General features: G+C 35.9%; 2 protein-coding genes and 3 pseudogenes across 3 annotated transcripts; 2 read left to right on the top strand and 3 right to left on the bottom strand.

The window, feature by feature from the left end:
- Positions 1–25,643: 25,643 nt before the first annotated feature.
- On the top strand, positions 25,644–28,382 carry LOC145002671 (phospholipid-transporting ATPase 1-like; annotated as a pseudogene).
- Positions 28,383–30,260: 1,878 nt separating this feature from the next.
- LOC145002670 (oil body-associated protein 1A pseudogene) lies at positions 30,261–31,147 on the bottom strand (annotated as a pseudogene).
- Positions 31,148–40,450: 9,303 nt separating this feature from the next.
- Positions 40,451–41,480, top strand: LOC145002031 (uncharacterized). The gene is made up of 2 exons (XM_078961341.1): positions 40,451–41,007; positions 41,196–41,480. The coding sequence occupies exons 1-2, from the start codon at positions 40,530–40,532 to the stop codon at positions 41,273–41,275; spliced, it is 558 nt and encodes a 185-aa protein (XP_078817467.1). The 5' UTR covers positions 40,451–40,529; the 3' UTR covers positions 41,276–41,480.
- Positions 41,481–44,914: 3,434 nt separating this feature from the next.
- Positions 44,915–47,795, bottom strand: LOC145001929 (protein farnesyltransferase/geranylgeranyltransferase type-1 subunit alpha-like). Its single transcript, XM_078961256.1, has 5 exons — positions 47,444–47,795; positions 46,906–47,015; positions 46,674–46,794; positions 46,489–46,584; positions 44,915–45,554 (listed from the first exon to the last, which is right to left on the bottom strand). The coding sequence occupies exons 1-5, from the start codon at positions 47,672–47,674 to the stop codon at positions 45,096–45,098; spliced, it is 1,017 nt and encodes a 338-aa protein (XP_078817382.1). The 5' UTR covers positions 47,675–47,795; the 3' UTR covers positions 44,915–45,095.
- Positions 47,796–49,314: 1,519 nt separating this feature from the next.
- LOC145002669 (sodium/hydrogen exchanger 8-like) lies at positions 49,315–63,666 on the bottom strand (annotated as a pseudogene). Its single transcript, XR_013661869.1, has 10 exons — positions 63,540–63,666; positions 63,353–63,470; positions 63,213–63,265; positions 63,072–63,137; positions 62,923–62,967; positions 62,781–62,836; positions 62,480–62,664; positions 49,761–49,808; positions 49,586–49,693; positions 49,315–49,527 (listed from the first exon to the last, which is right to left on the bottom strand). The product of XR_013661869.1 is annotated as a sodium/hydrogen exchanger 8-like (transcript).
- Between the last annotated feature and the right edge of the window lie 8,423 nt (positions 63,667–72,089).

Genomic DNA, 72,089 nt, shown 5'->3' with positions numbered 1-72,089 from the left:
TCTTCTTCACACCTCCCAAACCTTCTTTCTCTCTCTACACACACACACACACTCTCTCTCTCTCTCTCTCTCTCTCTCTCTCTCTCTCTCTAAGCCTCTTTAAGCCCCCTAAAACCTTGGTAAATCCCCTAGAACCCGAAGGAAGCCCCGAGGCTCCCAGAATCTCGAGAAAATAGCATTTTGGCTCGGAAACGCTGCTCCAGCGAAACCTGGTTTTGAGAAAAATCAGCTGTAAGTGAGTTACGCCTAACCTATCTTTAGTTTAGCTTATGTTTTAATATAGTAATGTTATTAGGACCTTATAATAAGTACTTGGGCTATTATTATGGGTTATATAAGTATCGTTTAATGCTTATAGAATAGTAATAATAGCTAGACTATTAATTAGTCGAGGTAAATATTAGACTAAACCCTAGTGGCAATGATACTAGTTTTGCCGAAGGAAAAGTGTGTTAAGAGTAACGAAGTGCTGTCCAAGCGCCGAGTCACCACCTATTCAGGTGAGTGCATAGTTACTTTCATCTTACACATAGATATGAAGTATTTTATATATTACGTGCTATGTGTGCATATTATCTGTATACTTGCTATCTATGCTGGATGAATGTTTTTATACAAGTTTTAAATGACTTAAACTGTATATGTATTTTATATCTGCAAAAATCTTAGGGTAAAACATGGGTAGGTGTAATAAGATGATGTGTGATAAAATGATGAGAGGCCTCGATGTTGTTGTTGTTATTGTTGATCCAGTCATCTAGCGGAGTATAGATGACGACCACGGACTCTTCTAGACAATCCAGTGGAACGCTGGCAGGCTCGCAACCTGTAGGTGTTGTGAATGATGTGTTCACCGGTGTACTCCATCCCCCACATGGTTGCCTCTAGGATATTTATTGCTAAGGAACCCCCTTAGCAGTAGTGTCCATCCCGATGATGATCCTTAGGATAGGTCCCTTATGATAGGTGTTTAGGGATGTAATGTGAGGATAACGGGAAAGGGTAATCGGGTTATTGTTGGTTGATGAAATTAATAAACTATATATTGTGGGTTGAAAACCCTATGTGCTTACCAGGCTCCCAAACCTGACCCACTCAGTTTTATGTATTACAGGTAGTGGCGCTCGAGCATAGTTGTGATGTGTTGGGATGAGGGATTACGGATATAGGCCTGTAGATATGAAATAATGTAGTAAGGCTTATATTGTATTGTTTATACTTATGTACTGTACCGAACATGACATCCCGAGTCTTTTAATGAAATACATTTCTAAGGAAATGCTTTTGATAAATCTTTATCATATTATTGTTTTGGTACAAATTCCGCAACTCTTTTATTAAAAGGTTACTCTTATTTTGAAATAAAGTATAAACAAAACCGGTCTTTTCTGGCCGTGATTTTGGGGATGTCACAGTTGGTATCAGAGCATTAGTTTAAGCGAACTAGGAATTTGTAGGATTTCTAGACTTAAACTTAGAATGCTAAGCGATGATTGTGAGGTGTGAGCACTAGCTTATTTTAGGAATTGTGCCTAAAATGCTTTTATGTGCTAAATGATTTGTGCCTGATATGCTGTTAATTGTTCGGATCTATGGTCTGTTGCCGACTGGATCTGGAAACCTTATGTGTTTAGGATTCTAAACGTACGACTATGATATTAGAACTAGCATGTAAACATTTCGGAGAGATGAGGATGATTTGAACATTAGTCCTAAATAAAGATCTAAATTCACCTTATTCGGTGTATAGATCAAGATGGCAAGGACCCATAGCGGAAATGTGAATGCAAATGGGAACAGAAACCAACCCCCAGTGATTGAGCAAATACCATTTGTGGATGCCGTTGCCGAGCCAATAACGATGGTCGGAGTACAAGCGATGATCCTGGCGATGTTGGATCGTCAAATGGAGGAAACCAGGCGTTTGCTCCAGCAAAATCGAGAGGAAGCGACCATACAGTTCGAACAGCCCGAGTTGAATGAAGGGCAGACTGAGGAGGGAAACTACAGTGGGACTGTTGGTCAAGCCAACCCACCGATAGTTAGGAAAAACCACCAGGATGGAGGAAATGATGGACGTGGATGCAAATACAAGGATTTCATGGCATCCAAACCACCGAGTCTATCCGGAAGCCCGACGTCGGTGGAAGTTATGAACTGGATCTCTGAGATGGAGACGATGTTTGAGAGTTGCGAGTGTAGCAACAGGCATAAGGCCGCTCTTGCGGTTCCTCTGTTGAAATCTGGAGTACTAAGCTGGTGGAAGCTACTAGCTGATTCAATGCCCAAAGGTGAAGCAAGCAAGATGTCGTGGGAGGATTTTTTGGTACAGTTGAAGATGCAATACTGCTCTGAGCAGGATCTTCTGGAGATCAACAACGAATTCCAGAATTTGAAAAAGGGAAGAATGAGCGTTACTGAATACGTTGCAAGCTTTACTGAGAAAATGAAGCTTGTTCCTCACCTCGTCCCAACTGAACTCTACAAGGTTAACAAATTTGCCATCGGATTACTAGCGGACTTCGGTCTAATGGTCAAGCAAACTACCACTCTGAAAGTCACCATCTGGGCTGCTAAGAATGTGGAGACCCAGATACGAGAGAAGGGTCTGGAGAGAGCGGAGGTAGGAGAGAAAAGGATGTTTGACGGACCCTCAAGGTCCAGAAAGAAGAGTAAATTCTCGAAATCTGGTTCGAGAGGAGGAGGATCAGAAGCAAAGTGGTGTGACAAGTGCAAGAAAAAGCACTCTGGGAAGTGTGACGGAGGGGTCACTTGTTTCAAGTGTAGAAAGCCTGGGCACTATGCCAGTGAATGCACGTTCACTAAGAAGGTCTGTTATAAGTACAACGAGGAGGGTCACATTTCAAATGATTTCCCGAAGAAGAAGGAGGCAGGAAGACCCAACATACCACCGAAGCCGAAGGCAAGAGCCTTCCAGATGCTGCTTGAGGCTGCGAAGGAGGCAACAGACGTCGCTTCAGGTACCTTTCTTGTAAATGGTTTGCCTACAAATATACTATTTGATTCCGGAGCCAACTACTCCTTTGTGTCGTGTAAATTTGGTGGGAAACTAGCATTACCTACAGAAAAACTTGATAATTCCCTAATTGTAGAAGTTGCTAGTGGCAAATTCATACATGTTAGTAATCGTATTAGGAACTTCGTCATCGACTTAAACGGAAACGAATTCCACGAAGAGCTATTACCCTTAGAGTTAAACGGTTTTGACATCGTTTTGGGTATGGATTGGCTTAGCGCCAACGATGCTGAGATTCAATGCCGAAAGAAGATAGTAAGGGTAAACCCACCCGGAAAAGAATCATTTATGGTGTACGGGAACAAACGCAGAGTGAATTCTAGAATCATCTCCCTTATGAAAGCCAGGAAATGTTTGTCCAAAGGATGTGCATCATACTTGGCATTCGTAATCGATACTAAGAAGGAAAAGAAAGAGGTGCAGAATATACCGGTTGTGAGTGATTATTCGGAAGTCTTTCCCGAAGATCTTCCTGGATTACCACCTGATAACCAAGTGGAGTTTCGGATAGACTTGTTACCAGGTACAACACCGATAGCAAAGGCACCTTACTTATTAGCACCAACGGAGATGAAGGAGCTTATGACGCAACGTCAGGAGCTATTGGACAACGGTTTCATTCGACCTAGTTCATCACCCTGGGGAGCTCCGGTGTTATTCGTGAAGAAAAAGGACGGAAGTATGAGAATGTGTATAGACTACCGAGAGCTAAACAAGGCAACAGTGAAGAACAAGTATCCATTGCCGAGGATTGACGACCTATTCGATCAACTGCAAGGTTCAAGCTACTTCTCAAAGATCGATCTTAGGTCGGGATATCATCAGCTGAAAGTGAGAGATCAGGATATTGAGAAGACTGCATTCAGAACGAGATATGTACACTACGAGTTCTTGGTTATGTCGTTTGGACTAACCAATGCTCCAGCAGGATTCATGGATTTGATGAATAGGGTTTGTAAACCATTCCTCGATAAATCCGTGATAGTGTTCATCGACAACATTCTGATCTACTCGAAAAGCCAAGAGGAGCATGGCAAGCATCTAACGGAAGTGTTGGAAGTGTTAAGGAAGGAGAAACTTTACGCTAAGTTCTCCAAGTGTGATTTTTGGATCCGAGAAGTCCAATTCTTGGGTCATGTGGTTAACCAGGAGGGAATAATGGTTGACCCCGCAAAAATCAAAGTTGAAATGAAGTAGGAATGTCTAAAGAGTCCCACGGAGATTCGAAGCTTTCTAGGATTAGCCGGATACTACCGACGATTTATCCAAGGCTTTTCTTCGATAGCTGCTCCATTAATAGCGTTGACCCACAAAGGAGCTATGTATACGTGGAGTGAGAAGCACGATGAGGCATTCGAGAAGCTAAAGAAGAAGTTATGTGAAGCACCAATACTTTCTCTACCCGATGGAGTTGAAGACTTCGCGGTTTACAATGACGCATATGGAGTCGGGTTGTGTTGTGTTCTAACCTAGAGAGAAAAGGTGATAACATATGCATCTCGACAATTAAAAGAGCACGAAAAGAACTACCCCACTCATGATCTGGAGTTGGCAGCGGTAGTATTTGCGTTAAAGATATGGAGGCATTACCTCTACGACATGAAGTGCAAGCTTTTCACTGATCATAAAAGTCTCCAGTATCTCTTTAACCAGAAAGAATTGAACATGAGGCAACGACGCTGGCTAGAACTACTCAAGGACTTTGGTTGTGAGATACTTTACCACCCCGGTAAAAGCAAATGTTGTTGCTGATGCTCTCAGTCGGAAAGTCAACCTTGAAAGGAAAAGGCCAAGAGCGTTGAGAATTGAAGTCGTCTCGACGATTGTGGAAAGTATCAGGAAAGCTCAAGAAGAAGCTTTAAAGTAGAATGACCGAAAAGAAGAACGTTTAGGCAAAACATTAGTGTTCGGTACGAACAGTCGAGGACTGAAGGTATTCCAAGATCGGATTTGGGTACCTAAGACGGGAGGAATAAGAGAACTTCTGATGGAAGAAGCACACAAGACCATGTACTCAATTCATCCCGGTAGCACTAAAATGTATAAGGACCTAAAACCCTACTACTGGTGGCCGACGATGAAACTCGATGTTGCGAGGTATGTGGCCGAGTGTGTGACTTGTGCAAGGGTTAAGGCATAACATCAAAAACCATATGGGAGTTTAGAACCTTTACCTGTACCCATAGGTAAATGGGAAGACATCACCATGGATTTTGTGACTAAACTGCCCAAAACTAAGAACGGTCACGACATGATTTGAGTGGTCGTGGATCGTTTCACCAAGAGTGCACACTTCATAGCAGCCAACGAGAAGTGGTCTATGGATAAGCTCGCAAATGCTTACGTGAAGGAGATTGTAAGACTTTACGGTGTTCCTCTAACAATTGTATCTGATCGTGATAGTCGTTTCACATTACAGTTTTGGAAGAGTCTACAAGAGGAGTTGGGTACAAAGTTATGTTTGAGTACAGCTTACCATCCGCAGACCGATGGCCAGAGCGAAAGAACGATTCAAACATTGGAAGATATGCTGAGAGCTTGTACCCTTGAGTTCCAAGGGAATTGGGATGAGCACTTACCTCTGGTAGAGTTTTCCTACAACAACAGTTTCCACTCGAACATCAAGATGGCACCTTATCAAGCTTTGTATGGATAGACGTGTCGTACGCCGTCTTGTTGGCTTGAGGCCGGAGAAAAGCAGTTTATGGGCCCCGAGATAATCCTTGAGACTGCTGAAAAGTTAAAAGTGATCAAGGAAAGAATGTTAGCAGCTCAGGATCGTCAGAAGAGCTACGCTGATAAGAAAAGACGACCGATGACCTTCGAAGTTAGGGATTCCATTTTGCTTAAAGTATCACCATGGAAGGGACTTATAAGATTTAGAAAGCGAAGAAAGTTGAGTCCAAGGTTTATTGGATCGTTCAAAGTTCTTTAGAAAATTGGGAACCAAGCTTACAAACTCGAATTGCCCGAAGAACTAGATGGTATTCATAACACCTTCCATGTGTGTTATTTAAGGATGTTCACAGGAGAAGTTACCGACATAATTCCAATCTCGGAGTTAAGAATGGATGAGAATAAGAGGCTAATCGAAGAGCCCGAGGTAATTGTTGACCGTAAGACTAAGAAGCTACGACACAAGATGATCAACTTAGTGCTAGTCTGATGGAAACATTCGAATGGGCCGAATCTCACATGGTAAACAGAGAGTGACATGATGAGTCGCTACCCGCATCTGTTTGATGATGCATGATTATGGGACGGAATCATCCTTAGGGGGAGAGAATTGTAACACCCGGGTTTCGGGGTTAAGCATTTTTAGACAATGTAATAGTCTGGGTCAACTATTGTAACTCTTTTTGATGTAGTAAAGATGAAATATTTTAATTCTATGCGAATTATGTGTATTTGTGTGCTTATTACTTTATTATAAATATATATTTAATAAAGAATAAAAATAAACGTCAAAATTAAAGTGTTAGATAAATCCGATATCTTTACATAAAGCTTTAGTGGTCGAAACAAGGATTCCGGGGATATAAAGAACGCCAAAATCCGAGTTATAACGAAGAAGTTATGGCCCGCCGATGTTTTACGGCAAAACCGGCACGGCACCGGGAGACGTAAATAGTGAATTTCCGATAGAGAACTTTTTAGCCTTAGTGATCTAAACGAAAGTTGTAGAATATGTTAAACCGAGAAAATCTATAAAAAGAACGCCCAAATCTGACTTTGTATGAAGAAGTTATGATTTTCTAAGATTCGGCTTAGCAGTGCACGACCGAAACTCGAATTTTAGCTCGCGCGGTCTTTGGCTTACGCGACCTAAATAAGAGTTGAAGATCTCATTAATAGGAACTCAACGGTAAAAGACAGACGAAAACGGAGTCCGTATGAAGGAGTTACGAATTCTCCGCGGTCATTTAACAGTCTAAACGCCTCCTACTGTTAAATTTGAGATCGGTCGAGAATTAGCCGACGGATTCTAAATGAAAGTTGTAAATCTTGATTTTACCTATGCGTTGGAAAAAATAACGTCGAAAACGGAGCTCGTATGCGATAGTTATGATTTTTCTAAGTTTGAAGGCTGATACACGATAGGGGGTGACGTGGCACCACCAGAATTGGACACATGGCACCAACAGAAGGCCACCACATGCACCAACTCGCCGAGTAGGTTCCCCTACTCGGCAAGTCCATCAGATATTTTCACTATAAATAGAGGTGTCGGATCTAGCCTCTTCTTCACACCTCCCAAACCTTCTTTCTCTCTATACACACACACTCTCTCTCTCTCTCTCTCTCTCTCTCTCTCTCTAAGCCTCCTTAAGCCTCCTAAAACCTTGGTAAACCCCCTAGAACCCGAAAGAAGCCCCGAGGCTCCTAAAATCCCGAGAAAAGAGCATTTTGGCTCGGAAACGCTGCTCCAGCGAAACCTGGTTTTGAGAAAAATCTGTTGTAAGTGAATTACGCCTAACCTATCTTTAGTTTAGCTTATGTTTTAATATAGTAATGTTATTAGGACCTTATAATAAGTACTTGGGCTATTATTATGGGTTATATAAGTATCGTTTAACGCTTATATAATAGTAATAATAGCTAGACTATTAATTAGTTGAGGTAAATATTAGACTAAACCCTAGTGACAATGATACTATTTATTAATATATAAATATTATATATTAAAAATAGAATTAACTGATATATAATAATCAGATAAAAAGTTAATCCAATAAAAATAAACTTCAAAAAAAATTAATGTATAATAGTCTAATAAAATTAAAAAGAAAAAATAATTAATATATAATAATTCAATAAATTTAAAAAGAAAATTTGCAGAAACGATCCTTTTAATTTTGTAAAAAGAGATAACTACAAAAATGATTCTTAAGGATAAAATTATCATTTAAAAAAAGTTAACAACCAAATGTTAAAGTTAACGAAATAAGGATCAAAACCACAACCAAACCAAATGATAACTTTTTTACTAATAAATTTTTTTTTTAAACTTTACCTAAAGAAATTAACAAACCTCATGTACTATTTTTGCAATTTTGTCAACAGATTATATGGAAGGTATAGCTGAAATTGTGTTTGAAAATATAAACGCGTAATTTTTTACTAACATTTAGTGATTAGTGATTCTATTAAATAACCAAAAAAATATTGATAATCAAACCGTTGTTTTCTCTATCTTCACCACTTCAAAAATCAAACAAGTGAATATCGTTGTTAAAGGCATTTTGTAGTAATAAGTTTTCTTCTCACGAATATGTGTTCATCGAACGAGTTTTTCGTTGTTGCATATATATATCGAGGGGTGTTGGGAGACAAACTCTATGTGTTATACTAAAATTTGCAACATCAACCACCATTTTGCAAGGGCAACCACCATTTATAAAGCACTAGGAAAATATGGTTAATTTGGGTATTTTTAAATTTTGAGTAGTTTTTGATAAATTAAATAAGTTAATAAATAAATAAATAAACATTAAATTTTTTGTTAATTTTTTTCAAACTTCTACTACATTTAAAGTTAAACTAAAAATATATCAATATGAGATCAATATTTAAAATACATTTAGACCTACATAATTATTTGTAAAAATATAATTTTAAACTATGGATCTTGTCGTTTTTTAACATGTACCTTTTAGATTAAGATTATTGAAAGTTTATATCAACATATTGGCTGCCGTTAAAAAATATTTTTTAAAAAAATTTATATGGGATTGGTAATGTTTATGCATGTATGATGTATACATCATACTTGGTAAATAGTCAATACCCATTCATTTTTTTGATGAGCTGTCGTAGTGGACCACTTGAAAAGGAGCCGATCCGAGCCGTTTGTAAAAGCGAATGAGGACACGTATCACCTACGCCGACAGGTAACCTCTGTGCCCCACTGATATATTTTAATTCAAAACTTTAAGAAATAACTTAACGGCTGTTGTATTTTTTTTTTGTTCTCATTAAATTTATAAAATACTGTATAACCTTTTCACAATAATAAAAAAATATATACTCTTATTGATAGTAGAGTAAATTACACGAATGGTCCTTATGGTTTGTGGTAATTTACACGTTTGGTTTCTAATTTACTTTTTTAACTCAGAAGGTCCCTACTGTTTGTTTTTGTTACGCGTTTGGTCCTTTCTATTTGTTTTTGTTACGCGCCTGGTCTCTGTCTTACCTAAAAAAACTATTATTTGAATATGGAAAAATGATAGGATAGGTAGAGTAAGGTGAGGAGAGTAGGGTTGAGAGTGTGTTTATTTAAATAAATTAAAAAATCAGGGGCAAAATAGTCTTTTTAGGTAAGACAGGGACCAAGCGTGTAACAAAAACAAACAATACGGACCTTCCGAGTTAAAAAATAAGTTAGGGACCAAACGTGCAAATTACCCTAAACCATAGGGACCATAAGTGTAATTTACTCTTGATAGTAATAGTCAGGATGAAAATGGGACAAGATTGGAGCGGAGTTGACCATCATTGTCCTCATCTTCAAGTATCTAACCTCGTTCCCATTCTCATCCCCATTCCCGATGGATGCGGGGAATCAAATCCTCTCCTCTTTGTATTTTGGGATTTTCCCGAGCTCATTCCTAACCAATCTTCAATCTTTCAACATAACAAACTCAACTTACAAAAAAATCCAAGTTTAATAAATGATCAAAACCATATGTCATAATTAGATTATCTTTACATCAATCATAAAGTTTAACAAACATCAAAACAAAAAATGATGATTTGGTATACATATCGTCGAACAAAGCGACGATTGATGAACTCTTGGAATTAGGGAGTGTTATATCCGGCCCCATCCCCGGTTTTAGCATAATGGGGATCCCCAACCTCGTACCCGGTACCTGTTTTGGTAGGGAATACCCGTCCCCGATTGGGGCGGTCAACCGGATTCCCCACCGGGTCGGGTGAAATTTCCATCCCTAGTAATAGTGTGTAATTTCATCATATAACTTTAATATAACATATTATGTTATTGATGTTCGGAAAACAAATATCACCTATGGTTTCAAAATCAAGCATATTTGGCCGTTGCTTTAGTTATTGTCGTCTACGCTATAGTAGAGAACCCTCATATGCATCACACACAATTAATTTGTCGTTCCACATATACCTCTAACGTCTATGTTTAAATCACAAATTAAGAATTCGTCAAAATCATCTGTGATATAAACTTTGTATATGTGTAGCATTTTAGTAAATTCTAGTACGAATATTAATGCATGATTATTCAAATTAACTACACTCCTTTACCCCCGAGTACCATAATATTAGTGTCCTTACTTTGTCAATATGGAAGCCTAACCATCATGGTCACATCAAAGACAAACCTCAACCTATGGAGGCGATTATGGAGTTGACAAATATTTGGATAATGATGTTGCTTTATTGGGTCGGTGGATCCCCTATGCGCCCTAGGGCTATTGACATTAGTCTTGGGTTGTTGAGGGCAATGAACAATCTTGAAGCCAAACAGGTGAATGCAAAATGATAAAAAATTTATGTTTTATGGTAGTTGGGTTTTCTTTTTTATTTATCTGTTAAGTGGTTTTTAGGTTTATGTATAGGTTCTTTTAAGTTTCATTTTGAGATTTATGTGGGATGAAATATTTATGTTTTAATCTAGTTTGTTATATACTATATGTTTATGTAATCCAAGTTATTATTCTTTAATATTTGTTTCTATCGAATGCAATATACTTTAAGAAATTATGTCAAAATTCCAACTCGATAGATAGATTGTGTAATAGTTAATTACATGCATTATAGTAGTAATGGTCATTTCAAATGGTTACCAAAGTAGAAGTGCAAAAACATGCAATTAATGGTAATTTATTAAGGGTCTTATAATCGTCGTTTTGGTCAAGTAAACTAGCAAGACATTATCTATAAAGTTAAAATTACGAACTCATATGTTGCATCTCAAAGGTAAAATAACATCAAACATGCAACAAAAACAATTTCTAACCTAATCAAAAGTGCATTAATATACTAAAACCATATTAGTCATATTACATAAATCGATACTAACAAAGAAAGGAAACACATCCATGAAATCATCCATATAACTACAAACACACAAAAAATAAGCAATTGGTCGATTTTCACCTTCAAATAATCTCCACTAACCTAAAATACAAAATATAATAATTAAACACTACCCGGACAATGTTCATATCAAACAAACATAATCCATATCCATCTCTACAAGCTTAAAAAGCAGCTCCACCTCCTAACCTTGATGTAGACCCTTTTGCTTGATCATCTAACCCACCTTTCCCATTACAAGTTCTAGAGTTATGAACTTTTATATTGGCATTTACTGCACGTCATAATAATGTATTTCCTTGAAATCTTTGACCCTTTTTTTTATGTTTGACTCCTTTAAGTCACAACTTCATCCTCCCTTTCCCATCTTAATGATTTTACCAACCTATAAGATTTAGAGTTACTAGTATTTACAAATAATAACCATTTTATATCATCAAACTCGAATGTATTAATTTTTGCTTGTGATGCTTTGGTGTTGTCAAAGTGATTTGCCAATTTGATGTAAGCCAAATCTTCTTCCAAGTTACCAGTATATAATAACTATCAACATAATCTTCAAGTTGTCCCCTAGTGTCACCGTGTTTTGCGTTATCCCAAATGGTTGTCAGTGCATGCTTATAAATAAAACTAGTTAAATCCTATTTTCTAGCAAGAACAAATCCTTGATGCAAAGTGACAACATACAGATCTAGGTATTGACATGTAACTTGATATTTTCCTACTATATTGTAAAGAACATTGCACCGAGTAGTCTCACTCTTGATTGTTTGCATTAACTTTTGTCTTGTGGGTGTAAGAGTGACACTTGATTTATCTATAACTTTATGTATATTACATATATTCTTTATTAATCATTAAGTACTCATAAATAAACTCCAAATTATATATGATTGACCTATCCCTAGCTTCAACAAGTTGTGCATTAAACACCTCACACATGTTGTTCCATAGAAGATCATACTTGGCTCTTCATGTTACACTTTACTTGATTAAAAAACCATTTGCATGTAGATGACCAAAATGTTAAATAATTTTAAACAATTTAATTACATAACTGAGAAGTGACTCGTTCCCCAGTGCTTAAGGGTGATTTGCTTAAGCCATTTGTAATCTTGACAGTTGAACTTATTCCATTCCTCTCTTAAAAAATTGGGTTATAGTTGCAGTTGCACACCTCTAAATATGGTCCTACAAATATTTCCATTTTCCATTGTAACTTTATGTTCTCATGTATATATCTGAGACAATATTTGTGTTCAACACATGGGAAGACTCTTTCCGTTACATGAATTACACCCTATACATTAAAAACCATTTTGGTATTGGTATGAACTAAAATAAAAATATGTTATTGTTTAAATATTCCTTCTTTCTATCCGTCACTAATGAAAGTGAAATTAGAATTTCTTGAGACACATAAGTCATTACCTAGATTTTCTAAAAACCGACCCTAAGACCTTGATGTTTTTCTTTAACAATAACACACACCATTTGTTATATACCATTGTCGCCATTGATCGCAATAGTTGTTATAATTTTTCCAAGATATTGTCCTTTCATGAAAGCCCCATCAAGACTTAAAATATCTCTTCTCCCTAACATGAAACCTTATTCAAAACTCCCAAACACACATATATTCTCTTAAATTCTCTTATTTATATAGACGTATTGGGTGCACCTTCAACTTTAATTTTTATTGTGGTCTTGAGATTAGTTCTTTGTAGCTCCAAAACATAGTCTTTAAGCAAGGTGTACTGCTTTTTGTAATATCCATGTATTATCTTAAGAGTTATAACCTAAGCTCGAAAGATCTTCATTCTTGAAATATAGATTTGGAATTTCCTTTGAAGCTATTATCTTAAAGTAAGCACATGAATCACTTTCCCTCAATTTGTTGCATGATTTCTTTTCTAAGAAAACCTTGGGTACAACTTCTGTTGTGTAACGTCCGTAGATCCGAACTAGTCAATTTAGAGATGATAAGCATAAAAAATGACTTTTTGATGGAAGATTATGTAGAAAGAGTAATCTTAATTAAGTTGTAGTATATGTTACGACGTTTCCGAATATATAAAGAATGCCAAAATCCGAGTTATAACGAAGAAAGTTATGACCCGTCGAAGTTTCGCGGCAGAACCGGCACGACGCTGAATGACGTAAAATATGAATTTAAGATAGAGCGATATCAAGCCTTAGTGATCTAAACGAAAGTCGTAGAATACGTTAAACCGAGAGTGTGCATAAAAAGAACGTTCAAATCTGACTTCGTATGAGGAAGTTATGATTTTTCGAAGTTTCGGCTTAGCAGTGTACAACCCAAAGTTCGAATATGAGATCGAGCGATATTTAGTCGAAACAATCTAAACGAAAATCGAAGATCTCGTCAATAGTAGTGCAATGGTGAAAAGACAAACGAAAACGGACGTCGAATGAAGAAGTTGTGATTTTATAACGGAGTTTTCCTGTCCCGGCCTACTAAAAATAATATAATAAAAATAAAGTCAAAATTAGCCGATGGAGTCTAAATGAAAGTTGTAGAACATAGTCTCACCTACTCGTGGATATAAAGAATCTATAAGACGGAGCTCGTATGCGAAAGTTATGAATTTTTGAAGTTCGAGGCATGCATACTAAAGCTTATCCGAAGCGTACGCCCAACGTAAGGCTTAGTATGCCCAGCATACCTGGATTTACGCCCAGCGTAATCGAGGTTTCAGCACCCTATAAATAGATGCCGAGAGCTGCCGATTTCTTTTGTTTAAACTCTTCTCTCTCACTCTTATTTTTGCATCATTTTGCGTGCAAGAAATATGTGACAACCCGAAATTTTCCATCCAGTTCAGTCTAACACTTCAATGAAAGTCAAATTCATTTCTGCTATCATTTAGCATAATTTGGAGTCTGTTTGAGAGTTCTGAGCCTTGTACACTTAAGGGATAAGTGTCGGGGTTTATCTGCTGAATCTATAGCTCAAAGAACAAGTCTAAAACAGCTTGACCAGGAGTTCACGGCCACCACATGGGAGTTTACGGCTGTAAACTCCTCCTATATGGTGAAGTCTTGGCCATTTTGTTTATTCCTTTCCTCCTCTTGGGCGAAATCCTCTCAAGTATCATCCCGATCTTCGTCCCCGATCTTCAAATCTCATCTTCAAGTTTCACCAAGAACACACACTAGCGTTCTTGGCCAAAACCGACCATTCAAGCACCTAGATCGATCATTGTGTGTGTGTTTAAGTCCTCACTTGACACCAAACACTTGTCCGACACTTCCATCCGATCCACTCACTGCAGGTGAGTTCATACCCCTTAAATTAACCTTTTAAATGTTTATAAATGCTTAATGGGGGGATACAACTTGAATCATGCTAGTTATTATATCAATCACATGTGATTAATAACTAGCATACAAATGGATTTTCTATACGTTTAGCGGTTTTACCAAACTTATTACTTCAAATGACTTTCTCAACCATTTTTACATGTTAAAACTCTTTATCAAACTATCTTACATATTGTATTCCTTTCAAACTCTGTTACAAATGTGTTTCAAACAAAGGTTTTCCTTATATTTAAATTGTCTTATCAAACAAACTACTTTCAAATCGTTTTATAAACTGACATCAAATCATCAATTCTTACTTATTAAACTTTTCAAAGGTTTTACAAAACTTCTTTTATACTTTTATATTGTCAAATGCATGCCCATATATGTATAGTTATATAAGTAATGTTTAAAGGACATAGGACGGCTAACTCGCTTTATTTCCTTTTCCTCGTTAGGATGTGGCCTTAGGGCATCGGTTATTCGTCCGAATGTCGTCTAAATATTAGTTATATATCATGTATACATATATAGACATAAAAGTTCCATCAGTCAATTAAGTACCTTTTGATAGCAAAGGCATACTTTCGGTTATACATGTACATTACTAGTAACTATAATAGGTATAGTTAGGAGATATCACTTACTATTCCAAGTACATGGAATCACACAATATTCAGTTCATTCATGAGTCTATACTAATACAATATATACTATATGAAGAGATACAATTACAGAAATATAATTACAATACACGATAACATAAGAGAACACACAATAAAGAGAAACAGGGTGGAAAATACAATACACGATAACAGAACAAACATAACAAGGTGCTATAGCATGGAACAATTACATGATCTAACTATACCAATGAATCACTAACGCATTGTTTTAAACAAAAGGTGATAGTTATATTGGGTATACATGATCATAATAATGTGGATGTTCACGGCTTGCAATCATTCAGAGGTCGCGTTTGGTTCCCAGAATCTCTTGGGAAGGGAGCGTTTAGTATGGGATCTAGCCATCACATTATGCCTTAATACTCAAGTAAGGCAATTAGTACAATAGTAGTCACTTATTACAAATACTACAGTACTTACATTTTACATACGATAATTACAAAAGGATAAAACTCCAGTTAATATATTATTAATACCTTTACTATGTGTCATATTCACATAATCGATGAGGTAGATTAGATTTGAATAATAATAGTTGTACAAGGAAAAACCTTCACTTAAGTAGAGGTTCAAACTTTCAAAACAGTCGGGTCTTGGTAGAAGGCTACTTTCAAAACAGTTAGGTCTTGGTAGAAGACTACTTTTTATACTAGTAGGAAATATGGGATTTTCTAGGGTTTTCAAACGTTTACAATTACTTACAAACATTTTCATACTTATACAAACTTTTCTTTAAACATTTACAAGTCTTTCCGTTACAGTTTTTACAAATCAAAGACACATAAATACTTATGAATTCACCAGCTTTATTGCTGATACTCGCTTTCAAAATAACTTGTATTCTTAGGTCACAAATAGACAGGTACGACGACCAGGTTTTGTGACGACGGAGCAGTCAAGACTCGTCTATTATTTTGATTATTCATTATGTTGTTTTATACTATGAAAGAACACACATGTATTTAAAATTATACTATTAATGCAATGGATGATGTGGTTGCTTGTTTACTACTTTACATTGTTGTGATACTTTACATGATGTCCTCCGCCCCAGAATGTTTCCGCCGTTCTTGGTTTTGGGGTGTGACAAAATATCCCGAAGCCCTGGTATCATTCCCGAGACTCGAAACAAGTCCCGAAGCCCCGAGGATCCCAAGAAGTAAAGTTTCCGAGCCGAAGCTCTGCCCGCGAGAAGACCGATTTTTGTGAAGATCCCCTGGTTTCACCGAAGAATACTACTACAAGTCGTAGCTCTGTCTAGTCATCTTCTGATCAAGTCAGTGTATAGTTACTTTATCTTACACCTAGATATGAAGTATTTTATAAAATATGTGCTATGTGTATATATATTGTTGTTTATATGTGTGAGTATGTAGTTACTTCTTCTAACACATAAATATGAAGTATCTGCTATGAATACATGCTATGTGTTATGTATTGTTTGTTTATTTGAGATGGGTGTGGACTGGATGTTTTATACAAGTATTTTTTACGATTTAAACCGTATATGTATTTTATATCTACAAATATGTTGGGTGGAATATGGGTAGATGAAATATTTGGTGACTATGAGACGTAGTGCCTATTGTGTAAACCTTGGTAACGATGCGTCTTCGTGTCTATTGAGTAAACCTTGGTGACGATGCGACTTCGTGCCTATTGAGTAAGCCTTGGTGACGATGCGATTTCATGCCTATTTGATAAACCTTGGTGACGATGCGACTTCGTGTCTATTGTATAAACCCTGGAGACTATGTGACGTAGTTCCTATTGTATAAACCGTGGTAGCAAACTGATTTTTGTGCCAATCCCTTAGGTCAATACTTAGGAACGAATGAAGGAAGGATAGTCGATTCTTAGGGTAAAACCTTAAGAAATAAAGAAGATAATGAGGATGGGTAATTGGGTTGATTGTTTGACGATTGAATATAATAAATATATTATTGTGGGTTGAAAACCCTATATGCTCACCAGGTTCCCAAGTCTAACCCACTCGGTTTTCTTTGCATTACAGGTAATGACACAAGAGTATAAGTTGGTGGACTTGACGAGAGATTTTGGATTATAGATCAGTAATTATAAATAACTGTTGTAAGGTCTATTTTATACTGTTTATGCTTTTGGTTTGTAACAGAACATGACATCCCGAGATTTTGTTATTTAATGAAAATACATTTCTTTAAAGAAATGATTCGATAAATTTTTATCATATTTTGCCTTGGGAAAAAATTCTGCAACACTTTTATGTAAAAATATTACTCTGATTTTCAAATAAAGCATAAACAAAACCGGTCTTTTCTGGCCGTGAAATTGGGGATGTCACATGTTTTTCTTGGTTGGAAGGCATTTATGGTCTTCAATAAAGTTTTCTACCATTTAGTCATCTTTTTTTCCTATAAACATGAACGACCCAAGTTTTTTTCACCATCTGGATTTACCATTTACCTTTATCTTTGTCCACACTGACAATAGATGAACCACTTGTGTTTGAATGAGGTACTACACCCTTATATACTACCCTAAATATGAAGTTTTCATTTTTAGCTAAATATATCTCTACTATATATATATATATATATATATATATATATATATATATATATATGTATATATATATATATATATATATATATATATATATATATATATATAAAGATAATGTATCACTTCCTTTAGTAGTTTCTTGTCATTGTAGATTTCACCAAGGGAAAACTTTGCCTCATATACTACCCTTGCAAAAGATCTTGTTAGTTTGCTCAAGTTTAACTACATCCTCTACATCATATCCCCTTCATACCATAATAATGTTGGATTAGTGTCAAAGCCCGTAATTATATTTGGTATGCACTTGACCCGGTTGTGCATGGTCCTTTTAGGTTTCCTTCACCAAAGCAACTGGACATGATGATTTATGGAGAGAGAGAGAGAGAGAGAGGGATTATTATGGTTTATTAATATATTATATGAATAATATATTAAAAGAGAAATCATATAGTTTAATTGATATTGGTCAAGAATTAATTATGTGGCTAAAAGAGATTAATTAAATAAAAGGGACTGGAACTATCAATTATAAGATAATTGAATTTGGGTTGTGAATCCTCATGGGCATAAGGGGGAAGAAATTTGGAGTGGAAGCCCATTCTAATTTCGTCCAATGGGGCCTTATTCCAGAAGGTTATTAAGCTGCTTCGGGCCTAAGTCATCCAATTAGGGTTTTGACTGAAACCCTAGCAACTCAGTTATTTAAGGAACCACACGGCTTCTGTTTCAGCTACACCAAGAAACCCTAGAGTTACTATAGCCGATTTTGTGCCTCCATTCTCTTCTCTTCTCAATCATCTTTTTGCCTTGGTGTTTGTAAGCGATTAGAGATATTACACTTATGATACTAAGCTTTTGAAGATCAAATATTCTTGCAACTATTCAAAGGTATCATCTAAACTTGTTTTATTGTAGATCTCATTTTAATAGTATGATAGATTAAGGTTTCAAGCTTTGGATAAATTTGCATGTTCAATAGAGAAACCTAGATCAAAAGCTTTAGGGTTTTTGCATGTGCACATATAAACTTTTGCTCAAAATCCATCAGTGGTATCAGAGCCTTGATGCTAGTCTTACCATTAGTAGGCATCATTCACGAAGCCGATCTATAAGAGGGGTATAAGGTTATGGTCTATAAAATGGTCGTTTAATGGGTGTCCACTCTCACCAACCGTTCCCTTGATTGGTGGAGGGTCGTTAGTCGAACGGGTAGGATAGGACAACTCTTTCCTCATTAAAAGTATAATGATTAATAAATTAACTAAATGTTTTTTATAAAATTCACAATCTTAGTTACTTTAGGAAAAATGCGAATTTGATGCTATTCCATAGAATTACACTTTGTACCCTTGCTAAGACGTTAGTGGAACGTGTTGTCATACCCCCAAACCAAGGATGGCGGAAACGTCCGGGGGTGGAGGACTTCATGTATAGTATCATAACCACAATTGCAATAGTAATTTAAGCAAACACCATCAACATATATATATAATTGAAAGAGTTACATCATTGTATGAGTTACATGTTTCCAAATCAATTACAATATGTTAACAAAAACATGATATGTTGACACCTTAACGTCCCATCCTCAAAATGCACTTTGGTACCTGTTTAGTGATTTCCTGAGAATACAAGTTGTTTGAAAAAGTGTCAACACAAAGGTTGGTGAGTTCATAAGCTTTTGTTTTCAAACTTGATAAAAGTCTTTCTCTTGTAAATGTAACGTTTGTTTCAGAAAAATCCGATATTTTCCTTAAAATTTGTGTAATGTAGTCTTATAACCGAAGACCAAAATGTATAAATAAAGCCTCTCTTACTAATAGAAAATGATATGTGTTTAAATCGACATAAACGCGTTTGAATTAAATGAAATTACCATAAATTTTTATGTTTGTTAATACTTTCTATGAGTTTATTATAACCATGTTATGACCTAGTTGGCCTGAAACGACGTTCTTCAAGCGTCGAAAATGTTTATGACATTTGTCACCCCAGACCTACCGGTCTAACTGTTGCATGCAGTTAAGGTGTGGGTTTGTCAAACCCAATATAGATCTATATACAAGTATTAGACTCTCCCTCCAGGAGACTCTGGTTACAATACAAGACTTAATGGTAAGTGTGAAGCGAACGTCCCACAAAGTCTTAAACGAATTTACATGTAACGTAATGAAAGTTCCCTTTTGTATAAATGTACCCTTTTAAAATATATATATATATATATATATATATATATATATATTGTGTAATGTATCATAAACAATACCCATTATAGTTTATCAAAACAAGGGTATTAGTAGTAATGTACATAAACTATACCTATTATAGTTTATTCAAACGTTTGTATGTAATGGATGTACTTTGATTATAACACATTGTTATTTCTATGCTTTATCTAGCAAAAATCCATTTGTTAACTGATGTATATATATACTAAGACAAAGTGTCATATATTGCATTTACACATAATCACATAAAGATATACACCTTGCTCAACATGTTACAAGGTGAAATGAAATTGGTAGTATTTTTCTGTTGATAACATTTTCTGTAACTGTTCTTAGAAAATTTGTAGAAAAAATATCAAATGTCCAAATCAGATTCCGTAAATTCTGAGAGTTTGGAAAATAAGTCTAGCTTGTTCATAAATTTTCCATGATTTTTAGTGACCTCTAACTTGTGTGAACAAGTCCATAATCACAGACTGGTCCGGATTGATGTTTAGAATGATCGACAGTTTTATAAAAATCACCATAAATTGTAGAAAAATCATGTGGAGATGTGCAAGTAGTCATTTTAAAGCTGAGAACTTGAAATACTTGCATCTTGTATAGTTTTGAAAACAAAAATGTTTTAGTTAACCAAAATAGTCCGTGAATGGAGTCCAACTTTTCTGATGTAAGCTGTTAGAAATATTTAGTTGTGTTATTGATGATTTAACTTGTATTATCCCCATTAAAACATAAGAAAATATGAAAATGTAGGGGTATGAACTCAACTTATGTGATTTTAGTAGATGATTGTTGAAAAATTGAAGTGATCAACTCAATAACACTTGAAGATGCCTTGAAGATTTTCGAGAATCTAACATCAAAGTGATGGAGTTTGCGTAAGCAATAAATGATTTGAGTAGAATTAAGTGTAATAATCACAAGGAGGATGAATTATACTTACCAAGAGAAGAATAAAGCTTGAAGATCAGCCTTGGAGTCTTGAAATAGAGAGAAAAAGTTTGAGAGAAAAGTTGTGTTGTATTTTTGGTGAAATGAGAGCAAGTGAAAGAATATGAGGAGAGAGGATGAATATCCAACTCTAAAAACATGGGAATGACTTGTGAGAGAAGTAAAAAGGGCAAGGAAGTGACAATTTATGGTGGGGAGGAGTGTGGGTTAGTCATGGAGTGGGTATGGTGGTTGCTTGTGTCATAATACAAAGAAAAGTCAACGCTCAACCTTTGTACTTCACCCACTCTTCTTGGATAAGGTTTTATCCTTAAAAATGTGATTAATCATTAATTAAGAGGTCTTATATGTTAAAATAAAGTTTTGGGTGAAAATCCCGCGTTAAAATGATGAAAAACGAAGCTAAAATGAAGTTGTAGTCGAAAACTGGAAAGAATTGATCTTCCAGTGAGACCTCTCGGTCCTGGCCGGAGGTTCGGTCCTCCTGAGGCTGGGCGAGAGGCGAATTGAAGCGAAACATCAAGAAGCGAAAGGCAGTTCGGTGCGAAAGCGTCAGAAGCGAAATAGACCGAGGGAGCGAAATGAACCGAGAGGCGAGCAGGAGCGAAATGGACCGAAATGAACAGGAACTTCGGGTTCGGGCTTGTGCGAGGTTTGGGCCCGAAAGGGGGGGGGGGTTCGGTCTGCGAAGTTCGGTCCTGAGAGGGGGGTTTCGGTTCCGAGAAGGCTTTCGGTTCAGCAGAGGTGTTCGGTCCTCTTGGTTTTGGTCCCTAAGAGGCTTCGGCCCCACATAAAGGGTTTCGGGTCTTTTAAGGTATTTTACCCGTTTTAACTCCATTTTAAGCGATTTTTGACCCGGTTAAGGGTCGGAATGACCCAAATGACTTCAAAAAGTTACGGGAATCATTGAGAGAGATTTGGGAGAGATTTGAAATAGAAAGAGATAGAGTGAAAACGATTGAGAGAGGTTTCGTTTATGACCTTTTTAAGTGTTCGGCTTCACAATGCAAGGTCCGTAAACCCCATTAAGCCATGTTTTAGTGTCTTACACACTCCCGATGAGTGTGCATTAGTGATTTATCGCTTTGGTTCATTGTTTACCGCATTTAAAGCTTAGGAAAAATTTAATCACATTGATTTTTCAAATGATGCTTTCTCATTAAAATAGCGGATTGTTTAGTAAATACACAACGTAATCCCTAATACGCAAGGGCTAATTGAGTCGTTCGGTTTAACTTATTGACTTTGTTTGACTTTAACTTGACCCGAATTTGACTATTGTCACACGTGTGTGGTTAACCGACACACTAATTTGGCTCTAAGCAAAGGTGGCAAAGGGTGACTCATTATTTGTCATAGATCAATGGAGCGTGTGTGGTTAACTGGCTAATTGATTAGGTGACTATAACATCGAGGGCACCAAGTACATTCCCATGGTTATTCACACCTTGTTTGTGATCCTCGGTATCACAGTCACAAACTTACAGGGCATATCAAGATTTAAACATGTCATTGAAAAGTTCAATGAATCTTAAAAGATCTAGGAGTTTCAATACAATTAAAACTTAATTACTTTTGTTTTTCATGCTGGAAATTAGTGAATCGTCATTCACTTACCTTCAAATTATTTACAATTTAAATTATGGCATCGCTCTTTTAAGTTGCAAATAATGTTGTTGGATCCTAGCCCTAATTTCTCATTTGGGTGTTTAATTGGGGATTCTTATCTAATCAACTTTGTCACTTTTCCTTTTTAGATGTCGAACTCGAACAACAACAACGCTTCAGGCTCAACCTCATCCGGCTCGTTCTCACTCATGAACTTGTATGGGAGGGTAATCTTCGATGGGACCAATATTAATGATTGGATCTGCAACATCCAAATGGTTACCCGCTACGAGGACAAGGAGTATGTCCTCGACAAGGAGCTGAAGGAGGTGAACGTAAACACTGCTACTCCTGAGGAGATTGTTGCCTTCGAGGCCCACGAGCAAGATGCTACAAAAGTCCATTGCATCATGTTCGCAACAATGACTGCAAAACTCCAGAAGTCCTACAAAGACTACTATCTGTATGAGATGCATCAAGATTTGCTGGACCGGTAACACCAAAGTGCAAGGCAGGAGAGGTACGAGATCATCACTTCGATGATCACGACCAAGAAGAGTGACGGAGAGTCTATCACTGCTCATCTGCAGAAAATGCAGAGGTATGTCGACCGCCTGCTAGAGTTAAATGTTAACTTAGATGAAGACCTGGCGATTGATATCATTCTTCATTTGCTTCCACCCTACTTCCTCCAGTTTCGCATGACCTACCACATGAAAAAAAAGGAGGTCAGCTTAAGCAAGCTTCAAGGCTTGTTAAGGACTACTGAGAGAAACCTCAAGGATAAAACTGTTGCATCAATTACCCCCGTCTTGGCTATTGGGAAGGGGAAGGGTAAGAAGAATAACTAGTGAAACCAAGACTGGTCCCACTGCACCCACATCTAACCCAAAGCATGCAGAGTGCTACTATTACCATGAGAAAGGGCATTGCACTACTAGAAAAACAGCCTTTTATGACGCTCATTGCGCGTCGTAAAAGGCTCAGACGACGCGCAAATGCGCGTCAAGGAAGGCCCTGTCATAAAGGAAGACGACACACTTTTGCGCGTCGTCTATAGACAACGCGCATTTACGACGCTCATTTACGACGCGCATTTACGACACGCGATGCGTATCAAGGAAGGCCCTATCATAAAGGAAGACGACACGCGTTCACGTGTCGTAACCTTACGACGCACGTGTTAATGACACGCAATGCGTATCAAGAAAGCCCCTGTCAAGAAAGGCCAAGTCATAAATGAAGATGACACACATTTTTGCGTATCATAATTTTAAATGTTTAAAAAAAGTATTATTTATAGATTTACTAATTGTCAAATTAAATAATACATTAAAAATATCATAATACAAAATAAAATACCATAAATAACAAAGATAATTCATTTCTCTAGTATGTCAAATACAAATAATTATTCCAATAGTGAGTAAATGTTATAAAAAAAATGAGCTCATTTATATACAAGTGCATTATCTAGCTTACTATGTGCCAACAACTCTTTGTGTGTTTACTTTTGCTTGAGTCTCGTTTCCTCCAAAGCTTCTAGCCATGCCAAAATATGATATCTTAGGGTTCATGTCCAAATCAAGTAAAACATTGCTAGCTTAAATTCATCAAGTCCTTGGCGTAAAGTCTTAGATAGAATCTTAACTGCAATCTCCAATCCTTCTAGCAGACCCTAAAGATCATTATTGGCCATGTACCAGGATCAACCTGCAATCTGTTATTACTTGCAGCATCTTCTGCCTGTTTGACCAAGGTTGTGCCTTCAGCAGCAACATGCTGCATTGCGTCAAAAAGATAAAAACAAATGACAACAAATACAAATAACTGCATGCTACTTTAAAAAAAAAATAGAATCCAACTCCTAAATCACAAAACCTTTTTAAACATACAAGAGACAGGATCCAATCCATGGGGTATTTTTGGAAAATAGTATGAACATTCTTGACAAATCATCAACCTGCAAGTGAAGGGTAAAAAAGGGAATTGGAGCTTGGTGATGCTCATGCTGGTAATTGAAGCTTCAAACGCCAAGCCAGGTAGGTGATGCTCATGCTAGAAATTGAAGCTTGGAATTGATTTTCCAATTGTACGTACACATACACATGAGATGAGAATAAGAAACTATTGTATTTGATTAGGTTTAGCTAATAATAAGCTAAGGAAGAGGAATGTGCTAAGAAGTTATTATGTATAGAATGAGAAAGAATAATAACCAAAAATCATGTCTTAGACTTATTAACTTTTCACCTATTTGTCTTTCTTCCTAAAAATATTCATTTGATCTGAATAAATATTATGAAACTTGGTTTATTGAAAGCAAGTATTAAATGGTCATGGTCATGGTCATGGTCATGTAATTTAGTAGTAGTCTTATTCAATCTGGAAAATTGCAAATTTTGTCCCACTGCCACCCAGGCGAAGAGTAAAGACGTAAATGCCCTTCCTCATAAAGCCTGTGTTATTATGATTATGCTTAAAGTAAAAGACAGAACATAAAGAATGGGAATGGAGGTTGAGTACCTTATGAAGTAATAGTAGAAGAAATCAGCATAAAGAGCTGTTTGTATTAAGCTAGAGAAACAGGCTGAAAACAAACAAACAAACAAACAAAAAAGTCAAATGAAATACATGTATAGACAATAAGAATAAGAGAAAAACTTTAACTTACATATCCATCCATTGAAATGGGGCTGTGTGAGATACCAACAAATCCAGTTGAGAATATTCAATGCACGGTATGCCCTAACAATACAATGCAAACAAACAGATTTTCATTCATAGCATCCTATTTTCTAAATGATTATTATACTATTTTTGATCATTTAAAAAACCATTTTTCATGGTTATCCAGCTTCATAATGATATCATGCCAAAATATAGAATGGTAAATTCCTGAAACGAATACCACTATGAGTTTAATTTTTTTGCTATTATATAATGTTTTACTCATTCATTGCACATATATACCCATGATATTTGCTTTTCTGTCACGAATCCTAAAGTTTATAACCAGTATACATATGAAGCAAAAGATGCTTGTATTTTTATTGCCTTATTCATAACTAGAAGAATCTTTAGCTAAAATTATATTTCAAATGCAGGTAGGTTGGTAACATTCACATACAAATGACTGAGCGACTTATACAAGAAGTTTTCTGAGGCACTGGTCCAACAATGGGAAAGGAATTAGAGACTAGAAATATGAAAATCAGGGAAGATGGGGAGGAGGAACTAAATGTAGACGTGTTGAGTGAGAAGAAAAACATGAAAAAAAGATTCATGAATTCCAATGAGGATCCAAAAGTCTAAACCTGTAGCAAAAGAAGGGAAGCAAAGATATATCTCTCCTACGTGATTCCATTTTTGGATACATTTTGGTTACATTATCAGGTTAATTATGAGTTATGAATTTTAATTTTAAAAGAATAAAATAACTTAAAAACAAAATTGCTTAATTGTCATTGAGTTGTTTCTAATTATATTTGTTGATAAATTGTTTATTCTTGGATTTACAGGAAAGAAGAGCTCAATTTGACCAACTTCAAGTTGAATCTCATACACTTCTAAGAGATGATTGCTTTAGTTATGCATCACCACTTTGTGTAACATAATAGTATAAATGCATTATATTGAATTTTATTTGATTGATCTGATTTAATTAAATGTATTTCATTTGTTAGAAACTAGAAGTGCTTATTGTCTAAAAGTTGATATCATCTATTCTGGAAATAAATAAGACAAAGAAGCTTGAGGTGCCAAATAAGTAAGTGTTTAGGTTTCTTTTTTTATTTTATTTTTGGATGAAATATCTACCTAGATTTGGATGATATTACATTTCGATGATGGAATTCCAAGTTGGCTGGCAATGTGTCATTTGTCCCATAAAAAATGTAGCTAAATTTAGTGAAGACCAAAAAATTCACTACTATTGCTGGTTTGGAAGGAATTGATACCTTATAGCTTTCAAGCCTTATTCTTCTATTGTAATCATATTACATGCTTTATACCCTTAGAGCCCTCTTTAACAAGCTATGGAAGGGTGGTAAGCATTTTATTAATTTTGCATGTCTTGTTTTTATTCAAAAGTCTTATTGATCTAATTTTATTCATTTGTTATGTAGGTATCATTCAGAAACAAAAGAAGAGATGTGAATCAAGTTTTGTGTTTATTCCCTAAAAAGTTTTAGTTCGATAGTATTATGTTGTTAGTATTAGTACAACATTTATATTTATTAAATCTTTTTGAAGACATTTGTATTATAAATTAGTTATTGATAGTATTTTTGTTAGACAAGTTTGAATTTACTTAATGGTATTATGATTTCATTCATTATCTAAGTTCTCTTATTATTATTTTATATTACCTTTAAAATTAAAAAAAAATTGAGACCTAATTTGTTAATATAATTGTGTTAAAAAATTCCATAAAAAGCATAGAAATAATATTTAATTTTAGAGTAAAATAGTGGCATCAAAATAGTGCCACTAAATCCTACAAATATTTTAGTGGCATAATAGAAAAGTGCCATTAAAGCTCAATAAAGTTGCAGTGGCACAACGAAAAATTGCCACTAAAGGCCTTTAGTGGTAGCGTTTTTAGTGACACTTTTTTTGTGCCGCTGATTATCCAGGGGGGATTTAGTGGCACTTTTTCGGTTTTTAGTGACACTTTTTCTGTGCCACTAAATGTCGTTTTATTTGTAGTGAGATTACCTGGTCCTTAGGCCGCCATTTGGAGACCAACCCACTTTCAACAGGAAACAAGATGACCACTAGCAAATACACACTTATAAACTTCCAACCCAAGAATCTCTTCATTCAGTTTCATCAAGTGGCTTACATATACTTTTTAGCCATTGCAACTCTCAATCAGCTTCCTCCTCTTGTAGTCTTTGGAAGAACAGTCTCTCTCTTCCCTCTCCTTTTTATTCTCACAGTAACTGCTATAAAAGATGGATACGAGGATTGGAGAAGACACAGATCAGACAGAAATGAGAACAACAAAGAATCTCTTTTGACAATCCCTTGTGACATGGTGCTAATGTGGATAAGTGATCCTAGTGGCATTGCTTACATACAAACCATGAATTTAGATGGAGAGTCAAATTTAAAGACACGTTATGCTAGACAAGAAACATCCTTAATGCCATTAGGGTCAATATCAGGGGTAATTAGATGTGAACAACCTAATAGAAACATATATGAGTTCACAGCTAATAGAGTTAAATGGTCATAAAGTTTCCCTTAGTCAATCAAACATTATCTTACGTCGGTGTCAGATGAAAAACACAAAATAGGTTATAGGTGTTGTTGTGTATGCTGGACAAGAGACAAAAGCTATGCTAAATAGTGCAATTTCCCCTTCAAAAAGAAGCAGACTTGAACAAGCAATGAACTCAGAAACTATCTGGTTATCTGTTTTTCTATTCATATTGTGTCTTGTTGTTGCTATTGGGATGTGTTTATGGCTGATGAGTCATCAGGATGCAATTGATACGATTCCTTATTACAGAAAGAGCTATCTTATAAAGGGAAAGTTTCCAGGAAAACCGTATAAATACTATGGGATTCCAATGGAGACGTTTTTTTGCGTTTTTGAGTTCTGTTATTGTGTTTCAGATCATGATTCTGATATCTTTATACATCACCATGGAATTGGTTCGATTAGGTCAATATTATTTCATGATAGAAGACAAACACATGTATGATAGCAGTACAAACTCAAGGTTTCAATGCAGATCCTTAAGTATAAATGAAGATTTAGGTCAAATTTGTTATGTGTTTTCTGATAAAACTGGAACACTTACTGAAAACAAAATGGAATTCAGAAAAGCTTCTATTTTGACACGTGTATATATACTGTGTGTTTACTTGATTTCTTCAATTTTACCCCAGACCATGACTATTGACTAGCCTCTAAAAATCAGGTGTGCATGCTGAAATGGTGTTGACACATGTATATATACTATGTGTGTGTGTGTTGAAGAATAGTTGAAATGAAAAACTTACATGCCAACTAGAAATGGCTCTACATAAGAAAACAAGTGAACTTATATCCACTGATGTGTTCACTTTCACCTGCAAACCAAAAAAACATAAGTAAGTTTCTGCTTCAAATCAAATCAAAAGTCTAAACCAAACAAAAGAAGATGCATACCATTGCATAGAGACCTCGAAAAGCATCCTCCTTTTGAATATCATCCCGAATTTTGTTGACATTAAGAAATTTAAGTATTGTCAAATGCTGTTTTAAGTAAAAATTCTAAGAAAAAGGAAATGAGGTTGAAGTTGTAAAAATTTTGGGACTTACATGGCTAAAGCAATATGCCATGCTTGCATGAAATGCTCCGTGTGAGGTGATACAAGCTGAGGACAAACTCATGCATGTCTACACAGGGTGATTGCACTATTTAAAGTGACTCATTAAGCCCTTCAAAAATAACATCAAAAAATACTAGATGATGATACAACCCATGTTGGTAGAAGCTCCACCTGGTCGACTAGACCCGCTGTTGTTGGACCGAACTACCCCTCCACTAGTCTTGGGTGTGCCAATACTGAACTTGTTTTCATCTATCATAACAGCAAGAGTCATGGCTCTGGCCAAGTTTGCTGGCTGTAAAATACGAACGGCCGAACGTGTGTCATCCTTGAGACCATTAATGAAGGTACCTTCCAACACGCTTTCTGGTATGTCTCCCAACTGACATGACAGTCTCTCAAAATTGCTTACGTAGTCACGTACAGTTCCTTCTTGTCGGATGGTGAGAAACTGATGATAGATATTACCTTCACCTGTTAACTGGAATCGTTCCAACAACCGTTCTTTTAAATCCTCCCAAGAGCGAAATGGGTCCCTTGCTTGACTCCAAGAAAACCAAGCCAGCGCCTTGCCGTCCAAGCAAATCGCTGCTGCCTTCAAACGATCACGTACTCCAATGTCTTGGATCTCAAAGAAACGCTCCACCTTATAAATCCATCCAAACGCGTCTTCCCCTTCGAAAATAGGAGCTCTAATCTTCCGAAATTCTCCCATTTGTCGACCCCCACCCTTGTTCTTATCGTCCTTGGGTCCCTTTTTGAAGGATCCAAACTCGAGCTCAAATTCAGGATCTTCCTTGTCCTTCTCCTCCTCTTGAATGAGTTTCCCCTTGACAGTTTTCGTCAAGTTATTGATAGCTTGCAGGACTTCTGTGAATTGTGCAGCATTCTCCTTCTTGGCGAGGTTAGCTTCCTCTCGAAGCTTGGTAAGATCCTGCTCTAGGGCTGCAACACCTGCCTCCAATCCAGCTATCTTCTCAGAATTTGTTTTTGACATGTTGACACCAGAACCGTAGCAGCTCTGATACCAATTAATAGGTTCAAGATCCTAACCCGCAGGTAGGAACCTTAACTAGGCCTCCTGTAGTTCGAGAAATAGGGAATTCTCCAGCAAATCGTCTAAGACTTTTATTCTAGCATAAAACGTGATTTATCCCTAGAACATTAATTATATAGTCGTATTAACCTAATCATAATCCAAAACCAGATCCTAAAAAACAGGAATTCTAAACTAAATAAAAAAACTACTATTCTAATTAAAAGGAAAGCTAAATAAAAGGAAAACATTTAAAAATTCTTTCTTGAATCTTGATGATTATCCCTTCGCCGATATACTTGACCAAAACGACCAACATGGGTCGTATCAAATGATTCAGATGATAAACAATAACAAATAAATAAATAAAGGACATTTGACACTTATAAAAAAGATAACTGATACTTGTCGCCATACCAGTTACTTAGCAGTAACCTCAAGAAACTCAGCTAGGCGTGGGTGCAAATGAGTTGGACAAACCTACTAAACAAAAAACACCAAAAAAAGTTAATATATAGTTAACATAAACCATTGTTAACAACTAGGCGTAATGAAATTGGATGACTATATTCCCAAATTACCCTTGCCAGGTCTCCAAGCAATGCAAATTGATATCTCGTACAATAGTTTTGAGTCCAACACCATCAGCGTGTGCTTTTGAGTGAATTCCTTGGGATAAGCCTTCCATATACGCTCTGTTATCCCTTTCCTTTTTTAACAAAACACCATAGTGAGACTCCAAATATGTAATAATAATCGATCGATAGAGTTTCTACATAAGTTGCAGGTGATCAAAAATGGCGGAAATTAGGAAATGTAAATTGTACCTTTAGCGAGATTAGGGTAAAGCCATCATGAATTAGAGCCATCATTACCTGTGGGAGACCTAGGGGAAGTTGATCGCCTCTATCCACCTGCCAAAAAAGTGAATCGTCTTCCCGTAAGTTTTCGGCGCTTTCTCCCGATCTTGCCGCTCAACCGGACCAGGGACGCCTGGAAGGAAAAGGACGTCGCTCTTCACCTCATACTCGTGGATGTGCCACATCGGCTTTTCTAAGTCCGGCAAGGTTAAGAACAGTTTTTATGTTATGATGTTTTCAACTCCTATTAACCGGGCATCAGCGACTGGACGATTGTAGATCAAGCACTGTCTCATATCCTCGTTTTGATGGCGACCGAGATGGCGGCATAAATGGAAGGGGGATATTAGAGCACAAAATAGAGAGACAGGGGAGACGGGAGAGAAAAGAGTCGAATGAGTGTTTAAAAAAGCCCTAGAAATTATACCAATGATTTTCTGATATATGAATTGTTGAGGCATACAACAGAGATGGTATCGTGATTAGGGTTTGCAGAGAAAAGGGAAGAATAGAACGAAGGGGATCTTGAAGCGGGGTATTAAAATTTTTAAGAATTTTGAGGGGATTTCCTTTCCCCCTTACAAGAACGCGCGTTTTAGTAAAAATCATAAATCGACAATCACAGAGGGCGTACGTTTTAGATAAAGTGCCCTCCGTGTTTTTTTTTTTTTTTTTTTTTTTTTTTTTTTTTTTTTTTTTTTTTACATTAGACACTAATTTAAGGGCACGTAATAATGCGTGACCTAAACACTCAAATTTTTTGAATAGATGACACGTTTTTATTGTCACTCTCATTTGTGTAACATAAATCAGTGAGCGTCGTGATTTGCGCGTCGTGAAAGGCTCTTTTTCTTGTAGTGTTGGAAATGAAGGTGCCCAAAATATCTGCAAGATATCAAGGATGGGAAGATCAAGCCGTCCTTCGCAAGTATTTATATTATTCAATCTAATAACTCATCGCATGTTATTTCTTGGGTACCTGATACAGGATGTGGTTCTCACATTTGTTCTGATTTGCAGGGCCTAAGAAGAAATAAGGATGTGGAGCATGGGAAGATAAACTTGATCATAGGGAAGAGAATATCATCTCTTGTCACCAAGATTGGAGTTTACTCTTTAGTGCTTAGTAGTGGGCTAGGACTAGAGTTGAATATTTGTTCCTATTCGCCAGATATGGCAAGAAACATCATTTCTTTTCATGGTTTGTATAGACAAGGATTTAGATTTTCGTTTGATAATGAAAAAGGTTCAATTAATGCTTATCTTAATGATGTTTTCTATTTTAAAGCATTGCCTTGTAATGGAATATATGAAACTGTGATGGTTGTAGACAACTTAGGAAATGACGAGTTGCATATTGACTCTTCCAATAGTTTGGACAAAGCATGTTTGTGGCATTATCATCTTAGACATGTCAACAAGAAACCCATAGCCTAACTCCAAAAGGATGGAGTATTGGAGTCATTCGACGTTAGGGACAATGACGTGTGCGAGTCTTGTTCACTTGGAAAGATGACCAAGTCACCCTTCACTGGTACTTGTGAAAGGGGTGAGGGTTTATTGGATCTCATACACACCGATGTGTGTGGGCCCTTTAAATCCACTACAAGGGATGCAAGTCGCTTCTATGTGACTTTCACCGATGACTATAGTAGATATGGATATATCTACTTAATCAAGAACAAGTCAGAAACCTTTGAAAAGTTCAAAGAGTTTAAGCAGGAAGAGGAGAATCAGTTGGACAGGAAAATCAAGATGCTTCGATCCGATCGAGGTGGATAGTACCTTAGTCCTGAATTCCACGACTACCTCAAGGAATGCGAAATAGTTTCGCAATTGACGCCGCCCAGGACATCGCAGTTGAATGGTGTGGCTGAGAGGCGTAATCGAACCTTGCTGGATATGGTTCATTCTATAATGAGTCGTGCTTCACTACCTATCTCATTCTGGGGGTATGACTTAGAGACTGCCTCCCATATCCTTAACCTAGTCCCTACAAAGAAGGTTGCCAAAACACCTGACAAGATGTGGACAGGGAAAGCTCCCTCGTTGACACATATCAAGGTTTGGGGTTGTGAGGCTTTCGTAAGATGAGAGACTCACGACAAGCTCAAACCTCGCAGTGAGCGGTGTATATTCATCGGCCACCCGCAGAAAACCTTTGGATATCTCTTCTATAGACCGAGTGTAATGTTTTCTTCATTGCGAGGAGAGGGATTTTCCGAGAGCGAGAACTCATAATCCAATGGGACAGTGGGAGGCAAATCGATCTTGAAGAGCTTTAAGAGTCTAGCGATGAAGGAACCTCTAATGCTGGCGCTCAACCTGAGGTGGAAACTCATGTTGAACTAATTGATGAGTCCCTACCTCTTAGACGTTCTAGTAGAGTTAGTGTTCCGCCTGTGCTGTATGGTTTTCATATAACAAGTGAGGGTGGTACGTTTATTAGTGATAGTACACTAATAAATTGGGATGAACCTAACAGCTACAAGGAAGCCATGGCAAGCCCAGAGTCTGCAAAATGGAAAGAGGCTATGGATAGCGAGATTTAGTCCATATATGACAACCAAGTTTGGAATTTGGTTGACAATGTGCCAGGTTGTAAGACGGTCGGGTGCAACTGGATCTTCAAGAAGAAGACTGGCATGGATGGGAAGGTACACACTTATAAGGCGCTATTGGTTGCGAAGGGCTTTACTCAAACTCTGGGAGTTGATTATGATGAGACCTTTGCGAAGATAAAGTCTATTAGGGTGATGCTAGCCATTGCTGCATTTCATGACTATGAAATATGGCAGATGGATGTCAAAACTGTTTTCCTTAATGGGAAGTTAGTTGAGGATGTTTACATGAATCAGCTAGAGGGTTTTGTCGATGTGAAGCATCCTAATAGAATGTATAAGCTTGAGAAATCCATTTATGGATTGAAACAAGCATCTCGCAGATGGAATCTTTGTTTTGACGAGAAAGTCAAAGAGTTTGGCTTCCTGTGAAGCGAGGATGAATCATGTGTATAAGTCAAATCCAGTGGGAGTATAGTTAGCTTCCTCGTATTGTATGTTGATGACATACTACTCATAGGAAACGACATCCCGACCCTACAGGAAGTTAAGTCTTGGCTTGGGAAGTGTTTCGCTATTAAGGACCTCGGAGAGGCTGCTTATATTTCGGGAATAAGGATAGTGAGAAACAAGAGAAAAAGACTAATAGGACTTAGTCAGAATACTTACTTGGACAAGGTACTAAAACGTTTTAGTATGAAGAATTCCAAGAAAGGGGAGTTACCGATCCAAGTAATGCTAAGCTGAGTAAGACTCAAAGTCTGAGTACCGAAGTCGAGATAGCAGAGTTGAGCTGAGTACCTTACGCTTCCGCAGTTGGCTCGATCATGTATGCTATGACTTGTAGTCGCCCTGCTGTGGCCTTTGCTTTGAGCATGGTCAGCATATATCAAGGGAACCCTGGCAGAGCACATTGGTCCGCAGTTAAAAATATTCTTAAGTACCTTCGGAGGACCAAGGAATGGTTTCTAGTCCTCTGTGGGAGTGATCACTTAAGCGTGCGAGGGTATAGTGACGCCAGTTTTTGGACCGACCAGGACAACTACCATTCTTAGTCGGGCTTGGTCTTTACCCTAAATGGCGGAACAGTGACTTGGAAAGGTTCCAAGCAGGAGACCGTAGTTGATTCAACGTGCAAATCAGAGTACATAGCAGCACGCGAAGTGTTAAAGGAGGCGATATGGTTAAAGAACTTCATTGGAGACCTTGGAGTTGTGTCAGCCATAAGAGAGCCCATTGAAATTTTCTGTGATAATGAAGGAGCGGTTGCCTTGACCACAGAACTGAGGGATCATGTTAGATCTCGACATATCGACAGGAAATATCATTTTATTCGACATCGGGTGGAAGAGGGACTCCTTGTAGTGAAGAGGGTATCGTCATAGGATAACCCAGCATATCCTCTTATGAAGGGACTGAGTAGGGCTAAGCACTTGCAGCACGCTAGGAGCATTGGGCTGAAGGGCGATATTAGTTTAGATTAGATAACTTCGAAACGTGTAATAGATAAATTGTAATTAACATTTGATGATTAAATAAAGGAGTATTATTTATGAGTAAAGTTACTGTCTTATGTTAATTGTTTACCTATTGTTTCATTTTGCATGTTTTGACTTCCTGAGTAATAAGATTATTAGAACAGTCCACAGTCGCTCATACTTTGGAAGTAGGTATGAATGAAGATTGTCATGAATTGGTTTGTAGACTGTCTAAAGTGTATTAGACATAGCAAAAGTTTGTTGCAACGTTCATGAGTGCTTATGAATAAGATTTGAGCATTGGATTAAACCCACACTTGCTAGTATCACTTCATGGAATTTATCACAAGTGATCGCAAGACGATAATATTGTATGGTCTTGAAACCTAGATATATGGTTTACTGTTTGCAAGTTGGTTGTGCATTGATAATGCGTAAACGCATCAGTAACTTGATGTTATAAAAAGCATTGTTGTGCATGATTTGATGAGTGAATGGTAAATGCATATAAGTTGAAGTTTATATGTTCCTTTTATCCTAAGAGGGTAAATGTGATATCTTGTCCCCTTAATGATTTGGTTTGACTTATGTGTTGGGCCCGATCAGGACTAAATTGATGTGTTTAATTAAGTTCTATGTCATACGAATTAGAGATCGAGAAACAAACTACTGGACAATAAGTATGGATATGTTCCATGTAATAGTCCGCATAGTATAGAGGATTATACGATCCCTTATCTAAAGGGCACGTTACTGATAAGATCAGAGTTCGACAACATCTTTGAGAGCTACGATTGCTAATTGGATCCTGAAGTCGTACTTGCATTTATAGTTACTAGACTTATCCAAGTGGGAGACTGTTGGATTAGTGTCTAAGCCCGTAACTATATTTGGTATGTACTTGACACGATTATGCATGGTCCTTTTGGGTTGTCTTCACCAAAGCAACTGGACAGGATGATTTATGGAGAGAGAGAGAGAGAGAGAGAGAGAGAGAGAAAGGTTATTATGGTTTATTAATATATTATATGAGTAATATATTAAAAGATAAATCATATAGTTTCATTGATATTGGTTAAGAATTAATTAAGAATTAATTCTGTGACTAAAAGAGATTAATTAAATAAATGGGACTAGAACTGTCAATTATAAGATAATTGAATTTGGGTTGTGAATCCTCATGGGCATAAGGGGGACAAAATTTGGAGTGGAAGCCCACTCTAATTTCGTCCAAAGGGGGCTTATTCCAGAAGGTTCTTAAGTTGCTTAGGGCGTAAGTCATCCAAATAGGGTTTTGACTGAAACCCTAGCAACTCAGCTATTTAAGAGACCCCAGGGCTTCAGTTTCGGCTACACCAAGAAACCCTAGAGTTACTATAGCCGATTTTGTGCTTCCATTCTCTTCTCTTCTCAATCATCTTCTTGCCTTGGTGTTTGTAAGCCATTAGAGGTGTTACACTTGTGACACTAAGCCTTTGAAGATCAAAGATTCTTGCAACTGTTGAAAGGTATCATCTAAACTTGTTTTATTGTAGATCTCGTTTTAATAGCATGCTAGATTAGGGTTTCCAGCTTTGGATAAATTTGCATGTTCAATAGAGAAACCTAGATCCAAAGTTTTAGGGGTTTTGCATGTTCACATAGGATGTTTTTTTGCTCAAAACCCATCAAATAACATAATTCTTTTTGTATTAATCACTTCTATTTCTTTAATTTCCGTACTTGTGTCATTAAGCCTTACATCACTAACATTAAGTACTTCCATGGAAAGGTTCCATACCAATGTGATACTATGTCATATTGTCACTACCAATTTTGTATACTTTATACATTGTTTGGTAATCAACCTGACACTTCACAACCATATTTACTTTCAATATTGAAATCGTAATCTTTCTCTAAATTTCCATTGTACAGTACATCATGACCTCTTGGATCAAATAATGGATAAAAAATTCATTTGCTTGTTTAATCTGGGCTCAAACATCAAATATCTACCATTGGGACATCTACATATAAGAATGGTACACCAACATATACCATGGGGACATTCTTCTAGTCTTTGTCATGGAATGTTATTCTTCTAAGTCAAAAATCCCCATTAAAGGATGATGATGGTTACTAAAAGGGACTAAAATCCTTAAGAAATCAACATGGTAAATATATTTACTCTAGGAACCGTCACATGAAACATTTAGGTCAAATTCGAGTTTTCTGCTACAAGATCCATTGTTTTTTAATCTTTTTCTTACATTGTTTCATTTTAGTTGATGGATCATCATCTATTTTCTCAATAATAACTATGACTAGAGATGATGTATTGCATACCTTAACAATTAGGACATCTTAATCATTACCAAGAGGTAATAGTATGAAATCTAACGGAGCTCATGTGACGTTAACTGAGACAGAGACAAAATGTATATGATTTTGAAACCATGTGGATTTTTGACATCAGTTTTCTAAAACTTGGACTATACTTGCACGCTGGGACAAACCACAAGGATCATTATGTAGTTTGCTCTAAATAATCTACCATACAACCTATAATACTATTAATAGTAAATGATATTATAATTTATCTTTATTGAATCTACTTTCAGGTATGAAAAGCCCGATATTTGCGGGTTGATGTGTTTTTTTTACTCAGAAAAATCAAAAAGAATATTCTTTTTATGCCATGGTGTAGTGTTCACTTTGTGGCTTAATAATCCAAACATTGTTGTCCATATTTTTTTATTTGAACTTAATATCTGTTTCTGCTGCTGAAGAGTGTCATATCATATGATAAGTTTTCTTTATTAAAATTTAAAATGAATTTAAAAAAGGCATCAAATTTTTTTAATATCTCGTATGATCATCAAAATTATATCAACATAAACTTGAACTGATGCAAAAAGTTTCATAAGTTTTTTTTTTTGTCTTTCTTATGTTTAATTAACATAGATCAACTTTTTTACTTTTAACAGCTTTTAATGATTTGTTAAAGAAATAGAGACTTGATTAATAGTTAAAAGGTTATTAAGATATGAAACACCCTTGGATTTGATTAATTTATAGGATATTAATTATTATTGAGAACTATTATTTAGAGTTTCAACAAGAAACGTTTTATATAGAGAGAATAATGTGTGGAAATCAAACTGAAATTACTTTAATAAAAATAAATCAAAATTATGATTTTATTGATGAAAATTTGAGCAAGTGGAGGAGGAAAGACAGCAGGAGTATGGTTGGCATGGCATGGCAATTGGCCTTAGATCTTTTTATTCCATTATTATGTATTATGTATTTTATACTTAAACGCATAATATGTTAAAACTTAAAACCAAAGGGAGCTATTATAATTTGTAAATTGATTTTGATATTACTTAAGCCACAGATGCTTGCAATGCAATATTATTTCCCTTGGATTTTGGATCAAAAGATTCCGCCATCATAATGTATATAAAAAGATAGAATAAATTAATAAACCAATCATATTTTATATGTGTATTTTATATTGGAGATTTCATATACTAAAAAAAGAGTTTTGTTTTACAGTTACATATTTCCTCTTATTTAACAAAGAAATTAGAGTTAATGATATTATTAATGAGCGATCGTTCTGATAACAATACATAAAGGAACCTAAACTTGTTACACTAAAAAACTATATATTGAAATATATAGAATTGTATAAGTTATTGGTTGTTAGAAAATCGGGGTATATAATTGCTTGGGGTATAGCATTGTTTGGATAAATGAGAGTTGTTAAACACTTTTAGATTAAAGCATTTTGAGGGTAAACTCAAAAATCTCTAATCGGATAAAACTCATTGTTTTCTAAAATGGAGGATGAAGAAGATGTTATGAAGATCTGTACCCAAAATGATTTCGAAAATTGATCATATAACAGGAAACAACCTCCTGTCTTAAAACTGTCAAATGACAGTTTTATCTTTTATGTCCCAAAACTTATCCAAAACGATCATAAACTAATTTAAAACCGGATCTAAAATATGGATCACAAAATCGGATGTATTTATAGAAAATACGGATTTTAAGGGTACACTCGACCCCAGTCAGGGGCTCTACCCCTTGGACCCCGCCAATGGATGCCACCCCTTGGATCCCACTCCTCGGGGTGCTGACCCTGGACCCCCGTCAGTTTAGGGCCGAATAGCAGTATACTTTCAACAAAGACAAAATTAAATAAATATGCACTCCGTATCATACTAATTTGTTCAATAATTATCAAAATGATATTGATCAACAAATTAACCTCATTACACTCAGATAATTTTAGTGATATAAATCACCAAGAGTGCTTTGTAGCATAATGACTTATAATGAGAATCTAGTGGTTTATAAGTAATATTTTTTACGGAAACATAATGTTTAAACTATGACACATTCAAAATATTGTTAGTATTCAACGATTAAGTCTTTACACAAGCTTTAGTATTCTACAATTAACTCTCTACACAAGCTTTAGAACGGATTGACGTGGACACCAAGTTATTGAACTTATTCATTACGCCTTTGGTAAGTTCAAGAAAGTTCATATGAATAGTTGCCTATTATAAATTATTAGTTTGTTAATATTATTGGAGTGGTGGACTGTTTCAAACTTGGGGCATTTATACCTTACAATTATTTTATTTTTTTCTTTTTGTTAATATAAACGTAAATAACCAAAAAGATTAAAAAAACAAAGTTAGTTAATCAAATAATAAATATGAATATCATAACAATTATAATAATTTGGTGTACCAAATTAGATGAGTAGGTGTGGACCTTTGATCAAAATTGCTTCGCTGTCATTGACATTTTACTGAATCAACGACCATCTTTTAATCGTGCCTATTCATTAACTACGTTCACATTTCTTTTAAAAACATCAAATAATGTATTAACTTTTTAAAAATTTGTACAAGCTCAAGTTATGTTCACATTTTGGTTATTTCTCTAACACCATTCATGTTTTAATCATGCCAATCACGAATAAAATAAGCTATCATCAATTTCTATTGTTTTTCAAAATTTGATTATACGTGTGGCTAATTGCGGTAAAATAATGGGATTTAAAGAAGCATATAGAATGTTATTGTAACTAAAATAAATAGTAAATTAACCAATAATATATAAATTTAATCATCTGATTAATTTTTTATAATATTAATGACAATATATTAAATAAAAAAGAAAGTTTTACATAGACATAATAGGTAAACGAGCAACAAGTTGTACTATAATCCCTTTTTAGATGATAAAATTAATTCTTTAAAAACAACATCTATAAATTTTGATGTTATAAATAAACTAGCTTATAAAATGTTTTCTTGTCATTTTACATTGTAATCTATAAATAAATTAGTTTTTTATCAAACATTATATTAAAAGATCTCTTATATTAATTCATCAACTAATTTATCATCTATCAATTAGGTTATTCATTACTCGCTAGTTTTTCATAAAAAAACTTAGTTTGCCAAATAGAAACTTATTTGTAAATGATATTAAGTCCATGTCTAAATTTGGAGAAATGGTTGATAAGATTTATTGCAAACTAAATTTTCTAGCAAGTTCTAAAAGTATAGGGTGTGTTTTATAAATGTTTTGAGAGTAAAGACACATCACACATACATGACACATGTATACATGTTACATGGCAATGAATGACACATACATAAGATGACACGCTCTCAAAACTCTTTAAAAAGCCGACTCTTTCCACTCACATAACCACTTTCACAAACCCCAAAACAATAGAATCTTAGAAAGAAAGAAAAAGGGTTTTTTTTTTTTTTTTAAAAAAAACAATGGGGAGCTGTTCATATGAATCGATGTCATCGATCTCCGAAAGGATCTTCCGTGAAGAACAATACCCAGAGCTTGAATTTTCCAACGAAACATCGATTGAACACGAAAACCGATCTGGGTTTTTCAAGAAAGAGGATTTATGGTCTAAAAACAGCATCAGGAAGAAGAAAAACCAAGTGTTCCTTGAAGGGTACGTTGAAACATCCGATGAAGATGATCTTGTTAGGGCCAAGAGTTTAACCGATGAAGATCTCGATGAACTGAAAGGGTGTTTCGATTTAGGGTTTGGGTTTAGTTACGATGAAATTCCGGAGCTCTGCAACACTTTGCCAGCTCTCGAATTATGTTATTCCATGAGTCAGAAGTTTCTAGACGAGCAACAAAAGTCACCGGAGGTGTCGCCGCCTCTCGCGGCGGAGCCTGAAACCGTTTCACCGCCTCCTGCTCCAATTGCTAATTGGAAGATCTCAAGTCCTGGTGAGTGTTTTTTTTCTGAATTTATTCTTCCGATCTTATAATTTCAATGCGATCTGAAACCGTAATCATCATAATAATTACTTTGAAAACCCACATCAAAACCCCTAAATTGATATCAGATCTTTGTTCTATAAATTACGCCGATTATAATGTGGGTCGAAGTCTAATTGGATTAAAAACTTTTGTAGGCGATCATCCCGAGGATGTGAAAGCAAGGCTCAAGTATTGGGCACAAGCAGTGGCGTGTACAGTTAGATTATGCAACTAGTAAATGTGTTGATTTATGCACCGATTTGAAGCAAAATTTTGGATCTTGATCATCAGTCATGGAGACACGACGGTGGTTGCCGCCTGCGGGAGGTGGTGGTGGTGGTGGGAGGAGGAGGAGAAGAAGAAGATTGTAAGGTTGTTGGTTTGGAATTCTTGATCTGGAGATGGATAATTGACTTGATTTCCATCAATGACAGGTTTTGATGAAGTGGAGAAGGAGAACTCTAATTTTGTGATGGTGTTTTGATTGTAATGAGTTTTGATTGGACAAAATTGATAGTTGTATGATATGATTTAATTTGTAGTTCGAGGAATAAATTCATGAAATAAGATTTCTCGTGTTCTTCTCTTTGTTGGGTTTAATTACTTTTTTTTTTTTTTTTTTTTTTTGTGAAATAACCGAATGTTCTTGACATGTAAAATATAACCCATGTTAGCAGTTTACGGGTTGCTGGATTCTCATAATTTAGCAGTATCAACCCAAGAAATAACAATATATTTTTGGTGATTTTTTATATAGCTAACAATGTCATAAAAATGAAACAATGTTCATGGCTTATTGTATAGATATTCAAAATATAATGCTATAAGTTGGAATATTCCTTTTAGAAGTTTAAAAGTAAAAATATAATGTCACAACAGAAAGAAATGAAAGTGTAACGATATAACATAGAAATGCAAATGATATAAGAACCATGTGCCCAAAAAAACATCGTAATGGCTACGATTTAAAATAGTCACGATCACTACAATGTGGTCCATGCAATAATGGAAATTTCAACTAGATGGGTGATTGGTCGGCCGTTGTTGATATATAACTTTCAAATATCATATGAGTTGATTTGATTTGTGTTTAACCAATTTCGGTCCTCTAATTCAGTTTGAGTTTGATGATTTATGATTAACTTTCCGTTGCGTATAGTAGTATATTGATGTGATAATCCCCTACAAACGTATAATACAAGCAAAGAGATCATAAAAATAGTAAATTGTACCATCTGGACAGCACACTGACTCTGTTCCAATCTCTAAGTGGGAGATCAATCACGGAACGCTAGCAATGTTTTTAACGTGTCAAGGTTTGAACCATAAACCTTCTGTAGTGAATTTCACATCTCAATCACCAAGCTTTCGGGAGATCATAAACATAAGTGTTTATGAAAGTATTTTATTATATAATAGTATAAAAATGGGTTGTACCCCTACTTGATTTATTGTAAACCTATAAATGGATTAAATGAAAAAAATAAAAATGTATTTTTAGATCGATCTCATGAAATTTGATTAAAATATTGATTAGATCGAGAACTGTGGATATGAGATTATTTTATTAGTTTATATAAAGCTTTACTATTTTATATGAATAAATAAAAAATTGATCAAATTTTATAATTTGGTAGTATTTTGTATTAGATAAATTAAGAACTTATCTTCTATTCATTGATTAAGAACTCTATTAGATAAATTAAGAAATTATCTTCTATACATTGATTTATGACAACTACAGCATGTAATTAGTTTTGAAATTGGACGAAGGTTTGGTGTCGAATGACTATGGTTTATTATATTCTTGTGGATTTGAACGATTGTAAAACTTCATATTTCAGGAGTATGGTGTACGAAAAATATATTTTTAAAAAATATAAAGAATAAACGTGTTTTATAACAATATAAATAAAATTAGATTTTTAGACGGAAAATAATATCATATCCAATATATGTCTTGACACAAATTACATTACTATGTAAATAAAAATAAGACGGTGTCAATGATATTTTTATGGATATATATCGTGCATCACAATAAAACATTATGAAGTTATGATGAATAAAATCAGAATAAACATCTTGAACTAGGTATTAAAAAAAATGAAAAATAACAATATATTTTCTGATAGATATTATGGAATTTTATCAAAATAATGATCAGTGACAAAATTACGAGTTTTCATTAATTTATTAGTTTATGTAAAATCATTAGTATTTTATATGGATAAAAAAAGGAATTTGTAGTATTATGTATTTTAGTTGAACTCGGTCATTTACAACGAATCCAACTGTTTAATTTGTTTCGAGCTCGGATGATATTTGAAGTACCATCTTCAATACAAATGACATAATATATTAAATTCTCATGGATTCAATATAATGTACGAAAAACATATTATATAATAAAATAAGTAAAAAAGAAACGTATTTTATAAAAAACATGATTTTGAGACCAAAAATATATAATATCTTATATATTTCATTGAGACAAATATATATATATATAAAGATAGTTTTAAAAAGTTATTCATTAATGATATATTCAGGTTTATACCAAATATTACATAATACAAATTATAAAAGAAAATTAGAATAAAATGTTTGAAATAGTTCAAAAGAAAATGACCATAACCAAAAATTAGAAAAAAAAAAATTCAACTAGCCATAATTTTCGCACGTCACCGCCTGTTAAGAACTAGTAGGTCTTGTTTTGTTTTTTTATTTTTATTTTTTTGAGATTTTCACAAGTCACCATCTACGAAAATCTAGATGGCTTACGATTTTTTTTTATAATTTTAATAGGTCGCCATCTGCAAAAGTCTAGGTGGTCTGTAATTTATTTATTTATTTATTTGAGATTTTTACAAGATACCCCTTGTGATTAGAAAAACTCATGTTATTTAATGATTGTTATGAAGTTCATATTTGAAAATTATGAAGTGTACAAAATAATCTACTTGAGTTAAAAAATTATGGCTTCCTGAAATCCAAATTGAGAGTGTTTGTAATAACCTTTGTTACAAAGAAAAAAGATTCAAACAAAGTTTATAAGTGAAAGCTACCAAGAATGAAAGTTCGATCATTTTCATATTTTTCACCGAATAACTTACTTTGGAACTAAAAAAAATAACTTTCTGACATCTAAATTTGGAGTATAATATGTTAATGGATAATCTTTGTTACAAAGAACACAATAAAAGAAATTCAGCTCAAACAAAGTTCCTATGAAAAAGTTATGAATATTCGACGTTAGCAAAAATCATGATTTTCGCATGTCACCACTTATGAAAATATGATATTTCGTAGGTGGCCACCTACAAAATCATGACTATTTTTGACATTTTTAAAATTTTAGATATTTTGAAATTTTTTTGGTATGATTAGCTATTATGATATTAATTCAGTTATTAAAACAAAGTATAGAAAAATATTAAAGTTTGAAATGGATATCTATCGTCGAATCACAGATCTTATTAATATAAGCATAACATAAGGCGAATTGCGTAGAAAGGGACATCTATCGTAAAACAATTGTTAGTTCATTATTCATAATTCTTATATTTACGTTTTAAGATTCACATATAAAATAAAAATAAATACATAAATAAATAATCATCTAAATCCAAACATACCCCAATGACGCTACCATGATAAGTGTAGAAAGCATAATCAATCCTAAAAACTCAAAACACGTGAGGCATCACAAAGTTAGTAGTTGTCGTTTACGCCAAGAAGTTATAATTTTCCTTAAATTGACTTGGACTAAACATGTTCTTCGGTTCAAAATCATGCTTTAATTGGTTTCTATAAGATAAGGATGTATCATTTAGGACACTCTAAATACTTTACATTACCAAACAACAAAATGTTTACCTACCCCCAAAAACTTAAAACCATTCAAATGTTGAAAAATAAGTTAATTATTCAATTTGTAAACTTAATAAAAGCTTACAAACAAACAAGATATCAAGACAAAAAACTGAAAATTTCAGTAGTGTTAGTCCAATGCATGTCAAATACAGTGTCTTGTCCTGTATAACAAGTCTGGCTTAATGAACACTGAGGTTTTTAACTCCATCTTCAACATGAGAAGAAAGACTACTCTTTCTCCACCTCCAATAATTCACCCTCATCGGATCTATAATTTCCAAAACCGAACAAACCCTAGCTGCCGCACCGGAATCCGAATTGTTCGACTCCGGAATCAGAGATTCCAGAGCATTTTTCAGGTCTTGGGTAGGTTCAAAACCATGGACAAGGAGATCCAACAAAAGGCTAAGAGCAAACATGCAGTTGACTTTGGAAGTCAACACTTTGAGACAAACGGTTGAGACCTTGGAATCTGTTATAAATGCCTTCATGTTGTTTTTGTAGAGGCCACGAAGGTATCTCCATGGGCTTTCGTTTTCTGGTTTTGTCAAAATGGCTTTTATGGTGTAATTAACCTCGGATTCTCTTATTCCCTCTATGCCTCCTAATCCCGGGTGTTTTGTTATAACAAAGTATCTCTGAAAAAGAATCCAGTTATGGATTTATATATATATAATAAATAGTTATTTACAACTTTAATGTATAACATCTCTCAAATAAACATTGGCTTGGTTATTCTTATTCAGAATCACTCTTAAACAGAAGGGCAAAATGGTCATTTATTCACATTAAGCAGCTCATCATGTATGAAAAACAGTTATTTACGGTTTTAATTTATGACCGTATTTAATAGATAAACAGTCAGTTGTTATTCAACATTAGTTTTGAACAAATGGGTAAAATAGTCATTTACTCGCATTCAACCAAAAACATTTATGTACAACTTTAATTTATAACAGTTGTAAAAGAAACAGTCATTTGTCATTCACAATCACTTTTAAACAGCTAAAAACCCAAAATACCATAGGAATGGGGTAAGGATCAGCAACATTTTTTAAACAAAAGGGTAAAATAGTAATTTATTCACATACGTAAAATTTATTCGGCCCAAAAAAACAGTTATACAATTTTAGTTCATAACAACTCTTGAATTAACAATCAATCGTTATTCAACATCACTTTTAAACAGAAGGGTAAAACAGTCATTTACTCACATTCAGACAGTTCATTCTGTTAAAAAAACAGAATTTGTGTATACAACATTTACTCCAGGCATACATCATTTCAGCACTTAATGGGAAAAGATACAGGGTCTAAGCATGATGAATGAGATTAGGTATGAAGAAAAAAGTAATTAATACAAAATAAGATGTTGAATTAGGAATTTAGGGTGGTAGATTTAAACAAAATCCTTGAAAATGACAAATATATATTCATGGAAAACAGTTTCTAGACCCCAAGAACTGAAAGAACATTTTGGCCCCATTGATCACATTATAATCTATCTTAGTAATTTCAGCAAAAAGCATGTATAGAATAAAGATCTCATGTTAAGAAACTTAATCTATATACCTGATTCCAAGCAGAATTGTTGAAAATATCATCTTCAAGTAGTTTATCACAGTAAGCAAGTTCATCTTCCCAGCCTCCAAGATTTTGAAGGACCCACTGTATATGAAAATAAATAAATCAAATCTGAAGCCTTTATACACTATTGTAATAAAGATTGGAAGCAACATGATAATTAAATTGCATACCTGTCTATGAGACCAAGCATGATAATTCTTAGCATCATTTAAGAATATGTTCTTGGTGAACTCAAGTTCTCTGCCTGCAGCTTCACTCCCCAATTTCTCAGCAACCCACCTCCTATGGTGCCTGTATTAAGATTTAAGAATATTACAAATCATATCAGTTACAACTTACAAGCTATTTTGGTAGAATCGAAATGCTAAGTGATTTGATCTAAGAAATAGTATACTGTCTCACCATAGTTGGTAGTTTTTTGAGTTCTTGCTAGCAAGATGCTCAACGAATTCTAATTCATCATGCAAATCAGCATTGAGAGCCTCAAGTATTACTCTTCTGAATTGCCACACCTGTGATGTGAAAGACAAAAACATGTTACATGTTGGATTTCATAGTAGATAGAATTGGCGTTTCTTGCTTCAACTATGTTCCCATCAATTTCCTTCATGTATTGCTAACTTCTAATCATGTTATCAAAAGTTTCTTTCTGTTTGTTAAAACCATGTATCAAACTACTGAAAACCCCAAATTATTGGTTAATTACCATATTGAGAGATAAAAAGTGGTTTCAATTGTTGTTTCTGTGCAAGTTATCTAGTTTAACACAATCAAACGTATATTACAGATTCATAGAAAGCCATACAGAGATTGAGATCCAAACAGATTCGACCACTGACAAACGAAGTAGTAATAAAACTAGAATTTATAGTCAAAATTAGTTTGAGGTCAATATAAGATTGTTTGCACGCATAGAGATAGAGAGTTTGTTAATTCTTACGGTGTAATTTCCAGCATTGAAGTGAATTGCTTCGGAGGTAAGCTGAAGAGCGCGATGTGATCGCTCATCGGCGAGATATACAGCTCGAAAGTAATCCATAGTCTCGGCGAACTCTTCAGAGTACGCAATTGGAACAACGGGGTTAGGACCATCGTCCTGCGGTACGGGAGTGATGTCGGACCATTCCGGTCTTTGACTAAGTGGTATCCTCTCATCTTCATCTGAATCCATTCCTTCGACGACGATGATGCTCCGATCCGGCGATCCCCCTATCTCTACCAGAAGTTGGAACTTGGAAGTTCTGCTTTATTCTCTGAGCTTCTCACTACTACCCTTTTTAACCCTCCCTTGGTCAGCCGTCAATTTACAGTGTTAAAACTATATGCTGTATAGATCGGTGGTGTCCCCCGGGTAAAATAGAATGTCACCTAATAACAGTCCTTTTTTTTCCAATATAATAGTCAAATTTCTATATATATATATATATATATATATATATATATATATATATATATATATATATATATATATATATATATATATATATATATATATTTGGTCAAAATACTTCTGATTTAACAAAAGAATGGAATTAACATATGAATTAGATGCAACAAAAGAATCAAAAGAATGAAATTAAATGCAACAAAATGGTTTATAGCCTAGTGGTATCTGGTGTTTCCTTTCCTTCTTGAAATTTTTCTTCTTGAAATTGAAGGTCCAAATCTCATCATGGACATAGGTTAATTTAATGTCTAGTTTAGGAGTAGGTTAGAGTTGTCGTTTAAAAATAATAATAATAAAGTTAATGATAATTAATGTTTTCTTAATCTGTTGGTTTTTATTTTCTATTTCCTCGTAGCTATCCATGTTTGAAGGTTTTTTTGTTGTCCATTCTTCTCTATATTTGAAACCGATGTAAAATTTTCTTGTCTATATTTGAAACTTATGCTGCTTCATTTGCCTAATTATCAACTTACACGCTTCTGAAAATTATTAGGCTAAAGGTATGGGATAATTTTTGTTTTGATATTATTGCGTTGAAATTGAGTTTGCTAGTGTTATGTGGAATAATTTGATGCAAATTCTAAGGTTTAGTTAAATTGAATCATAAATGTCAAACTTGAAGCTGAATCATAAATGTCAAAATTATGGATAATTGCAAATCTCGGTGATATTCTCAACCGATATTGCAAAATTAACTACACACACCACGATTATGTAGTTCCATTGTCTCTTTGGTAGACGTGGACCCCACAATTTGCTCACACAACATGGATGGAAGGGCTCCCAAAAGAAGGATTTGCATTAGTCAGATCATATTCATGTTCATGTGCTTTGGGGATCTTAAATAAACAAGGATTTCGCGCAAGTTTCTTCAAGTCACTCTGCATTAAATCCAGAATAATAAAATGACTTATTCATATAAGCCACAGAAGACTAATTAACTTACATATGAGGAATAGGAATACCTGAATGGAATCATGGAGATGAACCAAATCCTCCTTCTCTAACAATCCAGACTTGTCAAGATCTTCAACGTATTCATTTAGATGATTTAGCACTGAATATGTCATTTGCCTTGTTTTTAAAACACCTAAAACCTAAAAAAGAAATCCATCATTATGATGTATATGATTATGTTCTATGAACTCAAATTCTAACACAAAAACACAAGAGAAAACAATACCAGAATCTGATTTCAACCCCAAAACAAGACACAAAATTGCTCTAAGGATTACATGCTAAACTTTCTATCCATCCCACTACTAATAGGGTAAATATGTAACAGAAACTCAAGTGATAAATATGTAATTGAAATAATATAGTATTTAGAAAATGAATTAAGGTGAGGAAAATAATCAAAATTGTTAATTACAATTTAAGAAGCGTATACGTATCTGTATATCAGATTCAGATAGATACATGTCATGCTCTCCTTCTTTTTTATCATGCAAACATGTGATGTAATTCTTGACACTATGCCAATTTACAGATCCTAATTCCTCATCATCCATTAGATCACTGAATGCCTCCAGTGATTTCCTCATCATTTCATTCTTGGTGTAATCCAGTATACGTTTCTACCACAATCATTCATTAAAAATCACTTAACAATAGAAATATATACATATATAATACCTTAGTAGCTGACATCTTATCCATTTTTAGCATCTGTAAAACAAATTGAGTAGTTGATCCGTTTACAATAAGTGTTAGAAACACAATTCCACCAGTGAACACCACAAACTGCAAAACAGAGTAAATTTTTAATTTAGATTCTAGATAATTTAGAATGTCGAGATAACAAATATACCAGTGTTCATGTTTCTTGATTAATGTATGATGATGTGTCACTAGATTGCTGAAAATGTGACAACCCAAGTTGTCCCGTTACATTTCTCCGTTACCGTTAACGGAATATTCCACTGTTCAAAAGTTCCGTTAATGAGAAGTCTTCAAGTTTAATAAACATTTCAATTGTGTATGTTTATATGCCGTTAAGTCGTGATAAAAGGAAATAAAATACATAGCACATATTTCCATTTACTTGGAAAATATTAGTTTATTATTACAACCACTAAATCGGGTGCGACCAAAAGCCCCGTTTAACGGCAGTATCGGGTAGACTTCCACTGTGTCCCAACTCAAAACCCTATATAAGGGTGAGTGGAGTCTATTGGAGACTTTTTACACTCTCTCTCTATACTCCCTCTCTAGACTCGTTTTCGCCCCGAAACCGCAACCAAACGCTTCCAAATAGTAAGTCCGCTTACCCTAGCTTATTCTAAACATATTGAATTGAGTTTATAGCCCAAAAATCGGACTTAGAAGCAATGAAAAAGGAGTTTACGGCCTAAGAACCTCCTTAGGCCATAAACACCCAAAATGAGGCCAAAATGACCCAAACTTGTCCCAAATGGCTTGGAAATAAATAGAAGAATTAGCCTAGGAGTGTTTGCACATTTAAAACAATCATTTTGTGGCATAAAAGAGAGTTTACGGCCCAAGCACATGCTTAGGCCGTAAACACCTCTAAACCTTGTTTAAATGTCTCAAAAACACTCCCAAACCACACTAGGGCTTAACACATAAATTAAGGGCTTATTCCTTTGGGTTTGGATCACTTAAACACATCAAAATGAAGGATGAAAATGAGTTTACGGCCCAAGCACATGCTTAGGCCGTAAACTCCCCAAACATGCCCAAAATGTTGGTTTTTGTCCCCCAAATGGCCTTAGACTATTTCTATAAAATGCTAGGAAGGATTTAAGGACTTAAACACAATGAAATGAGGCTTGATTTGGAGTTTACAGCCCAAGCAAGTGCCTAGGTCGTAAACTCCCCAAAACCCCCTCAAATGTTGATTTTAATCATCCAAAATAGCATCAAACTTCATAAGAAAATTCTAGGAAGGCAATAGGGGCTTAAAACTTCACTAAACTCAAAGGTTGAGAGTTTACGGCCGTAAACTCCCTTGGGAGAGTTCCTAGGCCGTAAACTCTTGTTTAGTACCCTTAGAGGCCTCAAACCCACACATACCTGTTAGGAAAAGTGCTTGGAATAATTCTATGAGCAAGCTAGAAGCATCAAACACCCAAGAAATTGACCTTGGGAGTTTACGGTCGTAAACTCCCTTAGGTTGGGCCGTAAACTCCTTGTTTGGTCCATGTTGGTGTTTTAAATCCATTTACACACTTGATATGTGAGTATAGCAAAGTCCCACAACTGATAAGAGACCCTTAGCACCCGTAAATGCTACCCGGGACCCCAAACACTCAACCAAAAGTGTTTTCCACTCCTTTGAGTGTGTATAATTGTTTAATTAGTATATTATATGCTAATTGTATGTGAACATATGTTATCATATGTTAAAATAGGTCCTTGTGTGTGTTCAAGTCCTTGCGTGACCCCAAACGCCCAATCGGCACTTTCGTCGGACCTACTTACACCAGGTGAGTTCATACCCCTGAATGAACCTTTTAAATGCTTTTAAATGTTTTATAGGGGAGAATACAAGTTAAACATGCCAGTTATCATGTCAATCACATGTGATTGATAACCCGCATGCACAAGATTTAACCACTTTACACTGTTTTACCGAGTGGGACACTATAAGGATTTTTACTTATTTCATAACTTTTACTTATACTGATTTATTCAAATTTATCCTAAATTGGTTTATGAAAGATCCTCTAAGGTTTTAAACGTATTTTACAAAGGAATACAATTTGTGATTTTCTCTGTACATAAAGGCTTTTCATTAAAGATTTCCCTTTTTGACGTATACTTTTACTTGTTAAACACTGCTGCTTCACTTATACTTATTTTGTACTCTGACTCGGTAACACTTTCACTTATACCTATAGTCGCTTATACTTGATGACGCTTATACTTATTCACGCTCTTAATTAGTGATACGATTTCTCCTTCACTTATACTAGATAACGACTTTACTCCACTTATACTTGATAGACGTTCTTACATCACTTATTATCGTCTCTGCTTCGCGATACACTTATACTTGGTACGCTTATACTTCATGGTTCGATTATCCCACACTGTACACGTATACTTCACGACTCGGATGTTCCACTGTACTCTTATACTTCACGACTCAGATGTTCCACTGTACACTTATACTTCACGACTCAGATGTTCCACTGTACACTTATACTTCACGACTCAGATGTTCCACTGTACTCTTATACTTCATGACTCAGATGTTCCACTGTACACTTATACTTCACGACTCAGATGTTCCACTGTACTCTTATACTTCACGACTCAGATGTTCCACTGTACACTTATACTTCACGACTCAGATGTTCCACTGTACACTTATACTTTACTGTATGATACACACTCAAGCGTAGTTAGATGTATGTTTATGCCTGTATAGATGCATATAAATAATGATTGAAGGACTTAGGAAGGCTTGTCCGCCCTATTTCCTTTTCTTCGTTGAGATGTGGTCTGGTGGGATCGGATGTCCATTTGAAGGTCGTTCGATTCATTAGTTATATATTATGTATACGAGCATAGACATACGAGTTTTCTTCAGTCTGTTAAGAATCTCTACCTCTAGTCTACACTTACATTAGAAACCCACTCCCTCTTAGTAACACACTATCCTCTATTTGGGATGCATCTTTGGGATGCGGCCTTCTCCGTCGTCTAGTTGGTAACCAGAGTCTCCTGTAGGGAGAGCGGACATTGTGTGTATAGGCCTATACGGGATTGACAACCCCGCACCCTGACTGCTAGCTACAGTCCACGGTCTACCAAGCCAAGGGGTGACAAATGTCACAATATATAGATGCTTGTAGGGTGTCTAGTACTCTAGTCAGTATGGTTACGAGTATCCTGGGTTGCCTTATAATTCATGGCTTTAAGGTAACGGTATTTCGTCAGCAATTTACACTGTATGCTGATGTCACCTTTTTCAGAGTCACACTGTTTGACCTTGCTAGACGTGTCTTTCATGTGATACTGTCTGCGGTCTGTAGTCACTGTTTTGACCTTGCGAGATGTACCCTTCATTTGGTATCGTCTGCGGTTTGTCTTCACTGTTTTGACCTTGCGAGATGTACCCTTCATTTGGTATCGTCTGCGGTCTGTCTTCACTGTTTTGACCTTGCGAGATGTACCCTTCATTTGGTATCGTCTGCGGTCTGTCTTCACTGTTTTGACCTTGCAAGATGTACCCTTCATTTGGTATCGTCTGCGGTCTGTCTTCACTGTTTTAACCTTGCGAGATGTACTTTTCATTTGGTACCTTCTGGGGTCTGTGTCTCCACTTGTTAGACTGAACCAGGCGTGTCGTATGTTTGATACTTTCCTGGAGTCTATGGTTCTTTGCCTTAGTCAGCAGTCCTCACTGCTGAGGCATATGATATTCCCTGATGTCGTTGCTTTCCTCAATAATCAAATTCAGTATTTTGATAATGATAGCAATTTAGGGAAAACTACTTTTTACTCTACATCACTGACCAGTCTTGGTAGAAGGCTGCTTTTATTAAAGAAAATATAGGATTTTCTGGAAAGGACTCTAGTACACTGAAATCTTTTAAACTACTACTTTCTTAAGTTATTTGAATAAAATGACACTAAATGCTTATGAACTCACCAGCATTTGTAAAAATGTTGATACTCGCTTTTCAAATAACTTGTATTCTCAGGTTAGCATTAGACAGGTACATCCCCGGAGCTGTTGATGAAGATAGCTTTGTACCACGCTGTATTTATACTATTACTTGTATTACTTTAAAGTGTTGTAATGTAACCTTGTAAAAACTATTACTATTAATGCAATGTTTTGTTGTACTTTGATTACTATAATGCATGTGTTGTGATACTTGACATGACGTCATCCACCCCAGAACGTTTCCGCCGTTCCGGTTTTGGGGTGTGACAGATTGGTATCAGAGCATTGTTTATAGTGAGCTAAGTATATCAATTCATAAAAGATATACTGCCTATAAATACAAAAGGGATAAAATACTCTGACCAAAAATTATACTTTAAAATATAACCATATTTTACCAAAGTATAATAACATCCAAAATCTAAACACTCGAACACAAGTATCACAAGAAGAACAAGAATAAAAGTCTTCGGATGTTGAGCACTACAGACAAATCTGGGCAGTTATGTAATCGTACGCTGGAATAAATGTAACCTGATCAACTACCTTTATTCGAGATGCGATGAACGTGTGCTCAGGAGTGATCGTGGTGTGCAACAGGTCTGAAACTTACCAACTAGGATTTGTTAGAGCCAAACATAAAGTTAAAATACTATAGGAGTATTTTAGAGCGCTAAAAGATTCACACTAATCCCAGAATGACATTCAGAAGATGAGAAAACAAACAAGAATTAAAATACCATAGGGGTATTTAGGATACATAGATAACCGGGTGTGAGAACTAAAAGATCCTTATTGACATACCTACAACTACAGAGGGTATACTTCCAAGGTTATACATAATAAGGACCCCATATGCTAAGAATGTGTGGTTTCGCTCTATTTCCTTTTCCTCGTTGGGATGTGGTTCTAGAGTAGTATCACATATTCGAAGGCCTATCGGATCTAAGCTATATATGATTTGTATACCCTGTGTAATCGTAGCAGGACTCGATGTGGATCATCCAGCGAAATGTTAATAATCTATTAGGATTCTTTAGACATTTCCATTCTCGCACGAACCCTGTAGAAAACCCTATCCACTTCCGTACATAACAGAAGAGTTGATTCCGACCCCGAAGAAGTTCATTCAGAAGATTTCCTGTTCGGAAATAAATGAACTGGGTCGAGACTATTGAATACACCAAGTGCCCATGTTCTTTTAGGGACATCGGTGAGAAACTCACCTAAACTTTGGAGATTCCCGGTCATCCATCATGAAGTGATGACACCCATAATCGGAGTCAGAAGGAAGGCGGAGTAGAAATTCAATATGTCCATACGAGAAGAGAACCCTAGGAAACTACCCGAAGGAAACCAACGCCGATTCCTGTCAAGGATACGAGGCAGACCGAGGGAGCCAGTACGTGGAACCCCGAGAAGAGTCTTTTCCTCGTGTTCTTCACGCTAATACACCCATAAATTAATACAATTTAGTGAGTTAGTGATTACACTGCTCACGCTATGTGTTAGGTAAATCGCCTTGTTCCCGTTGCCAGTAATGCGCTTAGAGCGGATCCTCACACCTCTGTGAGGTTATTTAGCCATAAGCCCTCATGAGCCTCTCTTCCCGCAGCTTTGTTCCGAACTATTCTCAAATCTCTCCAGACCGGAGAGTGAAACCTTTCTTAGTATAAAGGTAACTTAGTAGGAACGACTCGCATCATATGGCCTTTTTCTGATATTCATACACCCACTTTGATTTCCAGGACTACATCATAGGGATGTAGGTCGACGTTCAAACAACCAATACTTGAGGCACGGGAAAAATATTATGCCTAATACGTTCAGGACGGAAATGTCCAGGATTAACCATCATCTCTCATTACCTTGTATTCCTTTCCGTGTAGGAAAAACCATGCCACCGAAGAAGCGTAACCAATCCACAAGCAAGAAACCTACTCTCTTATTTGATGAAGCTACGTTCCAAGCTGCAGTTTCAGCAGCCGTAGCAGCTATCATGGCTCACCTGAATGCTAACAACGCCAATGTTAGCAAGGTGCCCGTTGGAAATTCCAATTCTGACGATAGACAGCATCAATCCACACTTCCATACTCAGCCACCCGAGAACCCCAACTGAACCCACTAAAGAGGAAACTCAAGATAGAGGAGGGAAGTACCTCGGCTCAAGGACTTTCCGATGGACAACGAGCTGAGGCAGTCTGTACCACTGTCAAACCCTCCCTCCCGACTCCAAGAAGACCTTATCTAGGAGACCTTCCCCACTGCAGCAGGTGCAGCTACCATCATCATGGTGCCTGCCGAGAACTCTATTGTGCTAGGTGCCACATGAAGGGGCATACTGCTCATGTATGCAGAACTCCGGTGGAACGTATTGCATCAATCACCAATGCGGCGGCCACACAGGTTTGCCGCCTATGTGGCGAGTTTGGACACTTCAAGAAGGATTGCCCAACCGAATGGAAAGACAAAGACACAGAAGGAACCTGACACTACTGCTTAGGGAGAAGCGGCAAAGAACTCATTAGATTTTGGTACGACTCTCGATCTCAGATAACTAAGCTAAGAACAATAAAAGACTAATTCAAATGCAAATTCTTTCCAGTAAGGCGAAAGTCGCAGCACTGTTATAAAAATTTAAAATTCATTAGGTAAAACTATAGTGGCTAAACATATACGTTACGGCCATGTATATTTAAGATGGACAGACCTAGAGTGAGCGAATGCCGCCTCATCTCTTGTTCCTCGTTTGGTTGTGGATTTAGGGCGGGGTCGCTCAGTCAACAGTCCTCCCCACCTTAAATATACATGACTAGTATATGTGAGGCGATTATAGAAACGCCTTGTGAGAATCCGTTCATGAAAAGATACTCTATTCGGAAACACTTAGAACTCTCTATAGTTCCGCATCGAATCTATCAGTCCAAGTATCCGTGGTAGTGATACGTAGGACGAAACCCGAGACGCCTCGAACTGGTGTGCCTGTTCGGCGCATGACTCTATCGATCTTCACTTTATATCATGTCGGAGTGTGCCAACTTCGACGATTCTATTGATCATGGTTTGATCTCGTGCAACCGTGTGTAAATCCTTAAGTGCTGTGTAAAAAGAACTTTCTCCATAGCCATATCGGCAAATAAAGGTTCTTCCGAACCTGAATCTAACACAAATAAATCAACCTAATACGATCCGTCAATCATCCCTCTTATCTCAAACCTTTCGAAGTACCCAAGGGAGGGTACCATACACTGTTGACCGACCCCTCGTAGTCAGATGAACACCGAAGTGAAACACACTACAAGATACTCTAGAAGACGACATCCGACCGAAGCATACTCCGTATAATTTCCCCGAGAGACCCTTCGCACCTCGCACATTAGGTTCGTGAACCTAGAGAATAGAACTCATGAGACTGACCGCTATAATCAGGTATATGCATAAGGGCGACATATAATTGAGATCAAAAAGATTAAAGGTGTGTGTTTCCTCCCTATTCCCTGTTCCTCGTTGGGTTGGAGTCGCACAGCTAAACGTCCCGCCGACCTCAACTGTATACTGCTCGCATACATGCGGTATTTGCGGTTAGGCTTAGTATGAGCTCTACCACGGACCTCTTAGCAAAACACCTTCACCATATTCCATAACATAGGAGCTAAAGTCAAGAAAATCACTACGGGTTGAACTCTTAAAAGTTCCGAGTGAGAAGACTCTATACTCACTAGATTTAACCAAGACCGAGAAAACCCAGAATCTCCGGATGAGTAGTTGCAGTATATGCCCGCACTACTCCGGCACTTCGTCCACCTCGTTATAGACAAGTGGTGCCTATCATCCTCTACCCTATTGCATGGAGGAAATCGTCGTCACCCTGTAGACTATGGAATACATTCTCCGAAGAGGACACTAGAATGCCGAGAACCACAGGATAACCTTCGCAGCCAAGAATACTTGGTAAAGTGCGAACGTAGTTGCGTTAAGCCTTGTGACCCTGATCCCGAAGAGATTATAGACTTGACACCAGCCCTGGTGTTAGTCGAAGGGTTATGCAAGAGCACACACTTTCCACGCTAGAATAAACCACAGTCTTAGAGATTCATTGGATTATTAGGTGTTCCACGAATACTATCTCACGCAGAGATAATAAGAACTACCTCCCGAGATAGTCCAATGCTCGTTAGGTGAAACCCTATCTCCTCGACCCTCAGGGTTCCCGTATCTCAATCTTCGTTAGTGCAGGTCCATTTTGCACAAGCGTAAGATAGACACTCTATAGCAAACCGATAACCATAGTCACGCAACCCACTCGACGATCTAGAAAGCCTCTATCAGCTAGTTGAAAGAAAACACGAAACCGAAGACCACCTGAGCTTCCTAAGGACTAACCTGAAGGACTACACATCCAGTACAAGCGAGAATGTTAGGAACTTCGTAATGGCGATCACGCCAGTGTTGATCTTGCCATAGAAGTACACTATGTTCTTAGTACTGAAAAGCTCTACTCCTTTCCGAGAGCTTAGGACCATCCGAGAATCCTCATGGAGACATGGTCCGACCCTTTTCAGGCCGCTACTACTTTCGGATATACCACAAGGTTCACATTCGATCAATTCACTTCTTAGACTTGATACGTGAATTCCCTACAACACTCTTCGTACCTCACTCATCTTGATAGAATCCATCGAGAACCCTAACCTTGTAGATACACCAGTTGGAACCCACTAGCTACACGAGACGGAATCCGCATCCCATACGCGAGGGTCTGTTGAAATGACAAACACAGACCAGAGATCACTTGGGGATGCAAGGACAACCACATAGGAAGTACTCTCTTACCTCTACTTGGCCATCCATACCTACTTCCTTGCCTAGATCTGAATTTCGGGACGAAATTCCCTCTAACGGGGGGATGATGTGACAACCCAAGTTGTCCCGTTACATTTCTCCGTTACCGTTAACGGAATATTCCACTGTTCAAAAGTTTCGTTAATGAGAAGTCTTCAAGTTTAATAAAAATTTCAATTGTGTATGTTTATATGCCGTTAAGTCGTGATAAAAGGAAATAAAATACATAGCACATATTTCCATTTACTTGGAAAATATTAGTTTATTATTACGACCACTAAATCGGGTGCGACCAAAAGCCCTGTTTAACGGCAGTATCGGGTAGACTTCCACTGTGTCCCAACTCAAAACCCTATATAAGGGTGAGTGGAGTCTATTGGAGACTTTTTACACTCTCTCTCTAGACCCGTTTTCACCCCGAAACCGCAACCAAACGCTTCCAAATAGTAAGTCCGCTTACCCTAGCTTATTCTAAACATATTGAATTGAGTTTATAGCCCAAAAATTGGACTTAGAAGCAATGAAAAAGGAGTTTACGGCCTAAGAACCTCCTTAGGCCGTAAACACCCAAAATGAGGCCAAAATGACCCAAACTTGTCCCAAATGGCTTGGAAATAAATAGAAGAATTAGCCTAGGAGTGTTTGCACATTTAAAACAATCATTTTGTGGCATAAAAGAGAGTTTACGGCCCAAGCACATGCTTAGGCCGTAAACACCTCTAAACCTTGTTTAAATGTCTCAAAAACACTCCCAAACCACACTAGGGCTTAACACATAAATTAAGGGCTTATTCCTTTGGGTTTGGATCACTTAAACACATCAAAATGAAGGATGAAAATGAGTTTACGGCCCAAGCACATGCTTAGGCCGTAAACTCCCCAAACATGCCCAAAATGTTGGTTTTTGTCCCCCAAATGGCCTTAGACTATTTCTATAAAATGCTAGGAAGGATTTAAGGACTTCAACACAATGAAATAAGGCTTGATTTGGAGTTTACGGCCCAAGCAAGTGTCTAGGCCGTAAACTCCCCAAAACCCCCTCAAATGTTGATTTTAATCATCCAAAATAGCATCAAACTTCATAAGAAAATTCTAGGAAGGCAATAGGGGCTTAAAACTTCACTAAACTCAAAGGTTGAGAGTTTACGGCCGTAAACTCCCTTGGGAGAGTTCCTAGGCTGTAAACTCTTGTTTAGTACCCTTAGAGGCCTCAAACCCACACATACCTGTTAGGAAAAGTGCTTGGAATAATTCTATGAGCAAGCTAGAAGCATCAAACACCCAAGAAATTGACCTTGGGAGTTTACGGCCGTAAACTCCCTTAGGTTGGGCCGTAAACTCCTTGTTTGGTCCATTTTGGTGTTTTAAATCCATTTACACACTTGATATATGAGTATAGCAAAGTCCCACAACTGATAAGAGACCCTTAGCACCCGTAAATGCTACCCGGGACCCCAAACACTCAACCAAAAGTGTTTTCCACTCCTTTGAGTGTGTATAATTGTTTAATTAGTATATTATATCCTAATTGTATGTGAACATATGTTATCATATGTTAAAATAGGTCCTTGTGTGTGTTCAAGTCCTTGCGTGACCCCGAACGCCCAATCGGCACTTTCGTCGGACCTACTTACACCAGGTGAGTTCATACCCCTGAATGAACCTTTTAAATGCTTTTAAATGTTTTATAGGGGGGAATACAAGTTAAACATGCCAGTTATCATGTTAATCACATGTGATTGATAACCCGCATGCACAAGATTTAACCACTTTACACTGTTTTACCGAGTGGGACACTATAAGGATTTTTACTTATTTCATAACTTTTACTTATACGGATTTATTCAAATTTATCCTAAATTGGTTTATGAAAGATCCTCTAAGGTTTTAAACGTATTTTACAAAGGAATACAATTTGTGATTTTCTCTGTACATAAAGGCTTTTCATTAAAGATTTCCCTTTTTGACGTATACCTATAGTCGCTTATACTTGATGACGCTTATACTTATTCACGCTCTTACTTAGTGATACGATTTCTCCTTCACTTATACTGGATAACGACTTTACTCCACTTATACTTGATAGACGTTCTTACATCACTTATTGTCGTCTCTGCTTCGTGATACACTTATACTTGGTACGCTTATACTTCATGGTTCGATTATCCCACACTGTACACGTATACTTCACGACTCGGATGTTCCACTGTACTCTTATACTTCACGACTCAGATGTTCCACTGTACACTTATACTTCACGACTCAGATGTTCCACTGTACACTTATACTGCACGACTCAGATGTTCCACTATACTCTTATACTTCACGACTCAGATGTTCCACTGTACACTTATACTTCACGACTCAGATGTTCCACTGTACTCTTATACTTCACGACTCAGATGTTCCACTGTACACTTATACTTCACGACTCAGATGTTCCACTGTACACTTATACTTCACTGTATGATACACACTCAAGCGTAGTTAGATGTATGTTTATGCCTGTATAGATGCATATAAATAATGATTGAAGGACTTAGGAAGGCTTGTCCGCCCTATTTCCTTTTCTTCGTTGAGATGTGGTCTGGTGGGATCGGATGTCCATCTGAAGGTCGTTCGATTCATTAGTTATATATTATGTATACGAGCATAGACATACGAGTTTTCTTCAGTCTGTTAAGAATCTCTACCTCTAGTCTACACTTACATTAGAAACCCACTCCCTCTTAGTAACACACTATCCTCTATTTGGGATGCATCTTCGGGACGCGGCCTTCTCCGTCGTCTAGTTGGTAACCAGAGTCTCCTGTAGGGAGAGCGGACATTGTGTGTATAGGCCTATACGGGATTGACAACCCCGCACCCTGGCTGCTAGCTACAGTCCACGGCCTACCAAGCCAAGGGGTGACAAATGTCACAATATATAGATGCTTGTAGGGCGTCTAGTACTCTAGTCAGTATGGTTACGAGTATCCTGGGTTGCCTTATAATTCATGGCTTTAAGGTAACGGTATTTCGTCAGCAATTTACACTGTATGCTGATGTCACCTTTTTCAGAGTCACACTGTTTGACCTTGCTAGACGTGTCTTTCATGTGATACTGTCTGCGGTCTGTAGTCACTGTTTTGACCTTGTGAGATGTACCCTTCATTTGGTATCGTCTGCGGTCTGTCTTCACTGTTTTGACCTTGCGAGGTGTACCCTTCATTTGGTATCATCTGCGGTCTGTCTTCACTGTTTTGACCTTGCAAGATGTACCCTTCATTTGGTATCGTCTGCGGTCTGTCTTCACTGTTTTAACCTTGCGAGATGTACTTTTCATTTGGTACCTTCTGGGGTCTGTGTCTCCACTTGTTAGACTGAACCAGGCGTGTCGTATGTTTGATACTTTCCTGGAGTCTATGGTTCTTTGCCTTAGTCAGCAGTCCTCACTGCTGAGGCATATGATATTCCCTGATGTCGTTGCTTTCCTCAATAATCAAATTCAGTATTTTGATAATGATAGCAATTTAGGGAAAACTACTTTTTACTCTACATCACTGACCAGTCTTGGTAGAAGGCTGCTTTTATTAAAGAAAATATAGGATTTTCTGGAAAGGACTCTAGTACACTGAAATCTTTTAAACTACTACTTTCTTAAGTTATTTGAATAAAATGACACTAAATGCTTATGAACTCACCAGCATTTGTAAAAATGTTGATACTCGCTTTTCAAATAACTTGTATTCTCAGGTTAGCATTAGACAGGTACATCCCCGGAGCTGTTGATGAAGATAGCTTTGTACCACGCTGTATTTATACTATTACTTGTATTACTTTAAAGTGTTGTAATGTAACCTTGTAAAAACTATTACTATTAATGCAATGTTTTGTTGTACTTTGATTACTATAATGCATGTGTTGTGATACTTGACATGACGTCATCCACCCCAGAACGTTTCCGCCGTTCCGGTTTTGGGGTGTGACAGAAAAGAACATCAAAGTGTAAAGGATAAAAATATAATTTTCAAGATTTGTTATCAAAGTGTAAAGGATAACTTGCCTTAACTGATAAAGCTAGAGACAATGCTACAGGGCCTCTTAAACCAGACCACATAAGGACAAAAGCTTCTTTCCAATCTAAACCATAACCTAAATAACTCAGAAAGGGATAAAATGATCCAAGCACTATACCACGTGACAGTTGTACTACTACATAGAGGAGGATGAGATACCCCCAATAATTTTCTGTGTCAAAATTAATAAAAACATGATCATGCCAATTGGAAATAAAATGTAAATATATGTATGATAGCTAGAGGAAATGAAGATATACTTATTATATTTGATCTTGATCATATTACCTTCATGTTTGAGGATGTTGTCACCTGTGAGTGTAGCTTCAGCTATGATTGCTCCACTTCAAGATAAAAGAATTAAAAACAAAACTAATAAATCAAGTAATAATGTAAAATGGGAAGTTTTATTTATTATAGGAATGCATACCACAAGACGAAGATAAGTGTATTTCCAATATATGCCACCATTTCCCTACAGTTAAGGAAGGCCTAAGAGTGTTTTAACTTTTAAGTAATTCTTTTTTACATTTCTGTGTATTATATTTATAGAAAGTATTTAAAAAGGTAACAAAATACCAGAAATTACGCAAGATTTCATGTGTTTCACTATCGAAAGCAGTTCTAGCAACAGCAGCAAAGAACCTGTTCAAGTATTCTTCCTATTCAAATTAGTATTTTTTTTAAGGGTATTTGACTGTTTGAAGAAAGTCAACTCACATTCCCAATGCCATTACTGTTAATACTCCAGAAATATCAACAACTTCTTGAGACTATCAAAACAGAGATACAAATATCAGCATCAAAAGTATAAATATTAGTAAATATAGGTTTGTTTTGTGAGGTGACATATTACATACCATGCAGTAAGCAAGATAGCTGATAGAAAAAGTCATTGTAATTTCTATCACTGGATCTTTGAAAACAAATCCAAGCCACAAATAAGACACCAAACCAAATGCAATACCCATTCCTACACTGAATCAAAGTAAACAAATACTTTTTTTAAAAAAATCATCTATCAAAACTTTAAAGAATAAAACTTACGCTCCAAGAGATGCTGTTGTTAAGAACATGATCACACTCTCCCAGCTGAAGCTTGATCCAGTTATCATTCGGAAAAAAAGTGTATACACAACCATTCCCATTCTGAATATTATTTATATGGTCTAACTGATTAATACTTAACTGATTATCTTGAAGACCTTTTGAAAAAAATGAAAATATAGCAAGTTTTGTGGGACAAAATATATAGTAAGTTTAATTGATAAATAGAATATCAATACCCATCATTCATTATTGATTCCCCTTCTATAATAGTACTCAGTTTTTTGGTTGCACCAAGTTCTTTTAAGGAAGCAAGAACAGCAACAGGATCAGTAGCACTTAAAAGTCCTCCAAGCAGGAATGATATTTTCCAGCTCCAGTTATATGGGAAAAGCAGCTGTAGTTATGTCTTATGTTATGTATTTTGGTTAGTATTTAGAAAATAGATAATGACATCAGAAAAGCTAAGAAATATGTATATAAGAAAACCTTCAAAGCTAACCCAATCAAGAATGTTGACATTAGAACCCCAGGCCCAGCAAGAATTACCATTTGTGCCATGCATTTCTGCAAGGATATGAAAATAGCAACTTTTTTTTATGACATAACAATTATGTTATATAGTATGAAATGAAGTATAAAAGATTAAAATCAACCTTTATTAGGTGCACATCCATTGCAAATGAACTTTCAAAAAGAAGAGCAGGGAGAAAAACAGCTAGCAAAAGATCAGGGTCAATGTTTACCCCTGTATGTGAACCATATATGTGACTTATAAAGCAAGAATAGGAGAGTAAGAATCAAGTCTGTGTAATATTTCAAAAGGAGTTGATTTAACTTACACATCCTGATTCCATCACCAAGCTTTCCTAACCCATGGTTTGTTCCATATTCTGCAAAATATAAATTTTCTGACTTAGGGAAGAACACAATGCTAGACTACTAAAAGGAAATTAAATCAATCGAAAGGTAACAAAATCATATCATGCTAAGGAGAAAGCAATCACATATGAGTACTACCAAGCACCAATTAATTTCTTCCGTATTATGTAATCAAGCAAACAACCATGGAAAACAGGATCACGTAACTTACAAATTGCACAGACCTAGTGATCCCATGGTGATGCCAAGAACGAGCAGAGCAGCTGTATAAGGAACTCTAGTTCCTTTAAGTAGATGCCTCGATGCGATTCCGAACACCAATGAAATACCCGCGAATAACACCGCGTCTATCGGATTCGAAGACCACTCGGAATCACCCTCTTCCGCCACAATTATGACGTTTGACCAAGGGCTTTCAACCACCGATACCATTGCCAACACCAATTAAGACCTTCCTACACCATCACGAAAAAGAAAACAAGATTATACATACGCATACACAGATAGGTAGTGAGTAAGTGAGGATGAAAAAATCTGTGGATCAGGCCAGAAATTGAAGTTGAGAAAGCAGAGTGCTTTAGAGTTACACTTCAACTTACTTGCTGCGATCGAAGAAAACAAAATTGAGTGAAAATGAAGTTCAGCAATCTATTCTCACTTCTCAGTTCGATATCTATTTGGGGGGGGGGGGGGGGACGCAAGCCATTCATGTGATGTAACTAACAGTTAATAGATAAAATAAAATAGTCATTATCATCAGATTGTTTTACAAAAGACTAAACATTTTAATAACATATTTAACAATTAAACTATTTTTTACTATATAAATTGTTTGTTGTTCTCATTTTGAGTTGACTAATTCCTGCACCAACACATTAACGAAAGTATTACAAATACAACTTTAATAATACCCCTATACATATACTACACAAACGAGACTAGAAAGAGTTTGTGGTAGATTTTAGTGACAAAAAGATGAAGAGCGTACCTGCACTTTGGTGACTAGGAGAGAGAGAGAGACTGAGTAGGAAGTCCAATGAGTTTTACGGTAGAAGAGTAAATACTTTATGAACTTGTTGTCGAAGTCTTTTGATTCCGATGGATCCGATAAATCTTGTGAGTTGCATAGCAACGCTTAGGGTTTCGTTTTGCGACTCATTTTTTGGTGTTTTGTAGAGACAATTATTTTGTTTTATTGTTAAATTAGCTTTTCATTTTGATAACTTTACAAATAAGATTAGTTTCGACCTTTTAATAGTTTAAATGGTATACATAGTGATTACATTAGTTACGTATCTATTAGATACAAAAGGTTGATGGGGGTAACAATTACTTTATTTATAACTAGTTTATAATTTTTTGGCACTACGGTTATAAAATTAATTAAATTTTCATAGTAAAAACTTAAAATTATTAATTATTTATTTTAAATAAATTATTAATTAAGAGATATTTGTTTAGTTATATAAAATTTTAATCGTTAATTTAAATAAATACACGATCTTATAATCTGTATTAATTTTATTTTAATTGTTATTATAATGTTATTTAATTTAATGTAATTAGAGTATGAAACTTGAAATGGATATTCAATAGATTGACATGTGTCATTATACTAATTACGAGACCTAATAAGATGATGCATGAGAAAAGGAGAATCAACCTATTTTTTTATTAGAATATGAATATGCAATTATATAAACGAAAATTTTGAGGGACAATGGCTACCATGGCCCTTTTTACGGTCACACGTTAGGCCATGCTATCTGGCTACCTTTGGCCCCTTTTATGGTCTCACGTTGGGCCATGTTATCATACCCGTTAGAATAAGTTGTCAAAACTAAAAACAGCAAGGCCTCTTTCTTATTTTCTAGAGTAGTTTATAGTTCTGGTTCTTATGTTTAGCCATATTTTTGTTTTATCTTTGGAATTTAGATTCTTATTTTTACATTTTTTTAAAAAGAAAACAAATTTGGTCTATAGTTCAAATATTATATATATATATATATATAAGGATCTAAATTCCAAAGATAAAACAAATTATATATATATATATATATATATATATATATATATATATATATATATATATATATATATATATATATATATATATTTAGCTTCAAATAGTGAATTTTAAGAAGCATAACCCTTAAAGTATCTGGTGTTAATCAGTCAAAGTCGGTTGAATATGCTCTCAATTTCAACTGATTGAACTGGTCAAAACAAACTTAAGGGGTGTTTGGCTAAGCTTTTTAAAACAATTTATTAGGTTCCAAACCACTATAAGTTAAATAAGTGTTTGGATGAAAATAACTTATTCTAGTGGGGAACCTCTAATAAGTCATTTTTTCATAAGTTACCTTACACTTACTTATTAACTTATAAGCTAATAAGCGATAAGTTTTTTTTTTGTCAAACACCCCCTTAGACCCACATTAGGATGTGGGGAGTGGTCACATCCAACCCATCGAAAAAGTGTTGTCACATCTGCGTCACGTCAGCTTCACCACCAACCACTAGACATTGGAAATGATTACCACTACACAAATGTATTTTGTATTTTTTTTATTTTTTAATATTATATTAAATAAAAAACACACATTACATTAAAACTAAAAACACATTACATTAATATAAAAGATACAAATTAAAATCATAAAATTCTTTTAAAAAATCATAAAAAATCCTAAATTACTTAAAACCATAAATATTAGAACCTAAATTTTGTATTTGTCCCTTGTTGAATTTTAAGAAACGTCACAATATTTTCCAAGTCGATATCCGGTCGGGACTTTGTGTTTATGATTTAAAAATCGGTAAAAGCTATTTTTTGGTGACGAGTTACCTTCGTTGTTTTATATTTTTTTTCTAGAAAAACTAGAGCTTTATCTATGGAAGTTGCAAGCCCATCTTCGCTAGTTGTCGGTGCTTTTTCGCTTAAAGATGCTCCCTTTTCTCGCTTTGTCCCTTCCCGGTGGTCGACAAAGTTGGATGTCCGGTGGACCCTCCCCCTCGGTGGCGTCGAAGTCATCGTTGAGGTTGAGTCCAAAACCCATGTCTGACGTGGACGTCCCTTTTGTTGGAACCGGTGGTAGATCTCAAATGCGTCGTTTCCAAATATAGAACCCATTTTGGATCGTTACGACAAACTTTCCACACTTTTTGGTGGCCGAACGGTTTACCATTGGTGGTAATTTTGTATTCGTAGGCCGCTGTTACTAAAATTTTGAAATCGTTGCTACCATTCATATTTTTAAGCTTGTCAAATATAACATTGAATTTGGTGCAAGTCGCTCGTAAATCACGCCATTTTGTGTTGATCGAGTCATACGCCCGCTCCGTTTTCTTTCCTAATAGCGCGTGGAAGTGGTCTAAAATACGACACCAAAAACATTAACCTGTTTGCGAGTTGCCAACATCCCCGTCTTGCAATATGAAAATCCAAACTTTTGCTAAATCTTCCTCATTGTTTTGGTTCCATGTAGTAGTTCTCTTTTTTTTGGATCTTTTTTTTTTTTTTTTGCCTTCAACGAGTTGATTGTTGTGTTTCTTGGACCTGTTCGTCATCGTTGTCATTGTCAAGTTTTATAGGTTGAGATTGAGATAATGGGACTTGAGATGATTGAAATTGTTGAGGTATAAACGATTGTTGTTGAAATTGTTAAGAAGGTTGTTGAAATTGTTGAGAAGGTTGTTGAAATGCTTGGAATTGGTGTTGATTGAATTGTTGTGGTTGTTGTTGGTAGAAGTTTGGGGGTATGAAGTGGTAAATAAAGGTTGTTGTTGAATTGGGAAGGTTAACAATTGCATGTAGTTGACATTTGCATTTGGAGTGTTTGGGGTGTTTTGATTTGAATCCATGTAGAGAGAAAAAATATATGAGAGATATAAGTGTTTTTGTAGAAGGTAATAAAATGTAGAGAATGTTTTTTGAAGTGTAAAATGTAAATAGAATAATGGGTAATTTATAGGTGAAGCTGATTGTGTGATTGTGTTTAAAACTTATAAAATAATTTTTTTTAAACGGTCAAAAGAGTCGTTTCCCCACCCAAAATCCACCTGTTACAAAAGAAACAATCCCATTGGTCGTCTCGTCCCGTCTCCGGAGCCACGTCACGTGCACCCCAACAAAGTTGGGGGCGGTGTTCACGCGTGGGGAGCCCAACCATGCCCAAGAGGCATGGAAACTCACCAAACAACCTTATATAACACACCCTAGCATCTCCTCCACTAACATTGAGTTTATTGATTTCATCTCTTTCTAATTTATATTTTTGCTTAATTTTCAGGACTCCAGTGATGTCGGCGCCACCATCCCCACCGCCTGCTCTAGTCTTCACTCTTCAAATAAGATTTCAGCTTCCTATCACTTTCGTTCTCTCCCTTCTGTTCATCTGTTTCAGTCACCATCTCGTTTCCTCCATCTCCTTCCCCACTACCATTTACAGCCACTACTACGGCTATCACATCGTATCTATTATCTTGATCACGAACGCTTCCCACCGCTCCCTACAATAGTCATCGCCGTTTCTTCCTTCTTCCCTGGACACAATTACCACCATCGTTGAACAACCACACATCTCCTGCCATTGCTATAACCGTCTCTTTATTTTTTCCAATCATCCAACATCGTCTGCAAATTCTTCTCTCAAATTACTGCCATTCAAAATCCCTAATGCCAAGATACCTCCCATTACCTAGCCATATGTGTCGGCTCCAATGTTACCAGCTGCAAAATCTTAAATCCCAGCCACCATATCAGAAACCTTAACGCAATTGTCAAATATCTACCCCTCTTCTTCTATGTCTCTATCTAAAAATTACTGAATCATGCCAGCATCATTCTCTCTCTCTCTCTCTCTCTCTCTCTCTCTATATATATATATATATATATATATATATATATATATATATATATATATATATATATAACGCTTCTTCTAAAAACCCCTAAACTAAACCATTGCATATATAGTTCTGGAAATGGTTTTTTTTTGTCTCTCAAAACAAATTAAGGTTACTCTTTCAGATCTATTAAAAAGTTGAAGGAAACAGAATTCAACATATGAAGACAAACCAGTCGTGAATGATGTTGATCTTGATCTTATAAAGCTGAAGCCTTCAATATATAAAGGTTAGCATCTCTTTTTGGTTTTTATTGCTCAATTTCTATGCCCAATTTTACTTGTTTAGGTTTTGCTATGAGGTTGTTCATCGTTTATAGTTTGTTTTTGATCTGATCATGTTTTTTTTTAAATTATAAATTATTTTTTATTCTTTATGAATTTGTTTAACCCTAATGTTTAATATTTCATCTTATGAGGATCAATTATTTTTTATTCTTTATAAATTCGCATCACCGCCTTCACAACACACCAGAAGCCCTAGCTTGTGCCTCCCAACATTGTTCAATTTTTTTATTGTAATGAATGCCTTCTTGGATTTAGATGCTCGGTGGTTAACAGAAGGCACAATTTAAATTTTCACAAGCATGAGACATAAATCATATCGTTGAGGTATGCCTAATCTTCATCCATTGACTTATCATATTCAAACTGACTTACACCTTTTATAATTGTTAAATTGGCTGAAATATTTTGAACTCAATAATTATGCTTCTACCATATATGGCTTTAATGTCTATTTGAACATTATTTGTATTGATATTTTTCATATAATTCTGACAAAGTTTTGAAAAATGATATGTAACAAAGGTAATTATACTACTTATGTGCTAATAAGTAAATAAAACTTTAAAAAAGTACACTGATCAATATTTATGAAAAAATAGCATTATCAATCCTTAGTAATTATAGTTCAATTATACTACTTATATATAGAAAGATTAATAAATTTCATGTATAGTTATATTCTTTTGAATTTTCCAATTGGAACATTCCACAAAGTAGGATGCTATTAAAGATAGTCTAGTTATTAAAATCCTCAAAATCAATGTAAGAACTGAAATGTACTTTGGAAAATTACCATTTTTCTCTTTTTTTTTAAATCTTTTTGGAAATCTTTCAAAGAAATTGGACTATGTGGGAACTAGAGTCTCAAAGTTTTTTAATTTGTAATATATTTGGTTCATAGGAAATAGAATGGAATTTGATAATAAAATGACGATTAGGGTTTCACATGAAATGACGATTAGGGTTTCACATGAAATGACGATTAGGTTTCGCATGAAATGACAATTAGGTTTCGCATGAAATGATGATTAGGGTTTCACATGAAATGACGATTAGGTTTCACATGAAATAACGATTAGGTTTCACATGAAATGATGATTAGGGTTTCACATGAAATGGCAATTAGGTTTCACATGAAATGACAATTAGGGTTAAGTAAGAACAATTAACCTATTAAGGACTTAACCACTTAAGGGTATGATTGATTAAGGTTTGACTTAGTCATTTTCGGGTGAAATAATAATCCAGTCAACAGCCCAAATATGTGCCCGATTATTGCCCAAAATAAAGCTCCTCGATTCTAGGGTTTTTTTTTACATAAAATGATAATTAGGGTTAGTATTCCTCACTTAACCCAATAAGGAATTAATCCATTAAGTCTAATATTGCATCAAGTTAATTGTGGAGAATTTTTAAGTTATTATTTTGGGTTTAATTAATAGTTTTATCGCGGGTCCCGACCAACTCCAAAATTAGGGTTTTCTTGATATTAGGGTTTTCTAAACCCTAATTAGGGTTTCCAACACCTAAAAATAATTGATTATCTAATTAAATAAATAAATATATAATTAATAAATTGGGCACCACCCACTGCCACCTCGGGCAGTGGTGGTCGGCGGAGGTCAATGGCGGTAGGAGGCGGCAACGACCCGCATACGGCGGCAATTTGAGTACTATTCCAACAATCCAATATACATACAACTTCTTACAACACACACTAGCACAAAAAGAACAAGGAAAAAGCCCAATACAACCACCAAAAATGGTGGTGTAGCACCTGGTTCCCGGTACGCATTTCTTGTAATTAATAATTCTTAATTCAGGCATTTTTGCCTTGGACTCGAAGAGTTGAAGGATCGACTCACCGAGTAGGAGCGGGATGAGACGCGGGGTCTGAGCCTCGAACTCGGCGAGTCGGTTCCCGGACTCGGCGAGTAGGCCCTGTTTGGGCAAAACCCTAACCCGGGTGTTTGCACCCTATTTAAGCACTCTAACTCGGCCTCCCTTGTCCTTAACACTTCCAGAAGAGCTGTAGAATGAAACCCTAGCCCCTTTTTGTCCTTGTGAGTGATTTTGGCCTTGTGAAGGAAGTTTGAAGCTCAAGAGAAGAAGAAGGAGGTGGAAGAGTGCAAGGAGTAGAAGTAGATCCGACATCTACCCTACAAGAGGCTTCCATTCAGGTAGAAAAGTCCCTACCTTGATCACTAGTTCATTAGATTCCCTTTTTCTCCCTAATTGGTGGTTTCAAGCCCTAAAACACCAAACTCCATGTATTTTTGCTCTATGTTCTAAAAGGACTTTGGATCTGGACCTTATGGACATCTTAGAAGTGTAAAGTCTCTGTGGTTGAAGTGATTAAGGTCTCCATTGAGTGTATGACCTCATAAAGAGCTTGTATTTGCCTTTTGAAGCTTGTAGGGCCATGCATGCACGTAAAGTTTGCAACTTTACATAATAAGCATGCCCTAGGAAC

This window comes from Lactuca saligna, chromosome 6, assembly GCF_052625555.1.
Source record: "Lactuca saligna cultivar CGN05327 chromosome 6, ASM5262555v1, whole genome shotgun sequence".
Classification (NCBI taxonomy): Eukaryota; Viridiplantae; Streptophyta; class Magnoliopsida; order Asterales; family Asteraceae; genus Lactuca; species Lactuca saligna.
The sequence above is the reverse complement of the archived record's forward strand: the minus strand, read 5'-3'. Positions and strand labels throughout refer to the sequence as shown.

Bases quoted from the DNA above. Each gene is read 5' to 3' on its own strand.
- LOC145002031 (XM_078961341.1), top strand. From the start codon at position 40,530: ATGGGGAGCTGTTCATATGAATCGATGTCATCGATCTCCGAAAGGATC. The intron at 41,008-41,195 runs GTGAGTGTTTTT...AAACTTTTGTAG, and splicing joins TTGGAAGATCTCAAGTCCTG to GCGATCATCCCGAGGATGTG.
- LOC145001929 (XM_078961256.1), bottom strand. From the start codon at position 47,674: ATGGATTCAGATGAAGATGAGAGGATACCACTTAGTCAAAGACCGGAA. The intron at 47,016-47,443 runs GTAAGAATTAAC...TTCACATCACAG, and splicing joins TCAATGCTGGAAATTACACC to GTGTGGCAATTCAGAAGAGT. The intron at 45,555-46,488 runs GTATATAGATTA...ATTCTTTTTCAG, and splicing joins ACAATTCTGCTTGGAATCAG to AGATACTTTGTTATAACAAA.